The 57,618-nt window shown below is 32.9% G+C and overlaps 2 protein-coding genes across 3 annotated transcripts; both read right to left on the bottom strand.

Annotated features, from left to right (window-relative positions):
* Positions 1 to 15,134: 15,134 nt before the first annotated feature.
* On the bottom strand, positions 15,135 to 21,378 carry LOC120267802 (putative ALA-interacting subunit 2). 2 transcript variants are annotated; one of them, XM_039275486.1, is made up of 9 exons: positions 21,178 to 21,378; positions 19,996 to 20,057; positions 19,826 to 19,900; positions 19,603 to 19,719; positions 16,916 to 16,986; positions 16,708 to 16,790; positions 16,493 to 16,623; positions 15,835 to 16,124; positions 15,135 to 15,753 (listed from the first exon to the last, which is right to left on the bottom strand). In XM_039275486.1, exons 1-9 carry the CDS (start codon positions 21,254 to 21,256, stop codon positions 15,699 to 15,701), a joined length of 963 nt encoding a protein of 320 aa, XP_039131420.1. In that variant the 5' UTR covers positions 21,257 to 21,378; the 3' UTR covers positions 15,135 to 15,698. The 2 variants fall into 2 exon arrangements, with proteins under 2 accessions (XP_039131420.1, XP_039131419.1); XM_039275485.1 differs by having other exon boundaries at positions 16,493 to 16,790.
* Positions 21,379 to 26,914: 5,536 nt separating this feature from the next.
* Positions 26,915 to 29,613, bottom strand: LOC120267876 (p21-activated protein kinase-interacting protein 1-like). The gene is made up of 3 exons (XM_039275548.1): positions 28,945 to 29,613; positions 28,025 to 28,322; positions 26,915 to 27,346 (listed from the first exon to the last, which is right to left on the bottom strand). The coding sequence occupies exons 1-2, from the start codon at positions 29,596 to 29,598 to the stop codon at positions 28,035 to 28,037; spliced, it is 942 nt and encodes a 313-aa protein (XP_039131482.1). The 5' UTR covers positions 29,599 to 29,613; the 3' UTR covers positions 26,915 to 27,346; positions 28,025 to 28,034.
* Positions 29,614 to 57,618: the final 28,005 nt, after the last annotated feature.

The following is a 57,618-nucleotide window of genomic DNA, read 5'->3' on the forward strand; positions in this document are numbered from 1 at the left end:
TTCACGTATTACAAGACGAATTTTAACTCATTTATCACGTATTAAGCAGCTTTATATTAAACATTTAATAAGACTACTCATGGAAAACAAAGTCCTTTGAAAATTGAAAATCTTTACAAATTTATTTGAAATTATTGTTAAAAAAAATAAACAATTTATTTTTATTACAAATATAAAAATTAAAAAAATATTGTGTTATTAATAAAAAAAAAATTATAATTAAATAAATAAAAAATAACCTATATTTATATGATATACATTAAATTACAACATGTTTAATTTTTTATTACCAATAGTTTCATATTTATTAAATGATATAGATTCGTTTATGGGAAGAGAATAGACACTGTAGAACAAAAAAAATCTAAAATAAATTTAAAATTTTTATTATATTTAAGTTATATATATATATATATATATATATATATATATATATATATATATTACTTATGATATTAATTGAAAACTCTTTAATTAGACTTTTTTTATTTACAATAATTATAAGACCTTTGAAATCGAAAGATACAACAGCTCATCGGTATTTAGCCGTTTAACTATATTATTTTAATATGCTTCTATAGCATTTGAAGGAATAAATTTAAATTTTTTATTATATTTAAGTTTTTATTTATATTACTTAATAGTAATATTAATAGAAAAACTTTAATTACACTTATTTATTTATGCAACAATGTCCATAAGACCTTTTGTAAATTCAAAGTAGGCCTCCTTGCTTTCCTTTTATAATTTACTCAAAGAGTGTTTTAAAATAAATTTAATATTTATGTATGAGTTTTTATTTTATATTACTTATGATATTAATTAATTGGAAAAATTTTAATTGCACTTATTTTATTTGTGCAAAACTTCGATGCGAGCTGAGACGCTTAGTACTAAATCAATATTTTTCTTATGCAAAATTTTTCAATATATATTTTCTAAAACTGTTTGAAAACTATTTTGAAATTTATATTTATTTTTAAATTTATAAAAAAATTTATTTTTAAATTTATAAAACTTTTATCATTTGAAAATTTATAGAAATAAAATTAAAATTTATATCAATATAAGACTCATGTAAAACTAAGATAAATTTTATAATAAAATATATATTTTTAATTTTTTTAATTTTTTTATACTCTTACCTAATCACAAAGATAATGAAATTTAGAAAACCAAAAATAGACAAATAAAGGCCTACACTAATAATATGAAGAAAGAAACATGGAAATCCTTTAAGGGAACGTTTGGTTGAATTAATAAAATCACAAATGATTAGATTTATAAATTCTTGATTTGAAAATTTAGAGAAAGTAAATTAAATATACTGATCGGACGTGATTTTCAGAATGCTTGGATCGCTTAAATTTTTGTGTCAAGCTAGGATTTGTAAATTTGGATTGGGAAAACATGTGTTTGGTTTGATGTATTTTTACCCTGATTACATGTTATGATCATTCATGACGATGTTACCCCCACGCTGATATTATAAATAATTAATATATTATAAAATATACATTTATTTATGGAAATATGAATTCAAATTTCAAATATTATCATTAATTAACATAATTAATATATACTTAATTTATTATAATAAATTACAATATATTAATTATTTATTAAAATAATTAATATAATATATCAATTATATATTATATTACTAATATTAATTACACTATAATTATATTTTATTTAATATTTTATAAAATACTCATTAGTTTTATATAGATGAAAAACAGAAAATAACATATAGGCAAAAATAACAATAATTTCATGTGATGGAATTGCTTTGCCATTGAAAAATATGATCTTATTAAACAATACAATGACTATTTTCCTTGTTACCATTCCACATGTATATTCACATTTGTAAACCATTACACATTCTTCATAACAATCAGACTATTCGAAACAAAGAATTACACTTTAAAGCATGAGAATTTGTTATACATAAGTAATAACCATTTCTAGAGATGATATCATCCATGTGAAAGACGCCAAACTCAATCCAAACCATAAAATTCACAATTTTTTTTTAAAATTACACATAGAACTCCAAACAAAGATAAAATTCCAAATACAACTCCAAAGAAAGACACATAAAACTCCAAATATAACCCCACAAATAGTTGGTCATCCACCACATCCTGTACACAAATAAAAGATCAAAGGTCAGAGACCATAAAAAATGAAAAGCAACATTTGAAACCCCATGAAAAATGGAAAATTTAAATAAATAAAAAGGATAAATAAGTCAATAAAGAAAATTTATATCATAGTCGCATAATAGAAAATCTGATCGTCTGAATTAAAGAATTTATTTATCAAAGCCATGCGAAATTCTTGACGCATTCCAAAGAACATGCGAGCTCATGCTTCGTTACACATCAAGCACTCGTATACCATAAGAATTTGATCTATGGAATACCTGTGTTGTGTCAGCTTCATACATTCATCTTCAACATCTTTTGCAAAGCTCACTGAATAGCTAGACTGAACTTTACCAAAAGCTTTTTCAATACTTGTGGCCATACCGAGTATTGCATCATCACAAAAAGTTGCTTTGAGCTTGCCTTTCTCTTTCCTTCTTTGTATCGGCCTTGTTGTTAACACTGGTTAAGAATTAAAGGGTTGAGTAAACGGTGAGACATTACCATGCCCATCTGCTTCCATGAAAGACACATCATCATAATTCTGGGTTGAAGGAAATACATCTGGCTCAAAGTTGTAATCCATTTGTGTGCCAATACGAGTTCTTGAGATGATAACACGATGTCCAGTAGCTTGATCATTACCACCAATAGTCTCAAGGAGGTTGTAATTCTCAATAGGCTTGTTCAAATATGGTTCGTCATCATTGTGGATCTGTATTTCAACAAATAAATATTCAAATAATTAAGTTGGAATTATAATGTACAAATCAAAAATAATAATTTTTAAGTAACAAATACCTTGATGTACTCTATATATACAGCCTCGCCCATGACAATAATTTTGAGGCTATCATCCCAGCCCATGTCACTCATATCTTTTAATTTTTTTTTTTATTCTCTCTCATCTCCTCCTTATTGTTCTGAGATGATTACTTACATTGGCCTCTGTCACTGTCACCCCAAATGTATCTTTCAAGGATGGAATAGCAGCTTGAATTGTTTGTGGTTAAAGCCTTTATCCACCTTAAACCTTTGTTCAACTTGGCTTGCCATAAATCTTATAAAGTAACAACTTTCCGATGATGTCTATCTCCTATTTTATGTAGTTCTTGAAGTAGTCTTCATAACTGACGACGTCTGACTATGTTGAGATGAATTATATCCCTCCATTATATATTATAATATAAGATAAGACAAAACTTATGTTAATTTAAATCATGCATAATATGATAAACATACAAATTGAAGAAAACAAATACTGCAAGGATTCTATTTGAGCATACAGTCAAGATATTCAATCATATATTATTTGATAAAAGAAGATAAAAAGATACATCAAAAAGTGACCATTCAACAATGATACAAAATTTAACACAAGAACATGTCAATATAACTACTTGTTCACCCTCATCTCAGTTGCAATTTGATCACGACGAGTAGCCCACTCTTGTGCTTCTTCTCTTTGGTCTTGAGCAGTGGTTTGTGAAACACGTTGTGGTATCCAATTTTCCTCCGAAGGAATAAATTCATCCTGATCACTGTTGAGGATGTAGTAATGTAAGGTACAACATGCCAACACGAGATCCACCTGTGTCTTGAATTGGAAAAAAAGGCCTAGACGTGAGGACCTTGATGCAGTTCTTTAAAGAACCAAATGCACGTTCAATGGAGGTACGCATAGATGAATGTCATAGGTTAAACAGTTCCTTGGCATTTGCAGGTGTTCGGGAGCCGAACTCCTTCAAGTGATATCTTACACCTTTGTGAAGGGGTATAAAACCGAGTCATTTGGCGTAACCAGCATCAAGCAAGTAATATTTTTCTAATTACAAGAGTTAAAATAACTTTAATGAGTTCAATTATATATTTAATTAATTCTCTCTATTTTTGTAAAAAAAAAAAAAAACTTTAAGATACGTTCGGGAACTTTTAGCCCATTGGATCATTCTAGTGCATCACGAAGAACTAAAGAGTCATGCACTGATCCTTCCCAACCAGCAAGAATAAAAGTAAAACGAAGGTCAAAATCCACAACTGCAAGAACATATGGTGTTGGGTAAGGTTTTCTTCCTTGAAACGCTGTGACTTTAGATGTTGGGACAAAAGCATGAATATGTGTCCCATCTAAGGCCCCAATACAATCCTAGTATTTAATACTATATGTTAGAATTAATCCTACTGAAATACAATTGTTTGAAGTCTAACATTAAAATACCTTGAAGTAAGGATACAATGTTCTCCTTGTTGCTATATAGGGTGGGGTTTGATAACTCGGTGGCTGCACATATTCATGCTGCATTTCACAAATTGCGAACAACATGTGATTGAAGTTTCTACTAACAGTCTCACCAGACCGCAGAAAATTATATGCAATATCACGGTTGCACTAATTGTGCCCTATGGTGTGCAGGAACATTAGTAATTGCTCTTCAATGCTCATGTGCAATGAATCCCATACAAGTCCTTTTCCATGTAATATTGAACATAGGTTAAAAAATTTAGACTCATCCGCACCACACCACGTTAATACTAGTATCATTATTCCCATTTATCAACAAAGACAAATATTTTCTCTGTATTTCTAATCTTTTGCGTGATGGTTCTATAGGAATTCTGTCTTTTGTTATGAAGCCATGATAACGAGGTGTAGGCGGCAACCAAAATTGTTAGTTGCATGAGGTATAGTTCATCATCTTTTTTTCTCAAAATGATCCATCTAATACGTAATTAGTAACAATAAAATAATTAACTTTAAGCTATAACATAATGATAAAAAATTAAGAAATATTTCTATTGAAAATACTCTAATTGGTCACGCAACATTATAACATAAAGACTAAACCCTCTTAAGTAGCCAAATGACCAATATAGATCACATTAAGCACATGTCTTTCTTTCTTTCACAACACATGAATGAAATGTATGCTTTTTGCACAGTTATTATTTCAATATAGATTTCTGTACATAAATGAGGAGAACCCTAATATTTAGCCGTTTCGCACAAACTAGCATCATTTAAAACTAGATCAAATGATCAACTACATAAAAAAATTATAATGAAGAGTAAAAACTAAGCTCAAGCAGGGTTGCGTATGAGACGAATTAAATTAAAGCATTTGAGCTCTCAAGAAACAATATGGTAACAGGAGGGCTATCCACCTTAAGAATGGGTCTTCTTGTTCTACATAAATTGATGATAAGTTTATGTGTGATCTAATGTTTGCATAATGGCGTGGTTAGGACAATGCATGAATTGGGTGACTATTAACTATTACATCAACAATTATAAAAGAAACTACAAAGTTGCTGAGCTTTGATCATTGTTCACAATAATTGAGTACCATTTCATCTATCATATAACAACATGCAACTCATCCACTATCAGTTGAGATTTTCAATTAAAATACATGTGTGAGTGTGCTTACTACATACTTATAGTTCACATTTGGTTAATGCAAAGACTAGCACAATCAATTATAATTCAAGTATAGGTGAATTTCTGTTAACCGATCCGCAGCCCCATAAACTCTTGGTGGTTATAAATCGGATTAATATTTTATAAATTGATTTTTTTCTATTTTGTGTGCTCATATTTGTTTGTTAATTTAGATGTGTATATGGGATTTACCCTTCTTATTAATTAGTCAAAATTTAGTCCATTATCTGAAAACAAACAAAATCATACTTAATATATCAAGCCAATCTATCCAACATCCAAATGCAATTATCTAAATAAATCAATTAAATTCCAAGTTAAAAAAAAAAAAGATTACATAACAAACAAACCAACCCTCAAAATATCTTTCACAATCTAATGACAAATAGTAGCAAATGATAAATGAAACCAGAGGATGCATAATGCACAAACCAAGGTTTTGCTGAATGAATAAATAAGCTCACATTAGAGAGCATCCAAGACATGAAATCAAGATATCCAAAAAAAATTGAAAAATAAAAACCACCCAAAAAATAAGAGCAAAAGAAGATGGAGGAGAAGAAGAGCAAGAAGAAGGTGAGAGGTTCTCATTGTTGCTACTTTGCTGGTGATGCAATTTTCGTCAATTTCCCGAAGGCCAATTGATGGTAAAATCACTCAAAACCTAAAATTAAAGATCACCCAAAATCCACAAAAATTCTGAAAAATTAAACACCAACCCACAAAAATTGGAGAAGAAGATGGTGGAAGAGAAGATGAACAATCAAAAGAAGGTGAGATTATTCACCATTGTTGCTCGGCCAATGATGCCCTCTTCATCAACTTCCCAGAAAACCAATTGATCATAAAATCACTCAAAACCTAAATCTAAAGATCACACAAAACCAAAAAAAAATAAGATAATTAAAAACCATTCATTGTGCATTCAGGAAAATCAAACTAAAAAAAACAAAAAAATAAAATCTCTAAACCCTAACATCTGAGTAATTACTAACCAGCTAGAGGTCGGTCCATTCACCAATGACATGGTTTCCACTCAACAATCCTGATAGTCCAGATCTCCTCCTTCGATCTCACCATAGAGAAAAACCTGAAAATAGAAGAGAAGTTTAAGATCCACGAACATAATAAGGTGATTAAGAGAGATGTGAGGTAATCCATCGACGCGACCTCAGGGAGATGAACAGAGCAAGATTGAAGGAGAAAGGGATGGAGAGGGAGAAGAGATGAGGATGGCAAAAGATGAAGAAAAGGATGGAGGGGGAGCACGATTGGTTCCAGAGGCATTAGAAAATCACTTGAATCCCTCAAGTGCAAGTCATGTGAGGGATTCACTAGATGAGATTTTGGAATTCGGTCATTTTGGCCGAATTCCATAATCCCATGACTTTTGGATTTTAAAATACAAAAGAAATTCAAATCCTTTGAAACAAACAAAGGATTTTTTAAATCCAAGGATTTTTAAATCCTTTGGCTTTCAAATCCAGTCAAACAAAAATTAGTACCAGCAGCAAGGATGCATAAACCTAACCTTCTTACAAATGAATTTTCTGAAAATTCTTGCAATGAAATAAACATCAAAATGTGGTAAAAATAAACATTCAGAATTTAAGAAGCCTATAAAAGAGAATTTAACTTCTAATACAAAATAATCAATGGATTGAACTACTATATATTATCTGAGTAGCATGTTTTACTAGTACAAAATCGAGTTCACCCTCAAGTTTAGACTCTCTAAATAATAGTTTTTAAAGTTATAGTACAAATTTTGTACCAACTTTTTATCTTTTTTTTATTATTATTTTCAAAAATATGGATAAAACACATATTCGAATTCTCAATTTTTGACTCGAGAAAAGAATGAAATATTATCTCTTCCAGATCGAGATAGTATATTAATTTTAAGTATCAATTTAGTACTTAAAAAGCACAAATTTAGTACCTCCATTACCTTGTTCCCAAGACAAGATAAGTGTAAGTTTACACATTTTATTTGAAGAAAAAAATATTAGAAAATAAATAAAAAATGAACTTACATCAATAAATACTTCGAACCCACAATCTTCAAAAATTTTCTTGCTTCTTGTTTCAAACCCAACAACAACCTTGCTTTGGCACTTGGATTGCAATTTACTCCATATCTTTGTCTTGTTAGAAAATTTAAAAGTACCATATTTATGCACATAATCTTTATTGCATAAATAATATGCGGAAGCAAAGATACTTATATGCAATGATAACAATTTGAATAAATACAACATTAGATCTCTAATCTCATGACCTGAAGGCAATGATAAACTAATCTCATCACTTAAAGACCACACAATGGTACTTTCTATCTATGTCATTCTTCCCTCTATAGATAGGGTATTCACAAGAATAATATATTAGAGATCCTTGTTGTTGATCTATATATAACCTTTATATCAAGAAAAGCAGAGATCGTTGACCAACCAACAAATAAATCATCATGGAAAAAGGAGCAATAGTCATAACTGATGAAGAAAGTGGGAACCGATAAAGGACGAGTGGTTGAGGATGATATGGGAACATGCAATCACAAGGGAGCAATCGAAGGAAACCACGTGAGTATAAGGCATAGGAGGGCCAATAATGCATACATGGATTTCATAATGGGTTAAGGGTGGGACTGGTATAAAAGAGAAGGGTGGTAGAGAGAAGGATGTGCTTATTTTTAGGAAGTTGGGCCTAGCGTAGAGCTAGGAGTTCGACTCTCTTCTTTCTATCTCTTGTTCTCAAAACTGGGTGGAGGTTACTGAAGATTGCCTAGTTCATGTTAATGTAGTTGTGCTCAATGATGATCGGGTTAGGATCTTATATTGTAATTTTGTCTGTTATATTGGGTCTATGCTTGTTTTGCATGCTAGGGAGAAGGCTCAGTGTGGTGTCCTTAGACTTACAACCCTATTTTGTAAGAGTTTTTACTAAAATATTATAACGAGCCACTACTGAGGTTCTTCATTAGTGCCTTGTGTTGTGTGACTTGTGAATTGGAGATTTTTTTCTTATTGCACCCTCTACTATCTAATACATTGGTGCTTTCGTTGCTCATTGCCCCATCATGGCTGAATCGACAAGACTCAAGGACCTTGCAACTAAAATGGATATAATACTAGTGGTTATTGATCAATGTGATGATCGCATTATGACTCTTGAGCAATCCTTGGCTATTATCTCTTAGTTGTTACAGAACCAACAAAGCTAACCTTCCAACAGCTGCTTATAACCACTATCTAATGTCACTCCAATCATAAACCCACGCGCGACATCTCCACCACACTTGTGTTTACTCTATTTTGACTTTCCTTAGTTTGATGGTACTGATGCTCTGCAATGGATTTACCCATTCGAACAATTCTTTGACTTCTATGACATTCCAAACCTGTATCGAGTGAAGATTCCATCCATTCCCATGGATGGTGAAGTGGTCCCATTGTTTTAAATGTTACAAAAGTCGGGGGAACTTCTTTATGGTCTTCTTTCACTATGGGCATCGAAGCTGCATACGGACCTTCGGTCTTTGATTGTCCAAGATACAGCTTATTCAAACTACAACAACATGATAGAGTCTCACACTATTACTTTTCATTTACAACCCTTACTAATAGGGTTGATGGGTTGTCACTTGGAACACTACTCAACTGCTTCATTACTTGCATAAAAAGGGTAATCCAAAGAGATGTGATATGGTGCACCCATAAACACTGTCGAAGGCCATCATGTTGGTAAAGTTTTTGAAGAAAAATACTACTCTTACTCGAGAGGATCTACGAAATATTCTATCCACCCCGACGTCAACTCATCACACAGGCCAACACCTACAATAGGGCTAGCCATAAGGCCCCTATTATCGCCACTGCCATTCCTTACCACACCAATCCTAATCAGGCCACCTCCAAGACCCCCGATCACTAACACTGCCCAACCCAAAAAGAATCTCATTCAATGAAATGCAACTCATAGAGACAAAGGGTTTATGTTTTATCTACAAGGAGAAGTATACCCCGCAACAAAAACGTCCCAACATAAGATTATTGTTTACCATGGGATGATGACAAGCCAGAATCTGCTGACACCGACTATCTTTTGGATCCCCATCCATTACAGCAAGTCAAGGAATGGTTACACAATTTATTAATGGACGCTATGCATAGCGTAGCCACATCAGAAAACCATGTGTTTACTGGGGTTCTTAACAATAAACCGGTGCACATACTACTAAATGGCAGCAGCGATGATAGCTTTATACAACCGAGACTCGCCTGATTCTTACACATAGATGTACTACCAGCACCACCACTCAAATTCCTCATCAGGAGCGATCAATCACTTCAGGTCAAAGGCATGGTGTAAAATCTACAAGTTAAGGTCCAAGATCACTTCATATGCTTCAATACCTACCTACTACCAGTGAAGGAAGCCAAGATCATTCTTGGCTTCATGGCTACCAAATTTGGGCCCACCTATTACAAACTATAGTAAACTCACAATCCAATTTTATAATGAAGGTACATTTATCACGCTGCATGGCATATAGTACCACAACCCCACTTAAAAGACCATTCCTCAGTTGCATTACTTGTACTCTACTAAGGCAATCAATTAGATGTGCTTTACCTTAACCCTCACCCATAACTTGGTGTTACCTCCACAATAGCATAGTGCTTCATCATCCCTACAAGCAGATACAATACTTCCCTTCCATCCCACCATTCCGCCAAACATGCAATAACTCATACTGCAATACCAACATGTTTTCTCAGTACCTACAAGCCTTCCAACATCAAGAGCTTACGACAGCCATATTCCCTTATAGGCACAGTCCACACCAGTTAAAGTTAAGCCATATCGCTAGCCCCACAGACATAAAACACAGATTAAGAATATAATGGAACAAATGCTCGAAGAAGGACTAATAGAGCACAATACAAGCCCATTCTCATCCCTAGTGCTCCTTGTTACAGATGGAGCGATAGCGATTTTTATACCAATTACACAACCTTAATGCAATCACCGTGAAGGATACATTTTCCATCCCCATTGTAGATGAATTATTGGACAAATTATATGGCAATTCATAATTTTCAAAGCTAAACATTCAAGCAGGTTATCATCAAATCCTTAAGCACCTCAAGGATAGACACAAAATATCCTTTTGCACTCACCATGGCTTGTCTAACAAGCCCGCAATAACCCAAGCACTAATAAACTCAATCTTTTAGTTTGCACTACAGCGATCTGTATTTTTTTATGATATACTCATATACATCGCAACATGGGGCCAACATTTAAAAGAAATAGAAGTGGTTCTCAGCACCTTACAACAAAACAAACTCTTCTCCAAACTCACCAAGTGCACATTCGGGCTGACAGTAGCTAAGTACTTGGGACACGTAATGTCCTCTAGAGGAGTGCAAATGGATATAACTAAAGTTGACATGATCCTATAGTGGGCCTCACCTACTAATGTCAAACAAGTGAGGATTCCTCAGCCTAAGTTGGCATTATCGAGTACTTATCAAGCGTTATGTCCACATCGCAAGACCCTTAACTGGCCTACTCAAGAAAGATAGCTTCCAGTGGCATCACCAAGTAGAGGAAGCCTTTCAAGATCTCAAAGGTGCAGTGATAATAGCATCCATGATCCATTTATCAGAATTTTTGTAGTCCTTTGTTCTTGAGACTAACGCTTTTAAGTGCAGGATCGGTGCCATACTTAGTTAACAAAACTATTATGTATCATTCCAAGAAGATGCCAACTACTATACAAAAGTCATTTGTGCATGTACGTGAAACTATATGCTCTCATTGATGCCATTCAGAAATTCCGACATTACCTACTCAGCCATAAGTTCATTGTAAGAACTAACCAGTAAGCCTGCGCCACCTCAACACATAAGCCATTCAAACCCAGAACAACAAAAGTGGCTTCACAAGTTGCTTGGTTTCAATTTCAATATCAAATACAAGTTAGGCCAAGATAACATGGTTGCAGATGCTTTATCCCATTGCTTTGTTCTATAAACATCACTCCTAAATGCCTACTTCTCCATCAGTTCAAATCACTCCAACAAGATGATGACTTCATAAGCCCACTAATTCAGAAACTTCAATCAAATACACCAATGTACCATAAATATACATGTAAAGATGGCTTATGGTGATGCAATCACAAAATATTTATCCTTGATAAGGCCATGCTACATGAACAGATCCTATGGGAATACCACTCCTCCTATCTAGGCGGCCATGCAAGCATAATACGCACATATGGCAAACTAGCTTAACAGTTCCATTAGCGTGGTATGAGGAAGACGGTCAACGACTTTGTTCGATGCTGTCATATATGTCAACAAGCTAAAAATTCACACATCCTCCAAAGCAACTTGTTACATCTATTACCAATACCATAGCGAATATGGGAAGCAATCTCTATGAATTTCATTATCAATCTACCAAAATCCAAGGGCTATTCGGTCATCCTTCTAGTAGTTGATCTCCTCTCCAATTATACACATTTTATCCCCTTGCGCGAGGATTTCTACTGTATATTTGTCTCCGACGCCTTCATCTTTTATGTAGCCAAGCTCCGCAGGATTCCCAAGTCGATTGTCAACAACCAAGGTAACACATTCACCAACCGATTCTGGCAATACCTATTTAGGAGCATGGAAACTACACTCTCCTTCTCCACAGCATACCATCCACAGTTTGATGGCCAAACGAAAGCTATGAACAAATATCTAGAGCAATACCTACGTTGCTTCTCCTTTGAGAACCGAAAGCTATGGGTCGACATGCTGTTGTTGGCTGAATTCTCGTATAATATGGCGATCCACACGAGTACTAGCTTAACACCCTTCAAAGTGGTCTATGGCTGCGATCCCCCTCAATTGCTCTGATACTCATCCAATGATCGAGACCTGGCTGTAGTATCATCATTGCTCCAGAAAAGGGACCAAGTTCTCAACCAACTAAACTCTAACTTATTGAAAACACAGGCTAGGATGAAAAGCTTCACTGACACTAAAAGGACAAAAGTTACATATGAAGTGGGTAACTAGGTTCTTGTTAAGCTCTAACCATATAAGCAACATTCTCTCGCCCTACAATGAAGCCACAAACTAACCATACGCTATTTTGGACACTTCCAAGTGGTACAGAGACTACGATCAGTCATCCACAAGCTGCTATTACCACCTGAGGCAAAAACACACCCAGTCTTCCATAACTCTTGCTCAAACGATAGAGACCATTCCAAGTCTTATATTCCAACCCCACTACTAATCAATGAAATAGGACCATTACTACAACCAATGCAGCTCCTATAATCCCGTCGATCAAGTGCAGCACAACATGGATACCACAAGGCTTTGTCAAATAAGAATCCTTAGCAGATGTGGACAACTTTTGGGAGGATCTCTTTCCCTTATAATAACACTACCCACACCTAGATCTTGGGGACAAGGTCCCTCTCCATGGGTTGGCAAATGCTATATTCTGGTATATGGTGTCAAGAAAAGCAGAGATCTTTGACTAGTCAATAGACAAATCATCATGGAGAGCAACATACACAATAGAAGAAGAAAATGGCAACCGATGAAGGATGTGCGGCTGAGGATGATATGGGAACACGCAATCACGAAGGAGCAACCGTAGGAAAACATGTGAGTACTAGGCACATGAGGGGTAAATTTTGAGGAGGTCACTATGTTATGGCCGATTTTGCATTTTGACCACTGTGTTACAATTTGTATCTTTTTTGTCATCATGTATTGATTTTTTCACTAGACGGTCACTTATGGATTTCCAGTCAATTTTGACTTATGTGGCAGCCGGAGATGCCACGTCACATTATATAAAAATATTTTCATAGCCCAGCTGATTGGACACGTCAGGCCTGCGTCCTCTCTAGCTAGGATAGAATAATTTTTAAAATAGTATGATGTGGCATTTCCGGCTGCCATATTAGTCAAAATTGGCCAGAAATCCATGAGTGATCACTTGGTGAAAAGAAATCAATACATTACAACAAAAAAGATACAAATTGAAACATAGTGATCAAAATGGAAATCGGCCATAACACAATGACCTCCTCAAAAATTTACCCGCACAAGAGGGCCAATAGTGTGTACATGGATTTCATAATGGGCAAAGGATGGGATTGGTATAAAAGGGAATGATGGTAGAGAGAAGGATATGCTTATTCTAAGGAAGTTGGGCCTAACACAGAGCTAGGAGTTGGACTCTCTCTTCTCTCTGCCTCTTGTTCTCACAACTAGGTGGAGGTTACTGAAGATTGCTTCTTGCATGTTAATGTAGTGTTGCTCAACGGTGATCAAATTAGTATCTTATGTTGTAATTATGTCTCTTATATTGGGTCTATCCTTGTTTTAAATGCTAAGGGGAAGGCTTAGTATGGTGCCTTGAGACTTACTACCCTGTTTTGTAAGCTTTTCTGTTGAAATCTTATGACGAGCTGCTACTGAGGTTCAAGTGGGGCCTTGTGTCGTGTGACTTGTTAATTGGTGATCCTTCTCTTGTTGCACCCTCTACTACCTATTACATTGGTCCATATATAATCTTTTCTATCAACATTCGATCTTTAATCTCACCAACTGAAGATAATGATAAACCAATCTCATCACTTAAAAACCACGAAGGTAGTTTCAATATACATCAATTTTTCTCTCAATAGGTGGGGTATTCACAAAAATAATAGATGAAAAATCTTTGGTATTGATTTATATATAATCTTTTCTATCAAGAGATTAATTTCATTTTAAATTTTTAAGTAAATCAAAATCCAAAATTCCTAATATTAGCACATCTACTATGTTTTCTCCCGGTGTTCCTGATTTCTAGTTCATTCTAACAAGTTTCTGGCTCCATTTATTTGGCTGAGTTCAGCCTGAATGAGTGAATGAATTCTATATGACATTCATTCATATAACAACAAAAGAGGACTACAACGTTGTTTGGATTGACTTATCGAAAAAGTGTTTTTTTTAAGTTTAGTAGAAGTGCTTCTGAAAAAAAATTTCTCCAGAATAAATTAAGCACTTTTTGTATTTTCTGTTTGGATTAGCTTTTATGTAGAAGTAGAAGCTATACAAATAAGCTAAAAACAACTTTTTTCATAAGCTGATCATGACTAGCTTTTGAAAAAAAGCTGTTTTTCAGCCTTTTTTTTTTACAGCTTCTGCTTTTTAAGAAAAGTCAATACAAACAACATTTTTGGAACTTAGAAGTTTTTAACTTAAAAAAAAACACTTCTGGGTTTTCAAAAACCAATCCAAACAAAGCCTAAAGCTGGCTTCAGAGATTTTTCAAAAAACGAGAGTATAAAAAGAATTTTTCATTTACTGCCAGCCATCTGAATGAAGAAACAAAAAAATAAATTTAAAACAACAACAACAATAATAGCCTTCCAATCTTTTTGGAGACTAAAACGTCATTTTCCTCTAAATATTTATAAATGGAATCGAGTGGGCAATTGATTCCCAAATTACAACAACAACAACAATAATAATAGCCTTCCAATCTTTTTGGAGACTAAAACGTCATTTTCCTCTAAATATTTATAAATGGAATCGAGTGTGCAATTGATTCCCAAATTACAGAACAGGTACCACCAAAGCAAGGCCAATTACAAACACTTTATACACAGATCTACTATTTCTCATCTTCACAGTAATTCTAGAACCATTTTGAGTACAAGAACTACCACATCAAAAACAAGAAAATACCTACAAGTTTTTCATGCCCCCAAAATTATCACCCACTTCAACATCAGAGGTTTTTTTTTACAAGAATAGACAAGTGCAAAATCGCTGCATTTTCATGCATATAATTAAACATCGGGATACTGGCACATCTAAATCTTTGAGACCCACACAGCCCAAATGATAAATAAAAACTGGTGCAAAAGAAACCAGTTGAGAACATTGGAGGCATGGAATCACTAGCATAAGGTGTTTTGACTCTGATAAAAAAGCCTATATCATGAATACAATACCAGCCGTGTGCTTTCACCTCCATCAAGAAAATGTAAATACAAGGATAATCAGCAGATGCACAATGCTTTATCTAGCACTAGTTTTCCTATTCCAGGAAGAGAGAATCGCATCACCATGAGGCCTGCCGGTAGATTGAAAACATTATGACTACAACTAAGAATAATTGTTACAGAAACGTATAAATGTAACTTTAGAAATTTACCTGGGGTTTTTAACATGGATCAATGCAAATAGAATGGCAACGAGAATGAAGGAGAAGCCAGTGGCAGCATAGGCTAAGCCAAGGAAATCATTTTTGCCACCCAACCAACTAGATGTCGTGAAAACAAGCTTTTTCTTTCCTCCAAAACTATAGGTGTTGTAGTTATTGACAAGGTGTACAGTTATAACTTCACCGGCATTAAGGTCTTCTTTGATTCTGCCATACAGCTTCCGAAACTTGGGAAGAGCTGCAGTTCTCATCCAGACAATGAGATCTTCCTGGTCACTTAGCTGTTTGGGAAGAACAAATCAAGTAGAAAAAGTTATCTAAGAACAACTTGTATGAGTAGAATTGATGATTGTAAACAAGATGGTTTTTATGTAGAAAAATGCTGGGAAACTAACTGCATCATCATAAACTTTTTTCTTGATAAAGAAAATATTTGCATTGCTGAAAATTGTCCAATGCAATGTAAAGGGAAGGATAGTATAAGCAAAAAATTCACTTATTATCAGAAACCATCACCTCCTCACAAATGGTTCTTTGGAAATCAACAACTGAGATAGACAAACATTTAATCCTGCAACTTTTAGGGGTGACACACAAACCAATTGTATATATAATATAGCATTTGTTTTTTGATAGTTCAAATACTCACAGGAGTGTTTGGATCAAGTTTTCCTCCACCAATGAAACTTCCATTTTGGGAGTTGAAGGGGTACACATGCTTCCCATACTTGTGATCCTGGTCACTCTTCCAAGCAATGTTCTTTCTACTGATATTCATTGCTGTTGTTCCACGCACAAAACTGTAAGTATCATTGAACAAACTCCATGCAATCAACCCACAAGGGACAATTGGAAGCCCATTACTCGTCTCTTGAGGTTTGCACAGACTAGTGTCCCTGTACTTCAGCCCATGTAGTAGTTGCTTATCACTTCTACTTTTTACATACCTAAATAAAATTAGTTGTCACAGATCAAAACAAAACATCCAATGAAAGACTGAGAAAAAAGCATGATACCACAAACTCTGCAACATGACAAATGCTTAAACTAAAACAAGGTAACTCAGACTCACCGTCGATGGTTTTGGTAATAGTTTTCGAGTTCATAATAGATATATATCGGCGCTTTCATGTGGCTCTGGACCTACAACAAGAACCAAGTTTGCAGAGGAACTAAAATCAGTTAAAATGAACCAAAAAAAAGGCACAATAACTTTTCTCTGTTATGTAGTCAGAAGTAAACAAAGATCCACTGGAATTGAAGTATTAAAATTTGATTGTCATTGAGGATATGTTGTGAAAATAAAGGTTTAGCAAAAAAACTCAAGAAAAAATCATCAACAGGACATACATAATACATTTGAGTTAGTAAACTAAATTGCCTAAGCATGGCCACTGACATGGCTTCCCTGCTAGTAAACTAATTAAGATATACAGAGCTCCTACATAAAATGTTTAAACAGAACCTTTTGCAACATTTTTGGAAAGTACTTGGGTAAAATGCACAAAGCAAAATTGTGAGTATACCATAATGTTCCCAATCAAGGGCCATAATTATTAAAAGCAAAAGACGCATCAAGGTGCTCGGGGGTCAAATCTCCTAGGTGCAACACATAAGACTCAGGGAAGCACGTTGCCGTGATGTAAAAAAAAAAGTTTTAAAAGAATTACAGATATCATAAAATTTATAATACATGCTAAAGTTTCATAAAATATGAAAAATCAAAATTTAAAGTTCAGACTTGGAAAAAACATGCATAGAGTGAAATAGCATATTATCAATATAGCAAGAAAATCACTACACTACTACGCTCCTACCACTAGGAAATCCTAATCACTATCAAGTTCAATAGCTTCGTCATTTTCTTCACCACTATTCTCCTTCTTTAAATTCAGACTCCTTATTAAGTCAAAGAGAATCAACAAGCTTCCCTTTCCCATATGTTTTAAAGAGTCCAGATTTAATTTGACAATCATCTAATGGCTCATCCTTATCCGGCTCTTAAAAAATAAAAAAAATAAAAAAACTACATTTGACTAAAGCGCACCTCTCATCACCTCATGCTTCAAGGCAAAAAGCGCACTTTCGCGTGCTTTTGAGTCTCCGAGACATCTAGACTAAAGCCTAGGGCGCCTTGCACCCAAGGCTCGCCTTAACAATGTCAACAACGTTGCTTCAGATGGTAATGCACCCTCCTAGAGGGAAAAGTACACTATATGCAATGTGTTCTGATCCTTGTGGCTGCGTTTGAAATGTTTCACAGCATACTTCCAAGAGACCTAAAATAAGGTTGCCACCAACCCTCACATTAAAGGAAAAAACTACACTTCATCTACAAACATCAAGATAGCAAAATTGTGTTCTAATTATTTCTCTGTGGGTTATTTTAAGTTGGACATGGTACTTTCCATGGTCATATCTTTCAATGCAAAGTATAAAATAAAAACTTGAGATTAAACAGCAAAATGCTTGGATCCTAAGTGTGAATGGAAGTTGGAAGGTACCACGAGGCTAATATATATATAAATAATGCATTTCCAGTTCTTCCAAATTCATCAAAATGAGGACAGAAGACTTAGGCAAACTAGGAGTCTGTCCTTTAGAAATAAAATTTCAATTTTACAATGTAAATTGGAATTTCAATTTAACCCAATGTTGTCTTAAGGCACAAGGCGTACCATAGGCGCTAGAACCTTTATATCGCATGCGGCCCAAGGCGCAAGGAGCAAAAAAAGTGCTCCCCAGGGTGACGTAAGACAGATGTACACATATATATATATATATATATATATATATATATAATAGGTTTAAATTTAATATAAGATAATATTATTATTAATTACATATAAAAATTGTTTAAAGGCTAATATCTATCAAGTTTGAACCATTCTTCCTAAAATCTATTCCAAATATAACTAATTAAAAATCATCATTACACTTATTTTAGGTCAAGATATGGTTGAATTACATCAAAATCATTTAAAATTCATACAATATTATACAATTTTAATGCTTATTTAAAAAACAAAAATGTCCATAGTACGAAGATAATTTCGATACAGATAATTATTACCATGTTTTTTTTATTTTAATTTTAGAATATTATTCTAATTTGATGAATATATTATTTGAATTTGAATAACTATTTTATGGATAAGTTTTTAGTTAAATTTATATAATATTTTAAATTTGGCTGCTTTGATTTTATCAACTATTTAAGTTATTAAATCGTATTTTAAAAAAAATTAATATTATAAATAACATTTTAAATTTGGATACGCTCAATTTTAACAATATTACAACAAATCTAGTTTTTTATTAAAAAAAACCCTCTTCAATAAGGCACGCCTTTATTGTGTCTTGAGCCTCAGACAAAAACGTAGAAAAACGCAAAAGACGTGCATTTAATTAAAGGCGCCTCACCAGAAGGGTATAAAGGCGCTATTCCATTTTTGCTCCTTGCCTTCGCGCCTAGGCGAGCGCCTTGATAATACTAGTTTAATCTATGCTAAAGGGCATTCTACCAATGAGAATAGCATGCACATATATTACGCCAACAGTGGTCTATCCATCAATAGACCCTTGCCATTGAACTGATGGAACTAGAATTTATTTGACTTTACACCATTCCAGTCCATCTAAAAAATTGTTCTTTAATATAATCAATGTTTAAAAAAAAAAGGCTTTTTGAATGTATGCACAGCCAGATATTGCAAACAATATAATAACTGCATTAGACTAAATATAGCACAAACTAACCTTTAAATCTCGCTTGCAATCTTTAGAAATCATACTGTCCTTAATGTATGATACTTTATTGCTTTGATATTGCTCAGGTATACATTCAATGTCATAACGATCCACAATTTCCACAACCTAAAGAATCATAATCAAAACTCAAAGGAAAGCAATAAGCAGTACAAGCCACCATATGCACAGATGATAAGCCCAAGTTCATTTAATTAGTAAGCGAGAGAATTACACTTCTTGAAGCATGCAAGCATACAAGCCCAACAGGCACACAAATAATGCCCAGCAGCAAAAATGTTATTATCACCTGCCAATATGAGAACCATAATGTAAAAATTAGATGACAAGTTGAAATCCATAGCGGACAAAATAATTAGAAGCTTAATTTGCAAACATGCTCACCAATCCTGGAGTTAGAGCAGGTTTACAGGCAGGAAGATTCTGCTGGGTAAACCTATAAAATGCTGGGAAATATGGAAAAAAGGTCATTGACATGAGATTTATTATAAACTTTCTAAAAAATCATTCAGAGTTTTCAACTAGATCAATCAAACATATAAAATGTTGGAAAATAGGTAAAAAAGGTCATTGACATGAGATTTATTATAAACTTTCTAAAAAATCATTCAGAGTTTTCAACTAGATCAATCAAACATATAAAATGCTGGGAAATATGGAAAAAAGGTCATTGACATGAGACTTACTATAAACTTTCTAAAAAATCATTCAAGAGTTTTCAACTAGATCAATCAAACATAAGTGGAAACACACAACTGACAACAACAATTCATATCACGGACATTATATCGTTAGATCATTATTCTAGGATGAGATATTGATAGCATCTTATATATGTCTTCCAATATTTTTATTACATCGCGCATCATCTCATTTTTTCCCCCAGATTCTATAAATGTTTGTTCTTAGTATTTCATTATTGAAAAATATTAGCCATAAGAAATGTAATACCCAAAGATAATATAAGACTCAAGTCACATCTCCCAATAACCCACCCAATCTTAATTCTTATGACAGTTATATTTCTCATCCTCCCCATTCCTCAATATAAAAGACCCAATAGCTAAAATGATCACTAGGCATCTCTTTAGCATTGATTTTCATCCAAAAATAAATTGTAGTTTTATATTGCAAATCAACACTCCATCTTTTCAATCAAAGTTCGGCTTGAAAACCACAAATTCTAGCAAGTAGACATAAATCCAAATATATAATTTACTCTATTTACATTAACTAATACAACATATGAAAAACACAACCAATGAATTCAATCATGAACAGATTCCATAAGTTCATCCAATACCACAAGTTGCAAAATTTAATAAAAACTTTTAAAAAATAGCCAATAAAAAAAAAAGACACACAGAACCGCACCCCTTATGAACACTGTCTACAGCCTTAACATTCAAATTTCCGACAATTTTAACAGGTATAGACCAAAAAATTTACCACTCCCAAATCAGAGAATAAGAGAAATGAAAAAATCATTGCACAATAGAATTCAATCTCTAATTTCAAATAATATTTAAAAAATCCACAAAATGGGGGAGGGTGGAAGAGAGAGACCTCTTGATCGCCTTGAAGGCACGGAATGGGGTTGAGACCCTCCGCTGGATCCGGACGAGCTCCCTGGCTCCATTTCCATACCATAAAGAAACCCTAAACCATCGAAGAAGAAAGAAAAACCAGAAGATCGCCGGAACCCTAACCCTAGATCTTCCCCGCAATCACCAAATACGATTTTTTTTTTTTTTTAATCTAGACTTTGGATGCATCCACTTGAGATGTTAATAACGTTAAAACTGAGGTTAAATCAAGTAATTTTTTATTTATTATCTCAGCCGTTCATCTTTTGATACGTGGAAAAACGGATGGGAATTATTTTTTAATTAATAAAGAATTATAGTTACCCAGGCTTTAAAATCAATGAACAAATAACTTTTATTTTTATAATTAATTAATTAATTATTATATATTAGTTATTAATAATAATATTGTTATGCACATATAGATCTATACATATTTAAAAGATGCTCCAATTAAATAATAATGTGTCCGTTTAATATTTATACGAGACAGCTATTATTCAATTGGGAAAAAGTTAATAGTTTTATTATTACTTTTTTCTTTTCTGAAAATGGAAATAGCATTATTTTATTAAAATGTATTAAATTAATCATTTAATTTTATTACATTCTAATTATATTATCGGGGAAGTACCAGAAAATCCCTCAAAAGTTTCAGTTATTCATTTTAATCCCCGAAAAGTTTGTGTTTCCGCAAGGGTCCTTCTTTTTTCTGTAAATTCTTTTTCAGCCCAAAACCGGTTGACGGAGAGGACGGAGGCGTTAAATGTGGTGTGAAATGACGATGCTGCCCCTGAGAGAGTTGTATGCTTTGAATTAAATTCAGCCCACTCAAAGGACGTTTTTACCCCTGTTTTTCTCCTAGGGAACCGCCGGCGAAATCTGATTGGACTGCGAATCATTGGGATTCGGAACTTTAGTTTTTTATTTTAAAGATAATAAATTTAAATTTTATTTTTTAAAAAATTTATAGTATTTTAATTTTGTTTAAAGATTAAGATAGTTTTAAATAATATTTAATTATTATTTTATAAGTAATTAATGGAAGTATTTTTAAATTGGTTAATAAAATTTATTTTATTTTGTAAGAATATCAATCACTCTTAATGATTTATCCAATTTCTTTACTTCTTTCTTGTCATGTTACCTTTTTTTTGTAATTTTCTTATTAATGAAATTATGATTTATTCAATTTTATAAAAAAAAAATCATTCCATATCTAATTAGACCGTTATTCATAAAAAAATCCAAAAATATATTAAGTTTTTCAACAATTTTGAAGAATTATTGAATTTGTATTTTGGTTTTATTTTTTTATAATTTTGAAAAATTGGTTTATGCAATATACATATATGTTTACTGATTGTTTTAATTAAACTTTTTTTTAATTTTAATGGTGTGTTATACATGATAAATACTAACTATATAAATTAAGCTTTTTTTTAATTTTAATGGTGTGTTATACATGATGGAGGAGACAACGGTAGACTTAAACGGCAAACCTGAGATAAATCTATAGGGCTCTAACATCAGTACCTAATATAAACATTAAATTGCAAGAACTTCAGTATCCATATTATTACTTGTCTTTTTGGTTGTCAGTGACAAATATTGTTTGTAATTACAAAATCAGTTGTAAATCCGAAATGTAATCAACAAATGATGTCCATCAAATGGAATGTTAAACAAAAAAAATATGGACAATACACAGGAAACATAAATAATTAATGTGTAGTGTTTCACTTTTATGTGTATATTATATATTAATTGTGTATGATATACTAACAACATTGTATTTGTTTTGTGCTTGCTTTGTAGTTCTTTGAACTTGTGTTAGATAGTAACAAAGAGAGTTGTTGACGTTAGGACATAGACAGCAAAAAATAAGCTACTGCAAACGACGAAGCCGTTTCAAAACCGTCATAATGTTGATGTATTCCATATTCATGTGAATAATAACATTTTCATAACTTTAGTTTCCATATATGTACTTGTGTTTTTTTTTTTTTGTTCTTTGTGAATAAAAACATTGCATATACAGTTAATTATAAAATCGGCCTTAAATAAGAAATGTACACAGAAAATAATGCAGATCAACATAATTTACTAAAAAAGAAAAGTTAAAGATACACAGGAAATGTAAATAATACACACCAACTCAATACAGCACATAGGAAACGGATATAGCATACAGCAAACCGAAGCATACCAGAGGAAGTCGGTTTTCTACACATGAAACAAAAATAATACATAGTACTCCGAATATATACACATGAAACAAATTTAATACACAACTTAAAAAGAAAACTACACAACAACAACAAAACAAACACAGTTCATGCTTATATTAGACAAAAACTAAACATGGCAACAGTAAAAACAAATAAATTACGTTACCGTTATGAATAGAATGTTTAGTCCGCTATGACTACATTACATGATCTACGATTATGTCCAGATTGATGGCACAGGTTACAATGTAAATAGCAGGCATCGAAGGCTTGTGACTCGATTCTTTTCCTTCTTGGACGGTCGGACCATTTATTTTTATATTGACGGTCGAATTCAAAGCTCCTGCTTGTCGTCATATGGCTTGTCATTGTCAGAAAATTGAGGATATTGGGTTGGCATATGCCCGACAATATCATTCAACTGTGAATTAATTGTATATGTAAAAAAAACATGAACGGTTACGCAATTTCATGTGAGATCTTGCGTTTGTAATGGATAAGTTTGTCTGTAATTGAAAATGTCATTATGCAATAACATATAACACCTGCAAAATAGCCATAGATTCCGGATGTAGTACACAGCAAAACATATATCATACACAGGAAAATGTATTTTACACACAACAAATTTAAAACATACACAGGAAATAAGGTTTTCAACACATAAACGGAAGAATAACACAGGTAAAGAAAAATGTCATAAAAGTCGTGCTTCCGAACATGTGAAAGCAAAATCAAATGTCATACACTAGAGTAAGGTTTACCATGGTCAGACCGCTATAACGGCATTGCATGATCGCTGGTTATGGCCAGGCTCGTGGCACCGGCTATAATGTAATTCACGGACATCGAAGGCTTGTGACTCTATTCGCTTCCTTCTAGGACGTCCTGGCCGTTTCTTTGATATTGGTGGCCGAAGTCATAGTTGATGGTTATCGTCAGATGGTTTGTCACTGTCAGGAACAGGGGATATTGGATTTGCATACGCCCGACAATACCATTCCACTGTGAAATAATCATCAACATAAGAATGGACATTCGTGTCTGTTTGCATAATCGCTACACATGCATGCTTGCACGGTAGGCCATGTACTTCCCACCTTCTACATGAACAACTACGTGACTGAAGGCTGGCCGCGTTGTTGTTATTGTCATTCTTGAGCAATATTGCACGCCCCAGAAAAATTATGTTGGGAGAGAAAACTATCACCATTGGAGTTGACGCTGTCTGACAATGACTCTCTGCGGTAAAAAAATACACACAATCAAAAAGTATACACAGGAAACAGATATTATACACAGGAAACAAAAATTATACATAGGAAACACATATTATACATGGGAAATTAGAATAAGATACATGAATCTTGTATTATACACAGGAAACATTTTTAATACAGTAAGATATATTAATACACATGATATATTAACAAAGGAACACATAAACGATAAGTAACTAGCAAAATCAGTGATTGTAGTATTACAATGGGATCAAGGAGGCCGAGTTTCCATTTGCAGAGACACTGACATCCTCGATGATGATGTCCACGACAAATTTATTGAAACTTTGGTATATATGACACATACGTTGAAAATCAGCGTCAGACTCAATTGGGCAAAGCGTTTTGTATACGTCAGGCGTTACGAACTTCACTTTCACTTGAGAAACATCTACGACCCAGCGAGCACATATCTCATCCATGACTGACTCCCATGAACTTAAAACGGTGAATTGAAGCACACGTCCTTCACCTTTGTATCGCGCACGGCGGAAAATGTTTTCATTGTTACTAACGCCTGCATGGAATTCCAAAAATGACAAAAGTGATTAAGCTTCGTATATTACAGATGCAAAAGCGTGCTTAATTGGACTCAACAACAACAACAACAACAACAACAACAATAATAATAATAATAATAATAATAATAATAATAATAATAATAAGAAGAAGAAGAAGAAGAAGAAGAAGAAGAAGAAGAAGAAGAAGAAGAAGAAGAAAAAAGAAAAAGAAAATGACAAGATGAAGACAAGATGACGAAGTCGAAGGTTAAAAAGATGAAGTTGATGAAGAGCAGATGAAGAAAATGATGTAAAAGAAGGAGAACAACATGAACAAGATGAAGAAGAAGAATAACAAGCAGAGGAAGAAGAAGATACCGAAGATGAAGAAGAAGAAGATACCAAAGAAGAAGAAGAAGAAGAAGAAGAACAACAACAACAACAACAGGAGCAACAACAGCTTACGTATAAATATTTTCACTCCAACCTGCTAACTAAACAAGGTGGGAGATGAAGTTGAAGCTTCAGCAACCAGACCAAGATGAACAAGCACAACTTTAAAAACAATGGCAACATTGAGAAGAAGGAGTGAAATATCATCTTTTCTCTGACAAGGAATCTTCATTGGAATATTTGACCATACTTTACATTAAATGTGATGTGACTTGGACGGAAACTTTTTGTTTTTTTTTTCATCTCATATGGTTACATGGACATTTGAGTCATTTTACCTCCACTTAACTGACGGAACTAACAGGAAGGGCTGAAGAGAACATGGCTAAAAAAAAGAGGGATCTAATGGGAAACGAAATTGTTAGAGGGACTGCAGTGGAAGTTTGAAACAGTACAGGAACTTTTAAGTAATTTTCCCTATTAATACAAGTCATTTCAACTCAAATTAATTATTTTTACTATTAAGAAGTAATTAATTTCCTTATGTTTTTCATAGGGTTAGAAAAGCAAGTAAATGAAAACATTTAATAATATTAAAGAAAAAATATATTATATTTTCTATAGGCATAAGCAACCGTTTTACTTTTTCTTTAAAAAAAGCAAAGTAATCACAACAAGCTGAGATTGAACTCTCAATCTCTAAAAAAAAATAAAATAAAATACCAACTCTCATGCTACATATATAAATATTATGTTTTTTATTTTGTTTTGCACCATCATCATTTACATTATTTGAAGCATATATTATTGTGCACAATATTTTTCTTATGCAATTTTTAGATAATTGTTTATTTCAACCATTTAATTTAGGAAGGACTTGATAATATTCTAGATGCTACAAGTTGTAGGAAAATCAGAATGAAATAAGTAGTCCAATAACTTCAAATAAAAAGAGGAAAATATGGTTTATTTATTTATTATTATTGATATTTAAAACGTGACCTTCAATATATATATATATATATGTCAATAATGTGTTTTCAAGAAAGTAAAAGTATGTTTTTAATTTCTTACTATTCTATCAATTAGAATCTTATTGCTTTGTTTTTTCCCCAAACCAAATACATTTTTAATATTTTTTCTGTATTTTAACATTTATTTACCAAATCTTTAAATATTTTTAATATACACATATATACAGATTAACAGATCCAAGTAAAGTTGCGTTGCATAAACTTTTTTATTGCGCTGAGAGTACAAAACTAGAATGAAACACACGATATTTTTAAACAAAACTGATCACCGAACGCAAATTGAAATGCCAAAAACCATCTAATTTAAAGTGGCTACAAAGCATCCTTCATAATCTAAATAAAAATAAAAATAAATAAAAAAAAACACTAAATTAAGTCTGGCATAAAATACAACACAATGAACAAACACCACTCAAAATTGTAAAGCTCAATGTCATTACACTAAGCAGGTTACTATGTTAAAAAACGGTTCAGCTCTCTTGCTCTTGGTCTATTTTCAGTGTCAGTGCAAGTGTATAGCTGAAGATGAAGCCCCATGATGCCTTCACAGGAACATAAACACTCTTTGCAATGCAAGTCGACATGAAAAATTGCGAAGATAATGTGTCAAAAGGAAAATGCCGCACTCTGTTTACGATCCACAAGAATCACTAGATACGGTCCAAAATAAAAAAGAATGCACCTTACTATCAAATCGGAGATTAACCCATCCTAAAAATAACAGAAGAATAATAAGGTAATCAGCTTGTTAAGTCCAGATAGCAAAAACAAAGAAATTCTATAAATAGCAGAAACAATAACAAACATTCGTCTCAGTACCTGAAATAAGAACACATAATGGATTAACAACACTCTAAAGAAATTGTGCCATTATAGAGGAAAGAAAAAAGAGTTTGGGCTTCATTTCAGAGACTTCACATAAATTTTCATTAGTAGCCTACAATCTGTTTTGTCATTTATCACCTATGACCAAACAAAACGAATAAATGTGAGCCATAGATTGGAAAAATGGAGATGTCAATCATCTTGTAGAAGGGTGGATTAAAAATGGGCATCCATCCTACTTCAAAAAGTTTAATTCTGTTCCTAAAATTGGTACAATCGGAACATTACATTAGCCTTGTGATAGAAACATTCAGCTGACCTTCATTAACATGCAAAATAAACTAAACTAAACTAAATTAAATCAATTAAATGTCCCCCATGATCACAGAAATATTTGATAAGAGCAAATTAAAGGCCTAGACCAGCAATGACAAATATCTAGCACGCCAATCATTAAGTTTCAACCAGATGTCTCTGCATGATTATTGCGAGGATGCAACCTTGACTTGGTTTTGAAGATGCAGCAACCATAATGCACAAAAGAAGAGAAAATATTTCACTCACACTTTATAGATTACCCAGCAAGACAAGTAAGCCTAGATTTTGTATTAGCTTCAGCAAGCGCATTTGGCTTTTCCTCGGAAAGCATCCTAACATCCCATATTCGTATGATACCATCAGATGAAGCTGAAGCTATGAAATTAGATTCTTCAGATGTTTCCCCGCCACTTCGGTTCTTGAAAACAACAAGGCCTTTAACACGAGCTGAATGCGCAGCTTCAATGCGATAAGCAAACTTCCCACTGGCAGTATCCCACGCAGAGACGCTCCGATCTTCTCCACCAGTGAACAAAAGTCCACCCTGATACATTTTAAAGCAAAATTATTACAATAGCCCAACTAAATACGACAGCAATTAGAACTCGTGTGCACGATGTTCAACTATTTTATGAAAGGTATTCATGAAAATAGGAATAAAATCATAAGGCTTTTCCAACAAAAATCTCTAAAAGTAAAAGATTTAAATCATATATAAAGTAACAAAGTGAAGTGTTTAAAAAAAAAAAAACTAAATTGCACAATCAATTAGGACAAAAGCACATCAACCAAACAATTTTATATCATACTGTCATTGGATGAAACCAATTGAACAAGCAAACTAGAAGAAATTGAAGAAAAAAGAAGAATCTTGTTCCACATTATATCTCAAGTCGATTATTAAATTCAAGGAATTCAAATTAAGCTTGGCAATCTCACCAAATGAAATTAAATTGCAGAATTTAATAAAAGTAACACCACTCATCTCCTTGAATAATTCCAAATCAGTAATCACTAAATCAAAACAAATAAACAGCTCAAATCACCAATCTTGATAAAAATTCAAGAAATTCAAACCATAGTACCAATCCTATCATATAAAATTAGCATTACTCTCTTCATAATCTCATTAAGATTTAAAAAAAAAAAAGAAGCTAACTTTATACCTCCCCAGGCGCAATGCAGAGAACCCTCTTTCCAGCATCCATCTCATGGATCAGCCTTGCGTCCTCAGAATCGTGCACCGTCACTCGCTCTTCAGCCACCATAAAGAACCTCTCTCCATCCCCCAAACCATACCTCACATTGGTCGCCTCGCGATCGAGCCGGCATGAGAAGCTACGACGTCCCCTGACGAGATTCACCATCGCCAGCGTCGAATCCCGGCCCACCGTCAGCGCAAGTCTCCCCGAAGGATGCACCGCGAGGTCAGAGACGCCGCGGCGGTGGACGGGGACGGTTTTGAGAAGAACAAAGGGATCAGCGTCGTAGACTCGTACAGCACCATCATCGGAGCCGGCAAGGAGGTTACGGGGGATGGATGGGGCAAGAGGGGAGCAGAAGAAGGAGATGGCGGAGACGGCGCCGGTGGGATCGAGAAGGGAGCCAATCTCGGAGGAGGAAGGGAGCTCGTAGATCTTGATGGCATCGTCGGCGCCACCGGAAGCGCCGACGGGGCCGGCAACGGCGACGGATTTGATGGGGGCGGTGTGGGAAGGGTAGGAGAAGAGGGGTTTTAGGGTTAGGGTTTCGCTGGTTGCTAGGGTTTTGAGGGAGAAACCCCAGATGAACTTCTCGTATGAACCCGCCACTAATGACATCTTTTGGTGCGAGGGTTTGGCCTGTTTTGCTTGAATATGTATACGTATATATATATATATATGTTCTTTTTAGAAAAGTCCCTGAATGTTTTTGCTTTTGCAGGGCACTCCTTGAATTCTTCATAATTGCATATAAGTACAATAAATTCTCATTTTGGTTGTTGGTTGATTTCAATCCAAGATGCGATGAACCTGAGAGGAGAAGTGCCTTCTTTGCTTCTAGACGCCTTGTTTGGTTAGGGATTTTTGGAGTTAGGAGGAGTTAGGAGGGATTAAGTCTGTTTCGTTGGGAGAGCAAGGAGCTAGAGGAAATTGGAAAAATGCACATTACATCTCTTTTCACTCCTCACTCCTCCTAACTAAACCAAAAAAAAAAAAAAAACTATCATAGGGGCTACCCTCCTAATGACAATAGGGGCTACCTAACCATTGAATAGAGGAGGTAATCTTTCCCAAGGCAGTAAAAATTCATTGAATATATAATAAGAGAGATCAAATCACTAAAGTTAGATAACCATGTAGGCATGAAAGCTATAAAAGACAAACATGCTCAACTAGGTAAAGGGGACTAACCGAAGAATTTCATTATTGTAGATCTTGAAATCCTTTTCTGCTTATATTCTTAACTCCATTTTACTCCATGAGAAAGAGTTCTCACACCAACTATTAGGGGACCAACAAGGGGAGACTTATGTAAATCCAAAAACTTAAAGATGATCTAACAAGCAAGAGAATAAATTACTTGTCCAAAAGAGGAGAGGATAGATACCGTGAATCCTAGTAATCATTCTTTTTTTTTTTTTGACTTATTGATCAAGATCTATATTGATCCCAATATGACAAATTTTGTATGAACTCTATACTTTCATAAATTCTAAAACTTATTGATATTATTTTTCAATTGTATACAATGGTATTGGAAACATCAAAATTTTTTACAAAAATTCAAACAATTAATCTTAGATGGAACATTTTAAGAATATTCTCAATCATCCACTGGCTGTGGGGTAAAGATAACAAGGGTTATATGCAATTAGGAAAAATAACTTTGAGTTTTTTTATTAAAAAAAAAGATTTCAAATATGTGTACAAAAAAAAGTACATAAATATGCGTGTCTTTAAATGCATCACTAGTCCGTTATAGTATTAATATTTATTTTAGTCTTAAATAGAATCACATAGGATGTGTTTGGTTCACTAAACTAGTGCCTGAAGTGGTTGAAGTGGTGAGTTCCACACCAATTCAGTGTTTGGTTCACTGTATTGGGTCCTAAAGTGGTGATTTAACAACTTCTTATCCATTCCACTTCACCTCTTCGACTTCAGGGAAATTAGACAGTCATATTTCAACGTTTCACTTCCCCCATGTGGCAACATGTGACCTTGCTTGTGATCACCCCTTCACCTCCCCACTTCGGCATTTCTCCTAGGGTTTCTTCATCGTCGCCATCTTCTCCCATGACCTTTTGGCTTCCTCTCCCGTAGATCTGAGTTTTTACCATTCTTTGTTGTTTCTTTTCAAGTTTTCATTAACAAGATCATCCTTTCTTTCAAGACAACTCGCTCCTATCCCTTCTCTGCCGTATGGCATCATCGTTTCTTTAAGGTTTTTGAAGTTTTTCAACGCTGCACTTCTTTATTGCTTGTTTTTTGCTAGATTTTTCAAAGTTTTCCAAAATATCTGTTAACACCATCACAGTCCAAATCTATTACATCCTTTGTCACCGGTGGTTCAGCCTACACTCCCATCATCAAGCCAATTCTAACTTCATCTGTGAGTCTTCTTTCCAAAATATTTCAAATATTTTCTTAATTGAAAAACTTTTTCTTGGGTGTATTTGTAGATCTTTCCAGTATTTTTTGTTTTTGTGCACACCGTGTGCAAAATATTTCATCTGTGAGTCTTCTTTCCAAAATATTTCAAAGATTTTTTTCTTTTGTAGATCTATTTCATAATACCCTCTTTCTGACTATTGTAATATGTTGATTTTTTGCCGATCTCTCATACATATATGACCTTTTCACCGGTCCATGCAGTTTTCTAGCCCATTCTTTATTTTCCAGATGTTTTAATTGGTTTTTATTTCTCTCATTCTATTGTTTGCACTGATGGTGTCATGTTGAACCGCAAGTATGTTTTGCTCTTTGTTTTTTCTCTGACAACCCACTGTGCATGTTGTGATCTTGGCTTTTTTGGAGAACTGTCCTTGACCAATCTGTTATAGATGTGTTTGATTCTTGCTTACATGAACTGCTATTTTTATTTTATTTATTAAAGCATGTCTCGCATTTTATGATTTTAATGTTCTATTCTTCAATTGCTTGTTGCTCTAACCTTGATCTATTTAATTTTTGTGCTTTTTTTTTTGCTTGCATGACTAGCATATATGCTCTGATTTTTGTATTATTCCCTTGTTTTTGTATATATATATATATATATATATATATATATATATATATATCCTTACCAAGTGATAAACATGTTTGTTTGCTTATCCCTCTAATGTTTTCACCTTCTTAATCAACATTGGCAGCTATTGTTCCTATTTGAATTTTTTTAATTTGTAAAGCATGCCTAGCATTTAGTTTTTTAATGTTGTATTCTTCAATGAGTTGGTGATCTAACTTTGGTCTATTTTATTTTATTTTTATGCTTGCATGACTAGCATCTATGCTCTGAATTTTGTATTATTCCTTTTTTTTGTATACATATGTCTTTAGCAAAGTGATAAACATGTTTGTTTGCTTATCCCTCTTATGTTTTCACCTTCTTAATGAACCTTGGAAGCTATTGTTCCTATTTTAATTTTTTAAATTTGTAAAGCATGCCTAACATTTTAATTTTTTAATGTTGTTTTCTTCAATGAGTTGTTGATCTAACCTTGTTCTATTTTTTTATTTATGCTTGCATAAGTAGCATCTATGCTTCGAATTTTGTATTATTTTATTGTTTATGTATACATATGCCCTTACCAAAGTCATAAGCATGTTTGTTTGCTTATCCCTCTTATGTTTTCACCTTCTTAATGAACCTCGGCAACTATTGTTCCTATTTTAATTATTCTAATTCGCAAAGCATGCCTAGCATTTTAATTTTTTAATGTTGTATTCTTCAATGAGTTGGTGATCTAACCTTGGTCTTTTTTTTATGCTTGCATGACTAGCATCTATGCTCTAAATTTTGTATTATTCCCTTGTTTTCGTATACATATGTCCTTCGCAAAGTGATAAACATGTTTGCTTGCTTATCCCTCTTATGTTTTCACCTTCTTAATGAACATTGGTAGCTATTGTTCCTATTTTAATTTTTTTAATTTGTAAAGCATGCCTAGCATTTAGTTTTTTAATGTTGTATTCTTCAATGAGTTGGTGATCTAACTTTGGTCTATTTTATTTTATTTTTATGCTTGCATGACTAGCATCTATGCTCTGAATTTTGTATTATTCCTTTTTTTTTGTATACATATGTCTTTAGCAAAGTGATAAACATGTTTGTTTGCTTATCCCTCTTATGTTTTCACCTTCTTAATGAACCTTGGAAGCTATTGTTCCTATTTTAATTTTAATTTTATTTTGCAAAGCATGCCTAGCATTTATGTTTTGAATGTTGTATTCTTCAATGAGTTGGTGATCTAACATTGGTATGTTTTTTTTTATGCTTGCATGACTAGCATGGATGCTCTGAATTTTGTATTCTTTACTTGTTTTTGTATACATATGTCCTTACCAAAGTAATAAACCTGTTTTTCTGCTTATCCCTCTTATGTTTTTACCTTCTTAAGAGCCTTGGTAGCTATTGTTCCTATTTTAATTTTTTTAATTTGTAAATCATGCCTAGCATTTAATTTTTTAATGTTGTTTTCTTCAATGAGTTAGTGATCTAACCTTGGCCTATTTTTTTTTTTCTATGCTTGCATGACTAGCATCTATGCTCTGAATTTTGTATTCATTACTCGTTTTTGTATACATATGTCCTTACCAAAGTGATAAATTTGTTTGTTTGCTTATCCCCATTATATTTTCACCTTCCTTGCCAGCTATTGTTCCTATTTTTATTTTTTTTATTTTGTAAAGTATGCCTAACATTTATGTTTAAATGTTGTATTCTTTAATTGCTCGTTGCTTTTTTGTAGATCTGTACTTGAATTTTCAACTTACATAATTTTCGGTAGTAGGTGTAAATTCTTAATAGAGTGTATAGACTCCCATTAGCCACGCTAATTAATTCATAACTTCACCTATTCCTTGGATATGTAGATGGATACTTGGACTCTTAATGAGCGGGCAAGGCTATTGATTACTGCTTTCACCACCGTTGTTGTTGTTATTGCATGCCTATTTGAGGAAATGCATGTTAGTAGGCCTGGTAGAAGTAAAGAACCATCAATGCTCCTTGACCTAACTAGGAAAAGACACATGGAACGCATTCTGAGGGGTGGGTGTGACTATGCCATATGTTATCTTAGGATGGACGTAGGACCTTTCTTACATCTTGCTTCTATTTTCCATGACAAACACCTACTTGTAGACACTCGACATGTGTCAATCAAGGAGCAGTTAGCTATTTTTTTACATGTAGTTGGACACAACACCAAAAAGAGGACCATGAGAGTTGAGTTTTTCCGATCCGGTGAAACAATTAGTCTGCATTTTAATGATGTCCTCTGAGCAATATGCGCCATCTATGATGACTTTGTTCATCCCCCCAATGGTACATGTCATCCCAAAATTGAGTCAACCCCAAACTAGTACCCTTTTTTCAAAGTAAGCGTGCTATTAGATGGTCATTTAAATTTGTATGAATTCCTTAAATCACCTGTGTCAATTTCCCATTATTTGTGCTTTCATGTAGGACTGTGTAGGATTATTGGATGAGTTAACTCATATTGATGTGTCCGTCCCTGCTAATGAAATACCATGGTTTCGTGTCTAAAAGGGTCTGACCCAAAATGTCCTCGGTGTGGTGAGTCCTAATTTGCAATTCACATACATGTTGGCGGGTTGGGAAGGATCTGCCAACGATTTCGCTGTTCTAAGAGATGCATTGTTAAGACTACAGTCGCAAGGGTTGAAAGTGATAGAAGCTAAGATAAGTGGCAATTCTCTCACTTAATTATTAAAACAAGCAATAATTAACATGTTTTCTTTAATTGCAGGCAAATACTATTTGATAGATACTGGGTACACTACTATGAATGGTTTCCTAGCTCCATATTGAAGCGTTAGGTACCATCTAAAAGAACACAGAGGAAGGTCACCAACAAACCCGAAAGAATTATTCAATCTTCGGCACTCCATGTTGCGCTCCAGCGTTAAGCGTGCTTTTGCAACACTGAAAAATCATTTTAAAATTCTAACCTCTTATCTCTTTTCTCCATCCAAGATGTATGTTAAGCTAGTTCTCGCGTGTTGTATTGTGCATAACTATATTGTAGGTGTCAACTCAAGTGACACAATTTTGCACTATGAAAGCACGCAACAAGATTCACAATTTTCCTCATCGTAGCCCCGAACGTAGTAGGAGCAGCGTGAGGAAAATAGGCAATGGGTGGAGTTGAGGGATAAGATCGTGAATGACATGTGGAACCGATACAATGGCTTCGTGGAAGTCACTTTATTTTATTGACTTGTTCTGTCATCTTTTTTTCATTATCTCTGTTTTCTTTAATGTTGTCTGCATGTCCGGCATTTTTCATGACTACATTTTCTTCATTGTAGTTGTCTGTTGTGTCCAATATGTTAACCGGGTACATTTCTATCTTGTGTTTTTATTGTGGTTGTTTACTTCGTTATTGATAGCATGTTGGTTTTTTGTAACTATCTTTTATGTTGCTACCTTACCATTCTGTCATTGCATTTTGATAATTGTTTACTTCATTGTTGATAGCATGTTGATACTAGGTCTCCTATTCTTTGGGTAACATGTCTACATATCCATCTTAATTGCTTGCTGCAATTTGCTGATTGTTTCATGGCTTTGTGAATGGAATGTGATTTCTTTATTGTAACTAACATATTGTTTCTAACATGTGGCTCAAGTACATTGTTGTTTTCTTGTCTTATAGGCTTTGTTTTTACACCATTTATTATGGTTGTTTTAGCCGTTGTAGTTAGCATACCATTGGTGACTTGGCATGAGCTATCTCTTTTGAAGAATTGTTACTGACTTGCCATTTTTTTTTTTGCCCATCTGTTACAAACGATATGCGAACTTTGCTTGCTGTAATTTGATGATTGTTTCATAGCTTTGTAAATGGAATTTGGTTTCTTCTTTCATTTTGAAGGTATTGATCTTCCTTTTGTGCTTATTTTAACAGTAGTATTTTGTCACTTGCCTGCATGCCCATTTGTAGTTTGATTTCATACAAATTTTGGTAACCTGTTACTCCATGTTTTGCTATGATTTTTCCTTGTATATAAAACTTAGCACGGTGTGATTTTCCTTTTCATTAAAATTCCAAGAATCATGAACAATCTCTATCATATAAGTGGTGGGGAAACTTCAAAATCTGGTATGAGCAAACGGGGCACCCCTAACAAAAGATGGAAAATGGAGTATGATAATTTCTTGATCCCACTACTTATGGATCAAGCTACGAAGGGACCTAAATGTGATAAGTCATTCAAACGGGTAATGTTTGCATATGCCGCCCTTGCTGATAATGTTAGGTTCAACACAGAGTTTACTACTGAGAATGTGGAGAACCACTACAGAATATTAAAAGTGTGATATGCTAAAATAAAAAAGGCAAAAGACTTGAGTGGTGCAGGGTGGGACAACGCCACCAAGGCCATCATCCTCAAACTTGTTGTGTCGTTCACATACATAGAGGTAATGTGTTATAAATCTGATATTAGGCACAACAATTAACCTAATTTATATTACACTGCAGGCTCACCCGGCTACACGGCCATTTATCGATAAACCAATTGAAAACTATAAAGCCTTAAGGATTATTTGTGGTGAGGACTATCCAACGGGTTCCTACGCGACATCTATGTTTTCTGAGTTCAGGGATAGATATGAAAATGAAGATAACAACCTTGATAATGCTGACACAACTCCACCAGAACAACCAAGTAAAGAGGACTATGATGGGCATTCTGCTTCCCTCTCTCCAGTTGTTAGTAGTCTAGCCACATCAGTGACCCCAATATCTCAATGCTCAAATAGGAGCCAGAAAAGTCCATCAATAAGTGACCTCCTTGTTGTAGTGGGTGAAATGACCAAAACAATTAAAAACCCAACCCACTAGACTGAGATCTTATATACAAAGATCATGGAGGTTGAGGGATTTGATAAGGGTGTGCTCTTTAATGTGTTTGACCATCTTCAGTTACATGAAGCTTAAGCTAGGAGGTTCATAGCAAGGAAAATAGTGTTGTGTGTGGATTGGATTGAGAAGTATCTCTAAAGAATGGAGTGACTTATCCATCGCTACATATTCTCAACTATCAGATGCGCTAGACATATAACTGAAGCTAATTATCTGTTGTTTTATGCTTTATGCATTTTTGCATCTTATGCATCATTTTGTATGTGACTGTGTTAACTACGTCAATGACACAACATGACATGTTATCTGCATTTGCATCCGCATATCCTAACTTTTATCATGTTTCATGCATTTCTTTCACGCAAGTTGCATCCTAGAAGCTAATGGCATGCTTATCTACCCGTGGACTTACTTGATGTTATCTATGTCATATTACGCTATGATGTGTATTTCATTTCACTACAACTGCTCATTTATTCTCTTCTTTTTTGTGTGTGCTTATTTTTTTTTTGTAGGTGAGGTTGGTATGGCGATGATGAGTACAAGAGTTGTGATAATGCACATAGGCAAGTTCCTTAAATAAAGCCAAAAAGAAAATGGGGTGCATTGGTGGGGCAAAATGAGAATCAGTTAAACACTTTCATTCTGCAGCCATATCGTGCCCATTGCGGTTTTGTATTAGCTATAATTAAAGTAAAATGACTTGCTATCCTAAATTCTGTTTGTATTTTGAATTCCTTGTATATTTCCAGCTTCCCATATATGCCTTGATGATTTTTCCAAATAAATTTTGCTATTATGTTTGCTGATTTTCCATGACTTTATTAACTGGGTAATTGTTCACAGTTACCATAGTAGTTAGCCATATTTCTTATCACTATGTTGATATGTTCTATCCATTAATTGCTTTGGTTTTTCTGTGTTTAACCTACGAGGCGTGGCAACTAGGAGGCATATATGCCACCATTGCAGGCTTTAGGTTTGTGTTCATTGTTTGTTTTGAATTTTCACCAATAAAAAAAATATGTGAAGATAGTTGGTAATGTTGACGAATATGTATTGTCATCCTTGTCACTCGAGTCACATAAACATAGTTGAGCAACTTCAAAGGGTTAATAGCATGTTTTGTAGGTTCATACATATACCATTCTGATTCACTAGTATGTTGTTGTTTAGGTTTTGCTAGATTTTGGTGCATACTTCTATTAATATTTTCCCATTTGTTTCGATCTACTAGCACTTGCAGGTTTGTGGTGGACTATCTACTACTGCTGCATGCTCTCGGGTATTAATTCAATCGCTGCCGAAACATGTGCTTGATTTTGCAAGTTGTTTTCTTTATGCATTGCAAGTTGTGCAACATGTAAGGTTTTTGTAGAAATCTTGATTGTTTGTTCTTCATTTTTGGGTCCTAAAATGAAGGTGTACACATTGTATTTATGTATGGATTTTGGATTCAAATGTAATAAAATTGACAGGTTTATACGAACTAAATGTTATGGCACTTGTCTTTTGTTTTCATTATTTTTTTTCAATCTGATATGTATTTGTGGCATTAATCTGTTAGTTCTACATGGACATGAGCCTACTGCAATTCTGTGTTTAAGGGAAAAGGAAACAACATTAACCCAAATTAAAACTTGCAAAGTTAAAATTAACCCAATTTTACCTAATTATTGTTATATTTTATTTGTTTAATAACCCATTTAAAAGTTAATTTAAAATGTAACTATCAATTTTTAATTTTCATTTGCCATTATAAAAATAGAATGATTTTTAAGTAATTAATTAAGATAAAAATATGTTAGTACACAACATTATATTTTAAATGGGATTAATAACCGCTCCAACAAATATATATATATACAGTATAACCTCACCTCATACCCGAAGTGGTGATCATAACCCCAATTCGGTGTTACCAAACACAAGAAACTATGGAAGTCACTTTTTCCAGCTTTTCACTTCCACCATTCAAACACCTGAAGTGGTTACTGATGTGACAATTTCCCCCTTAACCAAACACATGGAAGTAGAGACCTCCAACTGAACTCTACACTTCCACCAAAAAGTGGTGTTTTCAGACTTCCATCACTTTGGTCACTCACTTCCTAACCAAACACACCCTTATTATCAATAAATCTATATGTAACACTAATTTCACATTGTGAAGAATAGTAACTCTTTCTTTACCAACTGAGGGATTGAAGGATAAACTCCCTCTTATAACATTTGTTGCATTTTTAATTTTTACAATAAAATGGATATTATAGAAGAAAGAAATGTGGTTTTATATTATTGTTGCCTTTTCTTTTTAATAAAGAAAAGAAAAATTGAGGGGGCAAAAGGTCACTTATCACCAAAATTTCAAAAATCAAAGAGTTTCCCAAAATCCTACTACTTGCGCAATAGCTGAATGGTAAAAGATTCAACTATCTCCCAAAATATGATTGCATATTTAGTTAGCGTGTGAGTAGTGGTGGCTTGTCCACATTGTAAAAACGGAAAAAGAAAAAGAAAATCTCAAATCCTCCTCTTTGTTCGATCTCAACTTAAATAAAAATTAAAAGTTTTGGTTAATTAAAGGATTAAAAGATAATTTTCCTAAAAATACCAATTACCTTTTGGTCTATTGATACTAACTTTCCTGCATAGGATGTTCATGCCCTACTAAGAAAGTGTGTTCAAACCTCAACTTGGGCATGGTGAGAGCACAAGTGTGTTGAGAGACTAACTCCACACTTATATACACCCTTAGCAAGTGATTTGTTAACACTTCGTAAAAACAATTCTTAAAAAAACACATTATCAAAAATTAAAATAAAGGTATAATTCCCTAAATAGTCCATCTACTTTTACAAACGTACTCTTTTAGTGTCTTTATTTTGAACTGTAACCTTATTGATCCCTTTACAATTTTAATTTAGCCATGTTAGTTCCCTTAAACTCTAAACCATAAAAAAAAGGCCTAACATGGCTCACTTAAACATAGTAGAGAGACTAAAAAATTACAATATAAGGTAAAGGGCTAAAAGGGTATGTTTGAAAAAGTAGAGGAACTATTTAGATAATTATACCTAAAATAAATCACATAAAAAACATAAGAAAATAAAATAAATATGCAAACATTTTCTCCAACATAATATCCATTTTTATTAAAAAATTAAAATTACAAACCATATTCTCAACTGGTAATTGTCAAAAGTCCCTTGGAAGTTTCTTTTATGCACACTTGGCCCTCTCAAATTTGGGTATTCTCAAAAGGACCTTCCTTTGTCTGGCAGCTTAATTTTAGTAACTCTAACTGACGTTGACAGGAATGACCCCCAACTTTTTAAGCGGAAATACATAACATTAAACAAGGATGCTAGATATTAAATAGAAAAAACAAATATTAAACGAGGAAGTAATATATTAAGTGAAAACTTATGTGATTCTATGCAATGTTAAACAAAAATTATAATTATTAAGTGGGAAGTACATGTTGTAAGATAGAAAATGTAATACCCTGAACCTTTAGATATCTGTTGGAAAATATATTCAGGGTATTACTACAGTTGCAGTAAGAATTTTCTACAGAGTAATCTTGTTGAGAAACCCCAAGTGGACAGAACAAGGACTTAAGTGTAAAAAGTTTTTAAAAGATTTTTGGGTTAAAGAGTAATAGAAAAAAAGGATTGATATAAAAATATTTCTGGAAACCAAGGACTGAAAGGTAAGGCGGTAGGGACCTTTTTGAAATATTGTGTTATACTTCAGGGACCATTGGATAATTTTTAAAGGACCTTTTGAGAATACTATTTCATAATTCAGGGACTATTTGTGAGTTTTTTTCAGGGACTCTTTTGTAAGAAATTATATTTCTAGGGACTGAAATTGAATTTCGGCTGAATCATAAGTTGGAGAAAAAAATCTAGAGTTGATGGTCTTCTTCATCTCCTTCTCATTCATACCGCTACGATGAACCCTGGGAGAGATTAAAAATGAAAAATGAAAATGAAAAAGGAAAATGGGAGGACTTGAAGGAGTTTGGAGCTTGGAGAATCTTGGGAGAAAAGTTCACCGGGAGTGTTTGCTTGCTTTGGTAAGAGTTTTATTTGGTTGAAATAATGCATGATATTTGGTTGAAATGAACTTGAGCAACCATGCTAAATCTTAGCTTGTTTTTATGAGTTTAGCTTGGTTTTGAATGAGTAAAGCATGGTTTATTGTTGATTGATGATGAATACTTTGAAGTTGTTTTGGAAAAAAATCTTGTATTTGAGTTGAATTTTTGTTTAAAATGGAGGATGAGATTTTTCGGTTTCTTGTGAAAGCGTTCATCATGTAGACCCGAGATTAAAATTTGGTTTAGTTAATTAAATTGATGATTATGATGATTAAGGTGTTAATGATGATTGTTGGATTGAAATGGGTTGAGTTAGTCCAATTGATTTGATTTGATCAAACCAAGTTGAATTGATTTGGTTGGTTGAGTTGAGTTGATTTGGTTGAGTTGGAGCTTGATCAAATCAAGTTGAGATAGGGTTGGGTTTGGTTCAGTTGATTTTTGGGTTAAGGGTTTTGGACTGAACCAAGTTGGTTCAATGGATTTTTGAATAAGAATTGAGTTGGTTCAAGCTGGTTCAGTTTGATTGAGTTTGGTTCAGTGGAATTAAGCTTGGTTCAGTGCAATTGAGACTTGGTTCAATGGAATTGAGATTGGTTCAGATTGGTTTAGTCGTGTTTCGTCCCTAAATTGAAAACTGGTTTAAATGCAATTGAAGGCCGGTTGGACTGCGAGGTTGGATTTTAACCGATTGGAGTGAAGTGGGCTCGATAGAGTCTATTATTGTTTATAGTATTTTTATTTTTGGGTTTAAATGTGTTATTTATTTTTTATATTATTATTCTCATTAGGTGTTGTTCGATCTTGGGAAGGAGTTCCGGGTCTAGCAAGGAAACCCAAGGACACCAGGTGAGTTGGTAGTGGCTATTATTTAAATAATTGATTAATTATTATTATTTTTGAAATAATTATTTAATGGCTAGTATTTTTGAAAAATAATTGTTTAAGTATTTCTTTTTATCATGTTTAATTGGCGTATAATGTTGAGGGTATCATGTATATTTACTTGCTGTTGATGTTCCCCGACAATCGTATTGATACATCGGGTTTCAGTATAATTATACGTGATTTGTGAATAGTGAAAAATACATGTATATGTGATTTAATTATTCAATTCATGCATTTATTTCTATGGTTATATATGTTTTTGATTTAGAATGATTTGTGAAATCATGTGAGCATTTTTAAAATGTTTTACCAACAATATTTGTGGAATTGGTTTTCATTCCTGGAATAGGAATGGTATCATGGATCCGGATTTTACTTGGTTTTATCGATTGTTATACTTTTGACATTGGCTTTTGTGGAAATGATGTTTATTTTCGTGATGTGAATGCTTGTCCCGGATAAGGACCATGTGATGTGATTTATACTGATTGTATTATTGCTACATTTACATGTTGGTTTGGATGGTGACGCGGGCTAAGGCCCGACTCATGCGATAGTGGGTCCCCACGGGCCGCCTTTAGAGGTGGCGTGGTGGACCCGAGTGTTGATTTGTCGGATCGGGTGGGAGCGTAGAGCCCCGATTGGATGATACATCGGGATCCCGAGTCACCACACGGGACCGGTGGGCCAACGTCGAGGTTATGAAGACCTTGGCGGCTCCCAACCTAGTCGCGACGCGGCTAAGTGGGGGAGAGTTTTTCCAGTCGTGGAATTGAGAATGGATTTTTTATATTACTTGTTATTTTGGGTTTGTGATGAGGGTGACGTCCCATTGCCGCTCTTAGGAGGCGGGTCTCACAACAATTTGGATTTTTCTTAGAAAATTGATTTGATATTGATTTGTGATGAATTTATGTTTCAAAAGTTCTTTTAAAAATGTATTTTTGCTAGAATTACGGTATTTTTGGAAAAGTTGGAAAAATTATTTGAGAAGTTGGTATTTATATATTTTATATATCATGTATTTGAATATTTGAAATTATTAAGCCACTACCGAGCCAATCGAATGTCTTTGAATCGCTGAGGAGTAAGACCCTAGATTGCTGCTCAAGTTTAGAGCTAGTCGGGGTTAAGTCCAAGACCTGCAGTGGGTCCCATACTTTTCTTTATATTTGTTGGTATCGTGATCTTCAGTAGCAGTTGTACCCACAAATTTGAGTTATTATATTTGTTGTATTTCGTATTTGAATCCTGCGATTGGTGTAAAGTTGTAAATTGTAATTTGTAAGTCCGATTTTGGTTTTCGAGAGGTGTCGGGGTTTCAGTTAAAAAGGAATTTTTTAAGCGATGGGTGCTACATTTACCTCGGTAGAAGGGGTGAGTGTGACATCTTTTGGTATCGAGTCGTAGGTTGAGATATCCCTGGTTGGTAGAGGTCACGGGTTGTGATCTGAGACTAACTTTAGAAGTCATGTCTAGACTTAGAGGTTTAGTAGGGATTAGCATGCAAAGTTAAGGGCCCAATAGAAGTATTAAGAGTCTCGATCTGGGTTAAAAACCTAAGTTGCATATTTGGAATGAGAGCTGATAGTAGGTTTTGATATTTGAGGCAGAGAGCTGAGCAGTACACTGTGATCCTGATCACGGGTTGAGATATTTATTGGAATTGGTTTTATCCAAAATAAGTTAACTTAAAGTTGCCAAAGAAGGGTATTTGGCATTCTCTTTGTTGACTGGCACACAGTGATTTGCAGTTTGATTTGAAAGATACTTTGGACATACCTGTGCTTAAGAATATGGAGATTAGCCCGTGAGTAACCAGTCTTCTTTATCACCTTTCTGTTGATTCTTAAAAGGTGTGTTATGATGTGACATTGATTCGAGTTTGATTTGTCGGACTTTGGATGAATTATGGCCAGCTCCTCTAAGTGTAGTTTAGTTGTGTTTAAATAGAGGAGAAGATCAGACTTGCATTTTTCATCAGTGGAATTTTGAGTGTCTTAAGGATTTTTGAGTAATGGAACCAAGGCGTTTGAGACGACTGAGACGAGGACCTCCTCCAAGGTATAATAGAGAAAGAGTAGAGAGATATTTCCTGGAAGAGCTTCAGAGAGAGGAAGAAGAACAGAGAAGAGAAGTGGAGGAACAGAGAAGGAGAGAGGAGGAACGAAAGAGGGAAGAAGAGATGGAAACCAATATTGCTGCTCAAGTACCCTCTAGCTCTACTCTTGTTGCCTCAGCATCTTCTCGTTCTATTATTGCACCTGGTAACCAAGAACAAGCAATGACTGATGTTTATGTCCCACAAGCTCGTTATGTGGTAACCATGAATACCAGAGATTTTAGCTCTATAGTTGCTTCAGAGCTGAAAAATATTTACATGGAACGTTTTCACCTAGACGAGAGTCATATGCCAGAATTGAGAAGGAGGTATGGAGTTTCTGAGGAGTTTGCAACGGCATATGATGATGCCCATGCAGTCCTTAACTATGGTGCAGCAGTTGAGCAATGGAACCGGGAAAGGTTGAACCGCAGAAACCGTAGACAAGGATGAGGTTCAGTAGACGTATGAGGACTTGTGAATAGTAGAATAATCTGTTTGTATTATCGTTTGTGTGCTTGAGATGTTTGAATTCTACCTGTGTATTTCCAGTATGATGTATTCCTACTTGTGAATAAGAAGTTGCTTTTCTTCTGGATTGTGGAAAATACAAGATTATTTTATTGTATGAGTTTTGGAAGTGAGGAAGCCAGAGAAACACAGCAGAAGAGTGCTGTATACCGTGTATAACACCGTATAAGAGGAATCAACTTCACTTTGATCATCAGCAGATACTTGGACATCCTAATACAGTATTGTTATTTACTGTTGAACAGATTTGGAACAAGAGAACAGGTCTTGGAACAAGTAATGAAATTCAGTGATATCAGATTTATACATGCTAAGGAAATTTCGAGGACGAAATTTTCTTAAGGGGGAAGGATTGTAATACCCTGAACCTTTAGATATCTGTTGGAAAATATATTCGGGGTATTACTACGATTGCAGGTAAGAATTTTCTACTGAGTAATCTTGTTGAGAAACCCCAAGTGGACGTGAACAAGGACTTAAGTGTAAAAAGTTTTTAAAAAGATTTTTGGGTTAAAGAGTAATAGAAAAAGGATTGATATAAAAATATTTCGGAAACCAAGGACTGAAAGGTAAGGCGGTAGGGACCTTTTTGAAATATTGTGTTATACTTCAGGGACCATTGGATAATTTTTAAAGGACCTTTTTGAGAATACTATTTCATAATTCAGGGACTATTTGTGAGTTTTTTTCAGGGACTCTTTTGTAAGAAATTATATTTCTAGGGACTGAAATTGAATTTCGGCTGAATCATAAGTTGGAGAAAAAAATCTAGAGTTGATGGTCTTCTTCATCTCCTTCTCATTCATACCGCTACAGATGAACTTGGGAGAGATTAAAAAAATGAAAAAAATGAAAATGAAAAGGAAAAATGGGAGGACTGAAGGAGTTTGGAGCTTGGAGAATCTTTGGGAGAAAGTTCACGGAGTGTTTGCTTTGGTAAGAGTTTTTATTTTGGTTGAAATAATGCATGATATTTGGTTGAAATGAACTTGAGCAACCATGCTAAATCTTAGACTTTGTTTTTTTATGAGTTTAGCTTGGTTTTGAATGGTAAAAAGCATGGTTTATTGTTGATTGATGATGAATCTTGAAGTTGTTTGGAAAAAAATCTTGTATTTGAGTTGAATTTTTTGTTTTAAAATGGAGGATGAGATTTTTCGGTTTCTTTCGTAGCGTTCATAGTAGACCCGAGATTAAAAATTTGGTTTAGTTAATTAAATTGATGATTATGATGATTAAGGTGTTAATGATGATTGTTGGATTGAAATGGGTTGAGTTAGTCCAATTGATTTGATTTGATCAAACCAAGTTGAATTGATTTGGTTGGTTGAGTTGAGTTGATTTGGTTGAGTTGGGCTTGATCAAATCAAGTTGAGATGGGTTGGGTTTGGTTCAGTTGATTTTTGGGTTAGGGGTTTTTGGACTGAACCAAGTTGGTTCAATGGATTTTTGAATAAGAATTGAGTTGGTTCAAGCTGGTTCAGTTTGATTGAGTTTGGTTCAGTGGAATTAAAGCTTGGTTCAGTGCAATTGAGCTTGGTTCAATGGAATTGAGATTGGTTCAGATTGGTTTAGCTGTGTTTCGTCTAAATTGAGCTGGTTTAAATGCAATTGAAGGCCAGTTGGACTGTGCAAGGTTGGATTTTAACCGATTGGAGTGAGTGGGCCCAATAGAGAGTCTATTATTGTTTATAGTATTTTATTTTGGGTTTAAATGTGTTATTTATTTTTATATTATTATTCTTGTTAGGTGTTGTTCAGTCTTGGGAAGGAGTTCCAGGTCTAGCAAGGAACCCAAGGACACCAGGTGAGTTGGTAGTGGCTATTATTTAAATAATTGATTAATTATTATTATTTTGAAATAATTATTTAATGGCTAGTATTTTTTGAAAAATAATTGTTTAAGTATTTCTTTTTATCATGTTTAATTAGCGTATAATGTTGAGGTATCACGTATATTTACTTGTCGTTGATGTTCTCGACAATCGTATTGATACATCGGGTTCAGTATAATTATACGTGATTTGTGAATAGTGAAAATACATGTATATGTGATTTAATTATTCAATTCATGCATTTATTTCTATGGTTATATATGTTTTTGATTTAGAATGATTTGTGAAATCATGTGAGCATTTTAAAATGTTTTACCAACAATATTTGTGGAATTGGTTTTCATTCCCCGAATAGGAATGGTATCATGGATCCGGATTTTTACTTGGTTTTATGCATTGTTATACTTTTCGACATTGGCTTTGTGGAAATGATGTTTATTTTCGTGATGTGAATGCTTGTCCTGGATAAGGACCATGTGATGTGATTTATACAGATTGTATTATTGCTACATTTACATGTTGGTTTGGATGGTGACGGCGGCTAAGGCCCGACTCATCGCAGATAGTGGGTCCCCACGGGCCGACCCTTTAGAGGTGGCGTGGTGGACTCGAGTGTTGATTTGTCCGGATCGGTGGGAGCGTAGAGCCCTCGATTGGATGATACATCGGGATCCCGAGTCACCACACGGGACCGGTGGGCCAACGCTCAAGGTTATGAAGACCTTGGCGGCTCCCAAACCTAGTCGCTGACGGCTAAGTGGGGGAGAGTTTTCCAGTGCTGGAATTGAGAATGGATTTTTATATTACTTGTTATTTTTGGGTTTGTGATGAGGGCGAAGCCCACTGTCGCTCTTAGGGAGGCGATCTCTCACAACAATTTGGATTTTCTTAGAAAATTGATTTGATATTGATTTGTGATGAATTTATGTTTCAAAAGTTCTTTAAAAATGTATTTTGCTAGAATTCTGGTATTTTGGAAAAGTTGGAAAATTATTTGAGAAGTTGGTATTTATATATTTTATATATACTGTATTTGAATATTTGAAATTATTAAGCCACTACCGACCAACTGAATGTGCTGTAACTGCAGGAGCAAGACCCTAGATTGCCTGTTCAAGTTTAGAGCTAGTCAGGGTTAAGTCCAAGACTGCAGTGGGTCCCATACTTTTCTTTATATTTGTTGGTATCGTGATCTTGTAGCGGTTGTACCCACAAATTTGAGTTATTATATTTGTTGTATTTCTGTATTTGAATCCTGCAGTTGGTGTAAAGTTGTAAATTGTAATTTGTAAGTCTGATTTGGTTTCTGAGAGGTGTCAGGTTTCCAGTTAAAAAGGAATTTTTAACTGATGGGTGCCACATTTACCTCGGTAGAAGGGGTGGGTGTGACAGAAAAAACTAACGGAGTGAGTGCAATAACGGTAAAAGAAGTATACTGAAAAAAGAGAGACTGTCTAGGAAATTCAAATGTTAAAGAGGCTATTTGGGAAGTTTGAAATTTGCAGAGGGCTAAAGATAATTTTCCTTATTCCCAATCCAATTAACTAAAAGTAATATATATATATATATATATATATATATATATATATATATATATATATATATATATTAAAGTAGAAGATAAAAGTATGACGTGTCAAGTTCTCATAAAAACCTAAATTAAATATTACAATAATATTAAACATTCAATAATTATAATTATCTTACTATTTAATTTAAAAATACAAATGGATTATTTTTTTCATGATAATAGAACTTATCTCTCTTATTTAATTAATAATTTTAAAATAGATTTTTAAAATTTAAAATATCAAATTTGTTAATTTAAATCATGATAAATTAAAGTCTTTTATTTATCAGATTATAATATTATTTATCATATATCATTTATCAAATTCTAAAATTAATAATAATAAATATCCTATTTTATCTAGAGATTATGTTTAAGTTTCTGTTGTTAGACTTTAAATTTCTGTTGTTAGACTTTAGGAGATTCCATGCTTCTAAGATAAATTGGAAATTAATACCATTGAGATGGTTCTCATGGATGAACAGGTTTTTTTTTTCTTGATATAAAACTATTATTTATAGATGCTATAGATGTAAATTTTTCAAGACAATATTTTAGGTTTTAATCATTTACTGATATTTTGGTTTCACGCAAACTCGAAAAAAAATTATTTGGTAAGTATTTAACTATTTATGTAATTATTTATGTAATTATTATGCCTTTAAAACTGATGCTTTACGATGCATCTTTGTTGAAGATGTAATAGGAGAAGTCATTGGCAAAGATAATCCTAAAATTCAAAAATCTTGTGGAAAGACAAACAAACTCAGGGATGTTATGCTTCAAGATCTAGAGTATGCTTTACTTATATATTTTTGTTTAAAAAAATATTTATATGCATCATTGTAGTCTCATAAATATATTTATTATGTCAAGAAGTTTTTATATATGTTAGAGTATATTCTTATTTGCTTATACTATTGTATATAAGTTTTGATGTGTATTATTTTCTCTTTATTTTTACAGGAAAAAAACAAGCTTTCATGTACTTTGTTGGGTGACTTTGTAGATGAGATTTGGGTGACTTTGTAAATGTGATTAATGGTTATCTAGAAGCTGAAGAATTATAACCTCTTATTTGAAAAATAAGGTTTGTGTAAAACAAATTAGTTTTGGTTATTAAATAATAATTTTTCATATTTAATATTTTTATAATTGATTTTATTCCAACAAATAATATTTCAGGACTATGGTCATGTTGTTGAGCTGAAGGTAATTTTTATGATATCACCTTTTTATATGATAAGTTTGTATTAAATTTATGACTTAATAAACTTTGATTGATGTGCATAATTGTATCCAACAATGAGGCAAAACATTATAAAGCGATCAACAAGATGAAAAAAAATTGAAGCAAGATAAAACTAATTTGTAATAAATGATTTTAGCAATGGAGTCTTCTATAGGATGACTTTATTTGTGTGTTATGTCATTTTAACTATGTTAAATTTATGATTATCATTTAATTTTAATGAATGCAATATAGTTTATTTACATCATTTGTTATGTATATTAATATTACCATGTACCATTTATATGCATATCAATGATTTTAGTAAGCATAAAATGTGTAAATAGATTATGAATTTATTATACTAATAATTTACTTTTCTTATTTAGTGGGGTAATTAAAGTTTGTTTATATTTAATTTTTTTATTGGAAAACAAAAATCAACTCCTAATAGTTCTATAAAAAATTTAATTATAAATAAAAAAATATATTGGACTTGGAATCTGTAAGGAATAAAATTAAGTTAATTCATTTTGCGGAATAACATATAATATTAAAGGTTAGCATATATGATAATTGAAAAAAAATATTTTTTTTGAATATTCTATTAAATTATTTTAAATTTAATGTAATATTACATGTAATAAATTAATTGAAATATGATTTAATTAATTATATACTATTAGAGGGATTATACTGCATATATATTACATGTGATGTATATATATAATATCATATATTTATCTATATATATACATTTTGGGATTAAAAGGGTTCATTATTTGATCAAGAAAAAAAATGTTATCTTATCATTATTATATTAGTTAATTGGCTTTCAAAAGAATAATTTATGTTAAGAATTATCAATATATATATCAATAAATATAAATATATAAATTTGTGGATGAATAAGTAAAAAAAATTTTAAATATGAAAATTTAATGTAATATTTTCAAAATCTATGAAATCATACTAAACTTTAAAACCAAATTTATAATTTCAAAAATATTTATAACTGAAATAATTATAGATAATTTCAGAACTTGACAAAATTTTGATTTACTTAATATTAATCAAACACAAGATATTTTTAATGTTGTACTAAAACTTTAAAAGTAAATTATAATTTAAAAAATATTTATAATTAAAAAATTATTAATAGTTTTAAAATTGACAAAACTTTGATTTACCTAATTCTAATCAAACACAAACTAAAAATTTGAATAATAAATAAAAACAAAGCAAGATGATTTATCATAATTCATTGCTAATAGCAATTGCATAAGTTATTTGTGGGCATTCTCCAAAACTACAAAGTGACAAAAAATCTTCGCATATAGTTAATTGACTTTGAAAAACATTAGAAATAAAGAATAATTTATATAAGAACTATCAAAATATATAAATATGTAAATTTGTGGATGAATAGTAAACTTATATTCAATATATGAAAAATTAATATGATATTTTCATAATCTTTTAAATCAAACTAAACTTTGAAACCAAAATTATAATTTCAAAAATATTTGTAATTGAAAATATTATTGATAGTTTAAAACAATTGATAAAACTTTGAATTACTTAATACTAATCAAACATAAACTATCTTTTATATTGTACCAAAACTTTAAAAGTAGATTGTAATTTCAAAAATATTTGTAATTCAAAGACATTATTGATATTTCAGATATTGACAAAACTTTGATTTATGTAATACTAATCAAACACAAACAAGAAACTTTCATAATGAATAAAACCAAAGTAGGATGAGAAATTGGAACTCTGTGAAGTGGGTGATTGGATTATCATAATTCATTTTCCAAAAATACTATATAAACAACAATTTCAATCCTATTTGAACTATGTAGACATTTGTAGCAATTGCATCAGCCATTTGTAGACATTTGTAGACATTTTCCAAAAATACTAACATGATAATACAGTCTAATTGTTTGTCTTATTTGATTAAGATATTCTATAATAATATATTAGTACATATATACACTCACATATATATAACATATTTATTATTCATTATTCACTCTACTATATAAACAACAATTTCAATCCTATTTGAACTATGTTAATAGATTGGGGAATTTCTTTTATTTTTAAACTCCTAATTTGGTCTTTAAAATAGTTTTTAAAAAGAATTGGAGAATCATTCAAATGGTCAATAATGGAAAAACCAATAAACAAATTTTTAAAATTTAGATTAAGTTTATTGTTTTCCAAAACCTAAATAAATTAAGTTTCAAGGATAATTATGTTTTTGGTGCAAACACTGTTATTAATATCATCTATTGTGTTCATTACTCCCGTGCATAGCACGGGAAAAACACTAGTTTTTATTATTATTATTATTATTATTATTATTATTATTATTATTATTATTATTATTATTATTATTATTATTATTATTATTATATATATATACTTCATATTAATTCTATCCCCCACATTATACTATTCATGCAATTTTTTCTTGAGTGGCCATTTGGCTCTCTGTAATTGGTAGATAAAAATTATTTTTTTCATTGAACCCTAGATCTCCAAAATCCCCTTTGACTTCCTCTCTCTCCTTCTCCGCCTTCATTATCCATCTCTCCAATGGCCATCTCCGGCTTCTCCTCCTCCTCCTCCTCCTCCTCATCTTCTTCCCCTGCCGTTGCTCTCAAGCTCACTAATGAGTTCTTTGAAGGAAAGAATCAACTCATTAGGGATGTCCATGAGGTGCTGCAAGGTGGACATGAGAGGTCCCATCCAAGCCCATCATCTGGTCCGGATCCATCTTCGGGTGGAGGCGTAGCTTGGCGAAGACAATTGATTGGTTCATCGGAAAGCAAGCCTGACGACATGAGGACGGCGTTGACGATGGATCTGGAATTGCTTGAATCACTCCCAAGCAGACCTCGCCACCCCTTGGCTTCAGTGAGAAGGGTCCATCGTCGAGGGTCGGATCCAGCATCGCCGCTTTGAATCTCGATTTCTCTTCTAAGATCCCCAAGTCTTCACTTCTGGATCCCCAATTCTTTTCGCCTGACATTCTGGAGGAGCTCTACGTGCCGAGATGGGAAAAAAGCCTGCAGCTTTTAGAGCACATGATGGAGCTCTCCAAGGATGATGCTCCGGAGACGCCCCGCCAGAGTGACAATGGTGAGGTGATGCCTTACCCCGAGCTCTTGATGTCACCTCTGGATGGGGGTCCGGATCTCAAGGGGACTGTTCAGCACACGGGCAATGAGGAGCTTCTCTTGGATTCTGGGACTATTGCTGATCACTCCACTCAGGTTTTCAAATTCTTCAGAAACATTTGCTTTTCTTTTTGGTTTTTGATTCCCTCTTGCTTGGATTTAAAGCACATTACTTTGCAGAACCTCATAAAGTTTTGAGGGATTAATTAGTGTGGTAATCCAAAATAAAGATTTTGAAGTGAAGAACAAATGGACATGAATTATTTTTTTTGCAATTCATGAAGGTTATGACATTCAGATTCAACACTGCATTTTATTTGTTTCGATTTAGATTGATTTAACATCATGTTTGTTCTTGCTTCTTGGGTTTCAATTTTGTATGGATTTCCTTGCAGATATGGGATTTTAATCTAGGAAGGTCTAGAGAACAAAATGAATCCTCTTTGTTTGAAATGGATGGATATGGGACGAATACTGAAGGTTTTACAATCAAAAGCTATGATGATCTCTTTAGAGAAAATACTTTTTTAACTACACATGTCTTGGAAGACATCTACAATATGAATTGCATAATCAATGATTTTTTCTGGGCTATAGTGAACCTCATTGGGGTGTTTTTCATCACAATATTCTCGGTATGCATAACTATGATAATCTCATTTAAGGAATCTACATAACCTTCTTTAAACATCTACTTGATACTATCTATAAACTTCCCTTTTCAGTTGGACAAATCAGATGAGTACAAGAAAGACACCTGTGCCAGTAAGAGATATGGTGGTGGTGGTGGTCCAGGTGGAGATGGCGGCCCTGGAAGAGGACCTCGTGGCCCTCGCTTCATGTCTGATATGCGCTCAAATGACCAAAGTAAGCAATCCATTCAAGTTATACATCCGGCAACTGCCACACTGTACATATTTTCATATTTATGATCGCTTACTCATCATCTCCCTAATCCTTGCTTACAGATTCACTTCCTGCCTGTGGCTCCTTCTGTGGTGGTTAACACGCATGAAAACGAGAATGTTTGGAATTAATAACAATGTCTGTCCACATATATTTGGTAATATAGAATACAATATATGAAGACTTGAACAGTGGATGTAATTTGTTGGCTTTTCCTTTTTCAACTACATTTTAATGGACAAACGACTGGTACTTCATCATTAATCTTGTTCCACTCAACTACTAACAATAATGGATGATTGATGCTTGCCTCAGTTAGCTTTTGGTTAAAAGTTCATGTTGCTCTTTTGCAGAAAATTGAGATGATGAAAGGAGAGGTTTGCGAAGCTATTGCTAGGGGAAGACATGTCAGGGTGTGGGAAAGGGGTTTGCACTGCATTGGCTATTTCTAATGCTATCACCAATCTCTGTGGTAACTTTTTATATGCTTGGTTTTGGTTTTGACAGCATCCTTGGTGTGCTGGAATTGTGTAATATAATTGCTTCTGAAATCCTTACTTCATTGTATTCTCTCAGCTACTATTTTTGGCCAAATTTGGAGGCTAGAGCCTTTACTTCCTGAAAAAGAAATCTATGTGGCGAAGAGAGATGGAATTGCTTCTCTGTGTTAGTGATCACATAGTTGAATTAGTGCCTTCTTGGCAGACATTTCCTGATGGGAGCAAACTTGAGGTACTTTCTGCTCATCTTGCGTTGGATCTTTAAACTTTTTCCTTAACTTTCCAGTATTTTATTTATTTGTAGTCTGTCATGTGATTATAATAAGTATTTGTTATTAAATTTAAGAGTTATTTATTAATTTATTAATTTTTTTTGGGGTCAAGATAAGACTAACAATTTTCATGCCTATTTCTTTCATGAACTGATTGATTTCCATTTCAGTTTTCACAACTCAGAAGCATAACACACATGAAGATAATGAGTTTCATGGTTTTAGTTAACTTAAGAGATGATTCATCTTGCATGATATTATATTCAATTTTCTGGTTGCATCTCGTGATGTTCATATTGATTGTTCAAAATCATCCAAGGATGTAAGAGAAATGGAATTTGATTCAAATGTTGCTTGTGTTGACCAGCACTACCTAACATCACATAATTGTTTTCATACATCCCTAGCAAGTCTTTTGTTATCTTTTGCTTGTGAAGATATTAGGTTTTGATCAATTATGTAACCAAATATCTCAAAGTCACTGCCAATCAATATGACAAGATAAGCATAAGCATAGGCATAGTCATAGACATAGGCATTCACCATTGCATAATATATTAATGTTTGATGTGATTTTGCGGCAGATTTACTAGCATTATTAAGCCATTGTTATTGACATTTTAAAATGAGGTACATGGTTGGTTTCAAATTAGGATTTTGGTGTCAGTGATATTTTTTTTTTGACTTTTGACAGTAGGGTACAGTAAAATCTAAAATAACCCGTCATTCCTTAGTTAAAGCTGCAAAGCTGCCATTGTATTATAACATATATACATCTACACATACTTAATCTTAAGCTTGGGCTCTCTTTCATTCAAAAAATAAGGTAAATATTATACTTACAATTTGTTCTTGATGTCCATTTTATTAATATATTTGTCCATTTCATTAGCAACTTCAATATGGGTAGATGCAAAGATTTTCATTGTGCATATATATAATATTAATGTTTTTGATATCTAGAAAAGTGTCAATAATAATAATAATAATAATAATCTCTACCTGTATGTAGATGAGTCTTTGCTTCTTCCTTATCTTTTCTTAATAAACTTTGATGCGGTATTATTGTTAATCATAATCTGTGAAAACATATTTTTAGAATTGGTGAGTGTAATGTAATGGACATAATGTTGTCTAATTGTGTCTATTTGAGCTACATAATTTGCTGTAACTATTCAATGGTTGATGCCCATTTTGTTCCTTGCCAGAAATGAGAGGTTTGCACTGTTAAAAAAATGCATAACTTGATTCTCTGAGCTTCTTTGAAGTTTCTTCTCATTTATAGATAATTTGTTTTTTTTTAATTTTTTGTGAAAAGTAGTAGTTCTGATAAAGTTGTGTCTTATCACAAACTAATTTTAATCATACCAGTTACTTTGCTCTTTATTTTGCTGCTTTTCTTAGCTATAAAGGAAGCTCTCAGAGGTTCTAGGCCTTTCATTCGCTGCTTATCCAATAATTATGATGTCATTATTTTGGCAATATTAGAGCCTCATCAAAAACTAAAACAAACAAATAGAAAAACAAAATGGACAATTAATATTAATATAAATTATTTTTAAAACTAGAAGCACTTTTCCTTGGAGCTTAGCATACTATTATTATATATTCAACAAATACAATATTATAAACATTTAAACTATTTTGGGCTTCATATTTTAATCATTTTCAACTATAAAATCAAATAGAAATATATAAATATATATATGCACTTTTTAGAAAATCAATTAAAAAGACATGAAGACATGAATGGTTGAGAAATCCATGAGCATAAAATTTATTTCTATATCATGTTTCAAAATATACATTTAACAAGGTTTATCCTATTTCTATATTTAAAAAGTAACAAATTTTAAATTTGTTTTCATTCTTTCCTACTATATATACACATTATTTTTTTCATATTGAATTGTAAAATTATAAAATAAATAAATAGATATATTGTGTTTTTATTTTTATTTTGTATTTTTTTCATATATCTATATATGATTTTTTTTGTTGTATTATTTGTATATTATATTATTTGTTATTAATTGATTAAATTTATCAGGAATTTTTTAAGTGGATTATCAATGTTGATAGGATGACATTATGATGATATCCAAATTTGAAGTAATAAAAATATTATAAATATTATTTTTTTTAAATAAACAATTATGACATTTGTAGATATTTTTAAATTTTAATGTAATGACTTTTTAATCACAATTTTTTATTTTTTATTAATACAAAATTTCATTTATATATATATATTGATTTTCAAATATAAAATTTTATAAAATTTTATAATTTGTCTTAAATAAACAATTATGAAATTTATTTATTTTAATTTCATAAAAATATAAAATGCCATATATTAAAAGGAAAAGACAGAAAAAAAAATAAAGGAAAATTAATATGGCATTATCTTCAAACTTTGTCTCCTGATAAAATTGGGAGATGCTTTTGAGAAAGAGATTGAACTAATACTTCTTTACGCTTTTAAATATTTGAATGGAAGGATATTATTGATTATTTAAAAATTCCAAAAGGGAACTTTTCCTATCCCAAATTCCCAATACTTTATAGCCTTTTCTTTTATAAAATATTTTCTTGAATTTTATAAGTTATCATCATTTTAACCAATCCTCTGATCACAATTGCAACTTCTTTTATATCCCAATATTTTACCCTCTTCTCCTTTTATAAATATTTTTAAAATTTTTATAATTTATCATCATGTATATCCATATTTTTCTTTCGTTTGAATTTCAAATATTATATCCAACATCTCCCAATTATTTATAAAAATAGGGAGAAAAGGTAATAACTGTGAGATGACCATTATCTTCCCTTTTTTTATTAAGATAGTTTGATAGATAATTGACCATTGGACTAAATAAAATACATGAATAATTGAAAACAAAATTAAATTAAGTTTTGAATTGTTTTATTTGTAAGAATCCTATAAATTTTTTATTTATGTTTTAATTTTAACCAGTTAATGTAGATAATCAAATATATTCCCAAATTTTAGGTTTATTATTTTTATTTTAAATGTTTATTTGTATAATCTTTGGCAAACTAATTATTTTGTTTCCTTTAACCAATTAAATGTTTATTCTAATTGATGGAGCAATTCAAATTCCTTACTTTCCAATCTTATGCAAATGATGATTGTTAAGATATTGTTTGTAGTTATTTATTTTGCTTATTATAAAAATGTCTATATATGTAAACATTTTTGGGTAAGTAGATTTTCTTCATGTAAAATGAACTATGTGATAATAATTGGCTTAATTTATGAAATCCTATCACTTCTATTAAATAGCTCATAAGTTTAGTATATATGTATATATATATATATATATATATTCCTATGTTTTTAAGATCAATTTATTAACGAAAACTTTAACCTGTTCTGGCCATCTATTCATTGGAAAAATGAGTGTTTTGATTATTGTTGGAAATTGTGGCCTGAGTTAGGAACAGTACTTGGTGCCCAGCGGAAAATTAAAGGGATTTCCCACCTGTGGACATGCATGAACAAAGTGATTCAGGATCTGATCAGGTTACATGCAAAAAGTCACTTCTTGCGAGAATGGTGTTATGAGGCAATACGTGGCAT

This window comes from Dioscorea cayenensis, chromosome 8 (genome assembly GCF_009730915.1).
Source record: "Dioscorea cayenensis subsp. rotundata cultivar TDr96_F1 chromosome 8, TDr96_F1_v2_PseudoChromosome.rev07_lg8_w22 25.fasta, whole genome shotgun sequence".
NCBI classification, from domain to species: domain Eukaryota; kingdom Viridiplantae; phylum Streptophyta; class Magnoliopsida; order Dioscoreales; family Dioscoreaceae; genus Dioscorea; species Dioscorea cayenensis.

Bases quoted from the DNA above. Each gene is read 5' to 3' on its own strand.
- LOC120267802 (XM_039275485.1), bottom strand. From the start codon at position 21,256: ATGGAAATGGAGCCAGGGAGCTCGTCCGGATCCAGCGGAGGGTCTCAA. The intron at 19,720-19,825 runs GTAATTCTCTCG...ATGATTCTTTAG, and splicing joins GCTTGCATGCTTCAAGAAGT to GTTGTGGAAATTGTGGATCG. The intron at 15,754-15,834 runs GTAAATTTCTAA...ATCTACCGGCAG, and splicing joins ATCCATGTTAAAAACCCCAG to GCCTCATGGTGATGCGATTC.
- LOC120267876 (XM_039275548.1), bottom strand. From the start codon at position 29,598: ATGTCATTAGTGGCGGGTTCATACGAGAAGTTCATCTGGGGTTTCTCC. The intron at 28,323-28,944 runs GTATAAAGTTAG...AAAATGTATCAG, and splicing joins TCTGCATTGCGCCTGGGGAG to GGTGGACTTTTGTTCACTGG.